The sequence below is a fragment of the Benincasa hispida genome, chromosome 5 (assembly GCF_027475165.1).
Source record: "Benincasa hispida cultivar pf3 chromosome 5, pf3_genome.v1.1, whole genome shotgun sequence".
In the NCBI taxonomy this organism is placed as follows: Eukaryota; Viridiplantae; Streptophyta; class Magnoliopsida; order Cucurbitales; family Cucurbitaceae; genus Benincasa; species Benincasa hispida.
This window is the reverse complement of record NC_143482.1, coordinates 48,633,264-48,705,352: the sequence shown is the minus strand read 5'-3', so window position 1 is coordinate 48,705,352 and position 72,089 is coordinate 48,633,264. Positions and strand designations below refer to the sequence as shown.

At 34.0% G+C, this 72,089-nt stretch overlaps 3 protein-coding genes and 1 long non-coding RNA gene across 4 annotated transcripts; 1 reads left to right on the top strand and 3 right to left on the bottom strand.

Moving 5' to 3' along the window:
• Nucleotides 1-6,971: 6,971 nt before the first annotated feature.
• LOC120078501 (uncharacterized) lies at nucleotides 6,972-8,948 on the bottom strand. Its single transcript, XM_090313659.1, has 3 exons — nucleotides 8,793-8,948; nucleotides 7,986-8,558; nucleotides 6,972-7,876 (listed from the first exon to the last, which is right to left on the bottom strand). Exons 1-3 carry the CDS (start codon nucleotides 8,832-8,834, stop codon nucleotides 7,088-7,090), a joined length of 1,404 nt encoding a protein of 467 aa, XP_090169785.1. The 5' UTR covers nucleotides 8,835-8,948; the 3' UTR covers nucleotides 6,972-7,087.
• A 32,679-nt stretch (nucleotides 8,949-41,627) lies between these two features.
• LOC150036199 (uncharacterized) lies at nucleotides 41,628-43,650 on the bottom strand. The gene is made up of 2 exons (XR_016529663.1): nucleotides 42,538-43,650; nucleotides 41,628-42,164 (listed from the first exon to the last, which is right to left on the bottom strand). It is a non-coding gene; the product is annotated as an uncharacterized LOC150036199 (long non-coding RNA).
• A 2,381-nt stretch (nucleotides 43,651-46,031) lies between these two features.
• LOC120077567 (BURP domain protein USPL1-like) lies at nucleotides 46,032-47,840 on the top strand. Its single transcript, XM_039031497.2, has 2 exons — nucleotides 46,032-46,198; nucleotides 46,654-47,840. The coding sequence occupies exons 1-2, from the start codon at nucleotides 46,136-46,138 to the stop codon at nucleotides 47,584-47,586; spliced, it is 996 nt and encodes a 331-aa protein (XP_038887425.1). The 5' UTR covers nucleotides 46,032-46,135; the 3' UTR covers nucleotides 47,587-47,840.
• An 18,478-nt stretch (nucleotides 47,841-66,318) lies between these two features.
• LOC120078247 (uncharacterized) lies at nucleotides 66,319-68,305 on the bottom strand. The gene is made up of 2 exons (XM_090313747.1): nucleotides 68,176-68,305; nucleotides 66,319-68,034 (listed from the first exon to the last, which is right to left on the bottom strand). The coding sequence occupies exons 1-2, from the start codon at nucleotides 68,215-68,217 to the stop codon at nucleotides 66,622-66,624; spliced, it is 1,455 nt and encodes a 484-aa protein (XP_090169873.1). The 5' UTR covers nucleotides 68,218-68,305; the 3' UTR covers nucleotides 66,319-66,621.
• Nucleotides 68,306-72,089: the final 3,784 nt, after the last annotated feature.

The following is a 72,089-nucleotide window of genomic DNA, read 5'->3' as shown; positions in this document are numbered from 1 at the left end:
ACAGGAAAGGTCGCCCAAAATGATGGGTACATCTTTGTCGGCCTCATAGTCTAAGATGATGAAGTTAGCTGGCAAAATAAATTTATCAATCGTGATCAGCACATCCTTCACCTTACCTTCTGGATGAACCAGAGACCTGTCAGCCAATTGGAGAGTCACTGATGTGAGCACAAGTTGCCCCACATTTAATTGTCTAAAAATTGACAGCGGCATCAAATTTATGTTGGCCCCTAAGTCACACAGGGCTTGCCCAATATAGAGTCCTCTTATGGAGCAAGGAATAGTGAATCTCCCAGGATCGCTCATCTTCGGTGGGATAATGGATTTGGAACTTTGCGTTAATGCCACCGTGGAAAATTTTCCTGTGCTTCTTTTCTTAGTTACCATGTCCTTCAGAAACTTGGCATAGGAAGGCATTTCCTCAATCGCTTCACTAAAAGAAATGTTAACATGTAATTGTTTTAACATAGATAAGAAGTGTTGGTACTGTACCTCTTCGTTTTTCTTCTTCCTTAGCCTCTAAGGGAAAGGTGGTAACTGAACTTTCACGGTTCCCGTTTCATTTGACTTTAAGGTCGACGCAACCTCAGGTTCCACTAATTCATTTTCTCTTTCTTCTTCTTGCGTTACTGCAATCTCAAGCTCAGTTTCCATGGAAGTTATTCTACTATGCTCCTTCTTTTCCCCCTCCACAATCTTTCCACTGCGTAATGTCACAACCTGACATTGCTCCTTACCTGATCCCCCTGGGTTGTGTGGAAGTTCGGTAGAACTTGGCAGCACCCTTTGCGGTCTACTTTTCAGCTTACTTGCAATCTGGCCCATTTGCAATTCAAGGTTGCGGATGGACGTAGCCTGACTTTGAAGCACTGTCTTATTTTTCTCTATGTATTGCTTCAACAGGCTCTCCAAAGAAGAAGATTGCGTTGGTTGTTGTGAGCTACTTGCTTGGTTGCTCTGTTGACCATTGTTGCGTTGGAAGAATCCTGGTGACCCTTCTTTTTGCGCCACAGATTGAAAATTTTGTTGTTGATTCTTCCAAGAAAAATTGGGATGGTTTCTCCACCAAGGGTTGTAAGTGTTTGAAAAGGGGTTATTCTTTCCAAAATATATAGACTGTGGATTTTGCGGGCAATCTTCCATCGCATGCCCATCACCGCAAGTCATACACCTTGTGGTGTTTTGACTGATTGCATTGATTTGTCGACCTTGTGGTGTTGGGCTGCTGTTCGCCATTCTTTGAATCAAGTTCATCATTGCGGTCATTTGGTTTTGTAATGAAACAATAGCACCGTTATTTGTGTCAGAATCTTTAAGTCTCAATCTCTAGTCACTCTCCCTCCAGTCTTCATGGTTCTTGGAGATGCAGCCCAGGATATTCTTCGCCTCATCGTAAGTTTTGTCAAACAGACCACCAGCGGCTGCCACATTCGCAGCAGTCTGCGAAGCGGGATTCAAACCATGATAGAAAATTTCCATTTGAAGATAATCTGGTAGCCCATTATGTGGACAATCTCGGACCAACCTTTTAAACCTCGCCCAGACATCGTTGAGTGATTCGTCCATATCTTGTTCAAAATTTGTAATAAGCTTTCTTCGTCTTGCGTTCTCGGTAGGTGGAAAGTACTTTTTCATGAATTTCTCCACTACCTGCTCCCAAGAAGTAATCTCTCCTGGTTCGAGCGAATAAGCCCATTTCCTAGCAAGATCACAGAGAGAAAATGGGAACAATGTTAGTCGAACTTCTTCAACAGAAATATTCGAGAACACAAAAGTATTGTAGATTTCAATAAAACTTCGGAGATCAGTGTGCGGGTCCTCGTCACACCTTCCTCTGAATTGACATGCAGTCTGGATCCTTTGCAGCGTCACCGGTTTCATCTCAAATCTGCTTCCGTCGAAGGTAGGCCTCATGATTCCCGAAGAGAAATGATAGAGGTTTGGTGATGCATAGTCCCTAATGGGCCTATTGCGATCGTTTGCCAACAGAATCGGATTTTCCATGACATTGTTATTATTTGGTGCTCCACCTCCAGGCTGCTCCACCATCTCTTCTTTATCGAATTGTGGTTGCTGTTGGCGGTCTCTCAATCTTCGTCTAAAATTCCTCTCAATCTCCTGTCGTAATTCTTCAGAGATTGAGAGTCCTGCAAAGAAATAAAAAAAAATTACCGTTAACAAACTATTTTGCCGAAGTCCCCGGCAACAGAGCCAAAAACTTGATGCGTTATTCTATCAAGTGGAAATATGGATGATATGCGTTGATGGATTGTGTTGTGCACTCAAGTTTCCTCAGCGAAATTCAAGTGTAAATTCCTCTGAGTTTCCTGGTAAGTCTAGGGTCGAACAAAGGGACTTGTGAAAATAGATTGCGTTGATAATTTTTTTTCTGAAAACTTTGCGGTAACCGGGAAAATAAATAAATTGTTTGGTTGTTGATTGTGTTGATTAAAAAGAAATAACAAATACGGCAGAGTTTGAAAAGAGTTGGTAAACTGGAAATGCAATGAATATGCGGTGAACGGATTGAGAAATATTTCGGCTAACACTCCTTAGAATGCGTTCATGCTTTTCGATCATGCATCATGCATACAATAGTAAACCACCTCTTTGTGCGAATACCATGGCTTCTAAGGCTAGAACACATACGATAATTATGCGATAAGTCTACAGGGTTTACACATAAACCTCTATCTCTATTTATGCGATGGCAACATGACATTCACACAAATATGCGAACAAATAATATCATTCCCATTCCTGGGATGCATGCGATGCAAGTTGACAAACAGAGCTTATCTCTAAGTCCCTATCTCTTGTTTATGCAAGCCTAATCTTGCTCTTTCGAGTCCAGATTCTAACCTAGCTCTCTCGAGACATTAGGTTCTTTCTTTGGACTCTCTCTCAAGTAACTCTAAAGGGTAATTTGTACAGTATAAAACAAGACAATCGCAAGCAATGAACTTCCTAGGTCATGTTAGCTTAGTTCTTCTCAACCCATCAACTAGTTTAGCTACTTATGCGTATTAAGAGAGTGAGCAGATGTAGAAATAGGACTTCCATTGAATAGATACGAAGATGAAGTACAAATAACAATGCAAGTATAATAAAGAACCTAGTAGAAATTTCTTGATGCCAGGCGTTTACACTGTTTCTACTCGTGCTCTAAAGATATTCTCGCTCTCGCGAGAGTCGGCCCGCTCTCTGCCCTTACGCCCCAAGGTTCTCTCTCGAGTTGCCCTAGGCAATCTCTGGCGCCACCACTCTTCTCGTGCTCCACCTTAAAAATGAAAGAAAAACTATGAACAGAAGACGGTGAGCTGGTTATATTGTGAACTTGTCAACCGATCACCCCTTTTCTGAAGAATACACTTGGTATTTATAGGGCATCAATGATGAAAGGCGGCTTCTCTCTCCCGGTTGTACAGATGGGACAGCTTTAATTCCTGATTGACGCACCGAATGATTGTTGCCGATAAAGCTAAATATACTTTGTGACCGTTATCCGCTGTCAACTTAATTTGGATTCGACTGTCATCAGCTTTCTATCACATCGCTCTTAATTGGCCTTTCACCCAGATGCGCCCACCATGTTGCGCCCACCATGTTGCAGCGATCCTTCTCGGGTGAATGTTTGCGAGCACGATCAATGCAAAGTCTTGCGGTGAAGTTGTTCGACCGATAATTTCCTATGATCGCAATCTTGCATTGTGTTGACGCATATTCTGCACAAAAAATACAAAAATCAATAGTTCTAATGCGTTGAACGCATGTGGCTGCAATATTATAGAATTTATGCCTAATGGACGCAATTTAACATATTTCATCAACGCAATCCAACATTGTTTAAGAACTTAGCACTATGGTAACGTGCATTTCTGCACATTATCACCAGCCCCTACTACATTTTATACGTTAATGAACCAAGTGTTTCATGAATATCTAGACAAGTTTGTTGTAGTCTACCGTGACGATATAGTGGTGTATAGCTCATCCATGGAGGATCATTGGGTCCACCTACAATTAGTCTTCAAAAAGTTAAAGGAGAATCAGTTTTATGTGAAGAGAGAAAAGTGCTCACTTTCACAACAACATATTAACTTCCCCGGTCATGTGATTGAATGCAATCGAATAAGAATGGAAGATGGAAAAATTGCAGCCATCCAAGATTAGAAGGTGTCGACCTCCATAACTAAATTGCGATCCTCCCTCCGATTAGGCAATTACTATCGACAATTTTGGAAGGATTCTCTAAAAAGGAAGGAACCATGATGGAGTTGTTGAAGAAATATACAAGTTGAAGGTGGACTCCAGAGTGTCAGGCCACATTTGAGGGCTTGAAGAAGGCTATGGTGGTGGCCCTAGTCCTTGGGATAGTGAAATCACCAAAACCCTTTGAGGTTAAGACAGATAAATTGGACTTTACTTCGGAGGGGCATTTTACTCTTGGATGGACACCCCTTGCTTATGAAAGGCATAAGTTGAATGATGTTGAGAAACGATATGCTGCTTCCTAGAAGGAAATACTAGCAATTGTCCATTATTTGAGGGCTTGGAGGCAATACCTCCTAGGTGCCAAGTTCGTGATGAAGACGAAAAACAGTTCAATATGCCACTTTTTCAACCAGCCCAAGTTGTCATCAAAACAGGCACGATGCCAAGAACGCTTAGCCGAATTCAACTTTGAGTTTGAACATTGGCCTGGTAAGGATAACCAAGCAGCAGATGCTCTCAATCGAAAGAGAGACCATACGACCCTGTGCATGCTTGCCCATCTAAAAGCCAGCAGTTTAAGTCGGAGCATTCTAGAGACGATTAAGGCTCACCTTACGAATGCTAAAGCTCCCCAGGCAAATGTGCAACTAGCAAGAGAAGGGAAAACTTGCAAATTTTAGGTTGAAGACGACCTCATCCTCACCAAAGGCAACTGCCTATACGTTCCTCGGTAAGGGGAGTTGTGACGATATTGATGAAAGAGTGTCATGACACTCTTTGGGTCGATCACAATAGTTGGAAAAAAACTTACGCTCTATTGAAACAAGGCTACTATTGGCTGATCCTTAGAGACGATGTCATGCAATTCAGCAAAACTTGCCTAGTTGTGAACAATACAATGTTGAAAGGACGAAATTAGTGGTCCTAATGGAGCCCCTACTTGTGCCCTCAAGACCGTGGGAGAGTGTATCAGTTGACTTCATCACACAACTGCCAAAAGTTGAAGAGTTTGAATCAATACTTATCATCATTGACAGATTCTCAAAATATGGAATATTCATTCAAACTGCAAAATCTTTTCAATAGAAGTGACAACCCAATTATTCTTCAAAGATGTCGTGAAATTGTGGGGTATCCATGTGAGAATCATTAGTGACCGTGATGGAAGATTCACTAGGACGTTCTAGACAAAATTATTTAGAATCTGGGTTCGACTCTGAACATCTCATCGAGTTACCACCCACAAATCGATGGACAAATATAACGTTTTAATACCATGCTCGAAGAATATTTGCAGCACTTCATCGATGCAAGACAGAAGCATAATTGGGTTCAGATGTTAGACATTACCCAGTTTAGTTTCAACAGTCAGAAAATCTCATCCATGGGGAAAACGCCCTTTGAAGTTGTTTATGGTCGATAGCCTCTCTTGCCTCACATCATAGACCACCCTTATGTAAGAAAGAGCCCTCAAGCACATAACTTCTTCAATGAATGGAGACAATCCTCTGAAGTAGCATGTGGATACTTAGAGAAAGCATCAATACGCATGAAGGAGTGGGCTGATAAGAAACATAGACCTCACAAGTTCCAAACAGGCGGCAATGTATTGATCAAACTGTAGCCAGAACAATTTCGGTTTCGAGGCCAGCAAGACCAACACCTCGTGTGGAAGTATAAAAGGTCAGTCGAACTGATCGAGAAAATTGAGAATACCTTTTACTGGGTTAGTTTCCCTCATGGATGAAGATTCATCCTATCATTCATGTTAGAAATCTGAAACACAATCACTCTAATCCCAATGATGATCCATGCCACATGGTGACACGTCTACTTATCACGATGAAGAACACTGTCGAGAAAGAAGTTGAAGAAATACTTGTTGAACAAAAGCGCTACATTGGAAGACCAGTACGAGATTTACAAGAGTTCCTAGTGAAGTAGAAAGACCTCCTAGATGATGAGATCAAATGAGAACGCGCAGAAGACTTAAAGAATGTTGTTCAACAAATTTTTGAGTTCGAACAGAGTCGATTGACGAGGTTGTCAACCAATTGAGTGGGGGAGAATGTAACAGTCATGCTGTCCAGGGCGTGTTGTCTATGGTCGCATGCCCAATCCATCCTCTTTTTATCATGCTTTCATGTTATATACTTCATTAGTTAAGTTAGTTTGCTTTCTTGGTACTTTTTATTGTAAGTGACCACTTGCCCTTTTGCATATGCAAGGGTAGCAAATGGCTTTTTGCTCAAAATGTACAATGTGGGGATATGACTAGTTGTTCTATCTTCACATCCGAGAGTTGTATGCTATAAAGTGTTGTTGACCATTTTATTGCTTTCTAGCTGTACGACTATTCTACATTACTCAATCATGCTTTCAAACGTTTGTAAAAACCCTTTTCTCTAAACCTGTTTCTAAAACATTTTGTCAAGAATAGGGGTGGAGGTTGCAAGAAATACCCATTGTATCATCAGCTTTTTGAATTTGGATTGGCTGACTTGTTCAAAGGCGAGAACAAGTGCCGCACAATCGCCTTGAGATCGTTACGTCCAGTGCAATTGTGACACCATGCATCCATATCAAGTAGATATCATCAATCTTATTTCATTCATTATATAAGTGCTACCTTGTTTAACCCATTAAAGTATACCACGATTTAGAAGGTTCTAAACAGATAGTTTCGTCATAATTTTATTCATAAAAACAACTTTATTTTTTTACAAAGGTCCAATCACATCCAATAGAAAAGTAAATTAAACAAACCATAAACATGTTGTAACATAGCATTAGGGATTCTTAAATGTTCCAGCAATTTTCTTCCCTTGATATAAGTTCTCGTGCTTTCCTCTCTCGCTATTTTGATGTAACATTAAGCTTGTGCTAACTGTATGTCGGCCTCACCCTGGTGAGCATCAAGAGAGTACTCTTTGGCTTTGAGATTCTGTGGATAAAATGATAGATTTGGTTGGGACTCTAAATCTTTGGTAAAATGCTTTGTCTTGACAGCATCAGGATGAAGTGAAAGATTTGGTCGTGACTCTAAATCTTTGGTAAAAAGTTTTGTCTTGACATCATCTGGATAAAATGAAAGATTTGGTCGTGGCTCTAAATCTTTGGTAAAAAGCTTTGTCATGACATCATCACGATAAAATGAAAGAGTTGGTTGGGGCTCTAAATCTTTTGTAAAAAGCTCTGTCTTGACATCGTCAGGATAAAATGAAAGATTTGGTCGGGGCTCTAAATCTTTGGTAAAAAATTTTGTCTTGACATCGTCAGGATAAAATGAAAGATTTGGCCTTGGCTCTAAATCTTTGGTAAAAAGTTTTGTCTTGACATCGTCAGGATAAAATGAAAGATTTGGCCTTGGCTCTAAATCTTTGGTAAAAAGTTTTGTCTTGACATCGTCAGGATAAAATGAAAGATTTGGCCTTGGCTCTAAATCTTTGGTAAAAAGTTTTGTCTTGACATCGTCAGGATAAAATGAAAGATTTGGCCTTGGCTCTAAATCTTTGGTAAAAAGTTTTGTCTTGACATCGTCAGGATAAAATGAAAGATTTGGCCTTGGCTCTAAATCTTTGGTAAAAAGTTTTGTCTTGACATCGTCAGGATAAAATGAAAGATTTGGCCTTGGCTCTAAATCTTTGGTAAAAAGTTTTGTCTTGACATCGTCAGGATAAAATGAAAGATTTGGCTTTGGTAAAAAGTTTTGTCTTGACATCGTCAGGATAAAATGAAAGATTTGGTCTGGTAAAAAGTTTTGTCTTGACATAATCTTTGGTAAAAAGTTTTGTCTTGACATCATCAGGATAAAATGAAAGATTTGGTCGTGGCTCTAAATCTTTGGTAAAAAGTTTTGTCTTGACATCGTCAGGATAAAATGAAAGATTTGGTCTTGGCTCTAAATCTTTGATAAAAAGTTTTGTTTTGACATCATCAGGATAAAATGTAGCACTTGGTTGTAGTTCTATATCTTTGACCGGCTTTGTTTCGATATCACCTACAGAGAATATGGTACTTGGACGTGGTTCTATATTTTTTACCGGCTTCGTTTTGATGTTATCGAGAATAAATGGGATACTTGATCGTGGTTCATTATCCTCCAGAAAAAGCTTTGTTCTGGTGTCAGCTCGATAAATTGAAGCACTTCGCTGGGGCTCAATATTCTCGACGAAAAGCTTTCCATCTCCCAGCTTCAAAGTTTGGGTGCAATCATCCCTTTTATTTTCAGAAAGAAGAGATTTTGGATCAGAATGGATAATGTCTTTAATTGCTTCATCTTTGATCAAATTTCTCCAATGATGATCTCCTGGCTCATGCCTTGATTCTATGATGTTTGCAAACTAAATTCCTCACAAAATAAGCAATGAAAAAAAATCAGAGAATTATTATCCAACATTTTCCAATTAGATAAAATCTTGTTTTAATATTGATGAATGCACAATAATAGATGCAATATTAAATTTCATGCTTCATCACATGCAAATGGTTAGAGTTGTATTCATTAAAATGCTCTTCAAAATTAAAATAAATGCTTTTAAAAATGGAATTAGATGAATGGAATTGCTAAATATTACCAATATAAGTAAGAAGAAAGTGATGAAGCCAAGCCCCTTCATATTTTTAAATCACTTCAATAAAAACCAAGTTCCTCCTTTGCTGAGTTCCCTTGTAAAACTCTCTAAATCTTGCTCTATATATAGACATATTAATATGGAAGGATAAACTTTTAGATCTCCAAAGATGATCTAGAAAACCTCTTCATTTTTGGTATGGAATAGTATCTAATAATTCAATGGATGTCCCACTAACATAGTAGTCTTCGAACAATTATTCAGTTCAATTATTGTGTGACTTAATTGATTCAAGTTCAAAGTGCTGTGATGGGGTTATTTTGTATGCAAATAAATAAGAATTTTAGTTCTGTTTGATAATTATTTGATTTTATTAGAAGATTTAAGATTTTTTTTTTTTTTTGGGAGGTTTTTAAATATAGAAAAATATAGCAAAGTATTTACAAAGTATTGCAAAATTTGACAAAATCGATTATACCCAACTACAGGACAGTGAAATTTCAAAAAGCCCAGCCCACACGGGACCAATCCTCGTGCGCAACCCGCAATTAATTTCTTCCCTCCAAAGGCTTAGTCGATTTCATCTTCTTCCATCCTTTTACCCTTGCCCCAGTAGTGAAATCTTGTATTGGTGGAATCCATATTACAATTACGATGAACAAAACTCGCTGGAATCGATTCTCGTTCACTTCACTTCTGGGTTTTCTTCCTTAAATTGAACCCACAAATTTTCTGAAAAATATTTGACAAATTAAGGGTTGGCTTTAAGGCTGTGAACCTCTGATTTACAGTACCAAGCCAAACATGTGTTGGAAAGTCTTGTTCTTAGATGAACAAATTGAGAAGTTTCCGTTTGGCTGAAGCTTCGTCTAGATAATAGTGATGTTGATGATCATCACCAAGACCGCTTTTTCGAATCACATTACGGTCTCAGATTTCTCTTAATTCATGGATGGAGTAAGGCCGCGTAGGGTTGATTTCGCTGGAAAAGTGGGCATCAAGCGGAGATCTAGGTCGTTCAGTTGGTGCTTGATGGATGATTCCTCAGTTGTTCAGTTGGTTCTTGATGGTCTATCATTGATAGATAGTGATGGACCACTATCATTATCTATCAGGAATAGACAGTGACGGTGTTCTATAACTGTCTATCAATGATAAATAGTGATAGATGTTAAAAATTTTCTTCGTAGTTTTTGATAATCAACTACTACCGATAAGATTTTGACACGCCTCCCAACAAATAAAAATTACATGATTGAAAAATTCCAAAATGTGGCCGACAGGACAAGACCCGCAAAATATTTTTTGGAATCTTTCTTTTTTAAAAGAAAAGATTACGATAAGATTTTATCGGTGGGACAGGACCCCACTTGACCTTATCTTATCTTAAAAGAAATAATGCAATAATACAAATAAACAGTAAAGCAATAATGCCAACAATAGATAAAGATAGATGAGATATGTCTGCAATATCCTCAAGCACGCCTGATAAGATCTTCAAGTGATAACTTTTGATGATGTCACCCAGTTTCTCCTGAATGGCCTGGATTGGAACGACTATTACATATATCTACCGTATAACTCTTTTAGGACTACGATCCAGTGTCTTACTTCTTTGACTACCCCGCCTACTTTTGACTGCCCAACGTAATCCTTATGAGTTAATGGGATATTATAGTCATTTCTCTTACAGTGATCTGTCCGAGCTTTCCAATCTTCAGCTAACCACTATGGCCAGTGGTTAGTTAGTCCACTCTAGAAACATACTATCTCCACCATCTTCGTCTCAAATGTAGGTCTCTCATGAACGACGATGATAATTGCAGATTGGTTACACACCTATGTACAAAAGCATTTAAATAATTTACATTGATTTAAATAATAATTTGAGTAACCATTTTTAGACTAATTTGGTTGAGTCTAAAAATGGGTCATTGATGTCGTAATCGGCGAAGGGGTCGTAGTCATCTTCGTCGTCTTCGACTTCATTATTTATAGATGCAGAAGAATTTGTATCTTCTTGAGTTTCGTCAGGGTCCGATAATTTCCTAACGACTGTATTGAAGACTGAAGTAAAATCAGAATGTGATCCTACTCAAGCTAGAGTACTCATAATTGAATTTTTTGTCAAAGTGAATTGCTCATCTTCTTGGCGAGATAAGTCCTGTAGATGAACATTGGCTTTGAACCAATCCTTCAACTTCGACGCTTCTAGGTGGGAGTAGTCAAACTTTTCCCACCACTTGATTCTTAATGCCTTGCTTAGGGCTTTGAAGTTTCCGTATGGTCCTAGTTGGAAATTCCAACAAAAGATCCATGGAATTTGAAAGTATAGTGCAAATCTAAACGTCTTTGAAAGAGGAGACGCATAGATGCTGATTTCCGTATGGTCCTAGTTAAAAGAGGACGCATAGATGCATAGACGCATAGATGCTGATTTGAAAGATGCATAGATGCTAATTGTCGAGAATCATCTGGGAGCGAGAGATTTTAGAGAGAAGTTTAGATAGCACGGGGAAAAAGAGAGCGAACCTTGGAAGTTTTGAAGCAATCTGTCAAAACTTTCTACAAAAGTGTGATAAAAGTAATGATATTAAGCTAACATTGAAACAAATTAGAATCTTCAATCGATCGATCTTTAATCTTTGTAAGACTTAAACAAATACATCACATTTTGTAATAATTTATATTCTGCCATCAAGGTTAACCATGCCTTCTTTCGGATAGAATACAAATTAATCACTAAATATGATATACCTTCTAGCCTTTCAAGGATAAGAGAGACTTCTAATTCAAATTTCTTGGAATGTTAGTTTAAGATCGTGACTAAAAGTCATACCTTTGAAGACAATCTTAACTTTCATGCTTCATTTCTCCCAAGGCTCTAGAGAGAGAGACTACTCCATAGAGAGAAAAATAGAAGAAAAGTTGAGCTTGAAGGCTCTGATCAGGCATGCTGGAGGATATTGCAGACATATCCCATCTATCTTTATCTATTGTTGGCATTATTGCTTTACTGTTTGTTTGTATTATTGCATTATTTCTTTTAAGATAAGATAAGGTCAAGTAGGGTCCTGTCGCACCGACAAAATCTTATCGTAATCTTTTCTTTTCAAAAAGAAAGATTCCAAAAGATATTTTGCCAGTCAGAGGTCCTATCTTGTTGGCCACATTTTGGAATTTTTTAATCATGTAATCTTTATTTGTTGGGACGCATGTCAAAATCTTATCGGAATTGTTAGTAGGAAGAAGGCCTAACAACAATTCTATAAGTAGCACCGTTCTCGATCCTCAATGGTATTGGCAATTGGTGGTAGATAATGTTTTCTTGGTTGTATATAGTTGCAATGGTCGTGTGATTTCAAGGGGTGTATATTATAGTCTATATACCCAATGTTAGACATTGATAGTTGTCGATCTATATCTATCATAGTGATAGAAGTTTACCTACACCTTGCTTGTAGAAGTTCAACTATCCCTTGCTTGTGATAGACATTAATAGCTCACAGTGATAGTTCTTGATAGTTCATAGTCTATATAGACAATGATATGTTCAAGGGTGTATGTCATAGTCTATATACTCAATGATAGACATTAATAATTGTTTATATGTATTTATTTGTTGATATATAGTGATAGACTACTACCAGTGTCTATCAGTCTATCAGTGTCTATCAATGATAGATATTGATAATGTTCTATCAATGTAAATTTTACCATCAATGGAAACATCATGTAGTGTATATCATTGTTGTTCACTGGCTCGTTGATAACCAAAGCTAGCCAATTGATCGATCTCCTACCAGAAAAGAAAACTTTGAGCCTCTACTTATTTAATTTTTTATTATGTCTATAGGTGTGAAATAAGGTCCATTATCAACCTCTCTATAACGGTCTACTATTAACATTTACCAGATATTTACCTATGCCTTGCTTGTAGAAGCTCAACTACCCCTTGCTTGTCATAGACATTAATTGTCAATAGTCACAATTTATATACACGGTGATATGTTAAGGGGTGTATGTCATAGTCTATATACACAATGACAAACATTGATAGCTTTCTATCGGTGTCTATCTTGATAGACTGTGATAGACAACTATTAGTGATAGATACAGATAGATATCTATAAGTATCTATCAGTGATAGTTAGTTTGTTCCATTAAAAAGTTAAGATACTATTCCATTTGTTTACAACTTAAGAACCAAATAAACTAGAAAATAACTTTCATAAAATCTAATACTAATCCATTTGTCAATACATGTCAAAAGAATGCAAACATATTACATCATCGATTAATTAGTTCAAATTGCAAGTCCTATTATTGTTACCTTTACAATTACAATGACTACATTTTGATGTACTTTTAAATTCACTTATAGATAAAATCCTTTGTTTCTAGGTCTTCCAATTTGACGTTTAACAATAGAAGGTAGTACTGTAAACCCCGAACCCTATTTTCCCTACTTAAGTATGTTAATTAGTATGTTAAGTAAGATTAAGTATAAGTTAATATCAGGTTTGTAGGGAAGAAGCTTAAGAATGATTGAAGAAGGAGGAAAATGTTCTAAGTGTTAAGATGGAAGCTCTCAGGTTGCAAAGTATGTAGATATTTAGTAGAAAATTTTGACTAAGTGTGGAAGCTAAGAGTTGGCCTCATGCGTTGAAGGTTGTTGTCAAGGGTGTGTGGCAGCCGTGTGCCTTCATTGAGGTTAGGTTGAGCCCAAGTTGGGCATATAGGCAAGGAGTAGGCGTGGTAAGTGTTGGCTGAAGATGATGCCATGCATTGAAGTATGGGCTATGCACTTGCCAAGCCTCATGCTGAATTCTCCCATGTTTTTTGATATATTTTTCCAACTCGATATTCCACGAATGCTCGCATTTCCTCCGAATGAATGGAGAGCTACTATTTGAGGAATAAAATATTTAAAATAGTTTAGGATGTATTTCAGTCAATAAAAGATGTGTATGAATACTAACTTGAAGTGTCACCCACTGAAGATTCCGTGTTACCTAGATATATCTCTTGCTCCCAGCATTCTTCCTCTTCCTCATGTTGCCTATTAGGGGTTTATCGTATCTATACAAATACAAAAAAGACAAAACAATTTAAAATCAATATTAAATATGTGTAAACAGAGAAAGAGAATTGAGTAGATACATGATCAGTCATTATCGTTATCTAAATCAAATTATTCGTCGGCACTTGACTGTTATTGGGGGATAATTGTTCTTCATCATCGTTTGTGAAATCATCATCGGCATTCTGAATAATTTGTCATTCCATAACTATAAGATCTAAAGGAACTCTAAATATAGAGAACCTATAAGCGGAAGCAGATCGTCCAAACTCCATTGTGAAAGAACTCATACAGCCACAGTTATACAAAACAGATTATGCATTAATCATAAATTACAACATGCTTTGAATTAAATACTAAGGATCAAGAAAAAAATACCTTTGAAGAACCTTTCTTCAAGTGTATCACTCGATCAAACTCGAACGCAACGAGCAACTCAAACTCGATCTCCCTCGAACACCAGCAAGTAAAACTTGATCCTAGAACAACCGGACACAACCACTAGATTACCATGGTATTCTTGGTGTGAGAATCCAGAAGTGGTGGGCTCTGGCTTATTTTGGTTAGAGGGAAGGATTGGAGTGAAGGAGGAGACGATCGAGTAATGGGTAGCACTATCGTGTAGAAGATTGAAGTCTATCAATAGACTCAATGCTCGATCATTTAGTTAAGAGCACTATCGTATAGTAAACTCAATCCTATCGTGTAGTCACTCGATGATGAATCTGATAACTCGTTTCATAGAATAATTAGAAAAACAAATTTTCATCTTTATTCCACTATTGCCATAAAACCATGTAACCACCCACTAAAGTCGGTTATTGGAGAAAAAGAAATTCAATTATCATATAATTAATAAATTATGAATAAATACAATAACTAACTTATCGTATTATATTTATAATCTATAGTTTTAATATTGCATCATATACAATATATAAATCATAGTTTTTTTTCCCTATTTTATGGCATTTAATATAAATCATATTTATATTAAATTTAATAACTATGAATCTAATTCATAGAAATCAAATTTGAATCATATTCAAATACTATTTCCTCCAATCAAATAATAATGTATCAAATGCATTATGTCAATTATATCATATATAATTGATTAATTTAATTATATCATATATAATCAAATTCCCTCTTATAATTTAAACATTTCAAATTAACCCAAAAACTGATTCTCAACTTGAATCGATTGAGCTACCAAGTGGACCTTATGAAATTAATTAATTTTTCATTTTAAAAATCAAATAGATTTATTAAATTAAATTTTTATTTTTGGATAAAATTGAAAAAGAAAACAAAAACACATTTAAATGGAAAAATGGATTTTTCCATTATCCATCACTTACTAGCTCACTCATGAAGCAACAATTTGGCCTTGTCTTCTCCAAGCATGAGCTGCAACACATGCAACTCTTCTCTTTGCATGTTGATCTGCAATATAATAAGAAGACTGGGGTGAAAATCAGGCATGCAATTTACAGAATTTTAAGAGAAAATTCGGTTTGAAGAATGGTTCTATAACAAGGTTGCTGCAGTGAGCTTTTCTCCTTGATCCCTTGATTCAAGCTTGTTTTGAGTCCCACAACTCAATCTAGAGCACCAAGAGAATAGTGAGGAAAATCTTGAGGTGGTCTACAACAATATATGGAGAAGATAGCAGCTGGAGATGGAGCTTTGAAGAAGTTCTACAAGAGGTATGTCTTGAAACCCATTTTTCTGTAGAAGCATGTTTTATATTATGCCAAAATTAGTAAATCTGAATGCTTGGATGATTCTTGAGCTTCCACCGTTTGATACAATCCTAGAATTGGTATCAGAGCATCAAATAAGCATTCAATTCGGTTTAATTTTGGTTTGGTGGGTGTTTTATATGAGAAATATGAAACTGGTGCACTGATATGGTTTTCTGAGTTTTGGCTGTTTAATTCTCTTTAATTTCTCATTTAAATTTGTAATTGGCTCTTGCTTGATGAGCTTTAATGTGTTCCCAAGAGTTTATAATTTATTTGGAGTCATTAAAGTAGAAATTAAGCTGTAAATCGAAGAAACAAGCGAAGAGGCCAAGTTGCAATTCAAGAAAAATTAGCCTCTGTTCTTGTCGTCGCTGAGGTTCCAGTTGCTAAACGATCGTCTAGCTCCAGATGTTACATGATGTGAAGAAAAGCTAGACGATCGTATAGCAATAGGCGCTGGTCGTTGTGATGTTGAACGCTAGACGATCGTGTACCTGCAGGAGCTAAACGATGCGTTCAATTTGCTATACGATAGCATTAAGCGATCATTTAGCTTTGGCGTGGGAACTAAACGATACGTAGAATTTACTATATGATGGTACTATGCGATTGTTTACAAACGATGCATGCTAAGCAATGCGATGAAGTACTACACGATAGCATTGAGCGATCATTTAGATGCGGAGCTAAACGATCATATAGACGAAGTGCTAAGCGATGCATTGAAGTTTCTATGTGATGGAACTAAACAAATCATTTACCTAAGATGCTGAACGATGCGATGATGTTCTATACGATGGAGTTAAGCGAACATTTAGCTACACGGTGGATACTGAATGATGACATGCAGCGCTAGACGAATGTGTTAAGCGATCATTTAGTTCTATACGATAGAACTAAATGATAGTGATGAAGAGCTATACGATAGCCTTGAGCAATCACTTACTTCGATCGTTTATCTTTGATGGGGAGCTAAACGATGCGTCGAGTTGCTATGCGATAGGATTACACGATCGTTTACCTCTATGCTGGAGCTAGGCGATGCGTTGAATGCTATGCGATGGTATTAAACGATCGTTTACCTTTTCGCGCACTAAACGATCAAGCATTTACTAAACAATTTGGCAAAATGCTAGACGATGGTCAATCTTACTAAACGATGAGACTTAGCAAGATGTTGAACATGTACAAGGGATGCCAGTTCGACCGGTTCTCTTGTGGTCTTGTCCGATTCAACTTCGAATGGTTCTTGGCTAGTCCGGTTTAGACTTGGCTGGTTCGGTTTAGACGGTTTGGGTCCGGTTCAAGCTACTTGAATTTGTTTTGGAGCGGTTTGAGCGGTTTGGAAGTTGTTTTGTAATAATTAAGTTTTGTTTGCTTGTTTTTGCCAAAACTAAAACCATATCAGTCTGTGTTTAATTATTTATGCATTTGATGTATGTTATAATTAAATAAATCTTGTATATGCATAGAGTATGCCATTTAGATTTAAAGTTCTACCATAGTAAACATGTAACATGCATTGAAAGTATGTTATAATTGTTATAATATATAGTATGCATATTAAGGTTTCTTGTATTTAATATAAATGTTATATTAAATTTGAATCCTCGTGTATGTTATGGATGTTTAGCATGTCTAAAGTTTTATAAGTTGTTATAAAATTGGGATAGACATTTAAAATCCATAAACAATAGCTGCATGCTTATGTAGGTTGACCACCTGTTTTAATTGTTAAAACTTATAAACTCAAGGTTACAAACTCAACCGGTATATAATCCTGTCTAAGGCTGGGGGTTCTTAAGTTGACGGTTTACGGAACAGCTCCTATCTGGGGATTATGGCTGAATAGTTGAGCATTGGTAATCGATTTTATGAGTATACGTGAGTGATGTGAGGTAATAAAATGGTTTATCACCTAAACATCATAGGTTAAAATCCAATTATAAGAGTTATACTTGGATAAACCACATAGACTTAGGGTTATTTTATTAGCCGAAAAGAACCTAAGTATAAATTTACCCAAGATAGAACACTTTAGTGATTGTTTAATAACTTCTATATGATAGAGTTATTAGAAAAATTCAGTGGGAGATTAATAACATATACGATATGTTATTTTTAGCTCTCACGTCTCTAAGAGTTCACAATCTAGATTTAAGCGATACTTCGTATCACCCTGGAATTGACCTCCATTCGGAAAGTATTTTTTAGCTTACATCTAGACTTTGGTGAATAAGAGGAAGTTGTTCAAATATAAGTCTATTATACGATATATAGATTTCAACTACCACGTCTCCACATAGTTTACACCGTGAGATTCATATGACGCTTCGTGTCACCCTAGAAGTAACCTCCCTACGACGAGTGTTTTGTATGAGTCAATATCAAGGTAATGGAGGAAGTAGTTCATAGTAAGTGGGTGAAGGATATGTGTCAAATATATCCTACGGTTTCCTCCATTAGTTTGAACCGTGAGATTCTTATGTTGCGCCTGCTGTCATTTTTCATGCGGCACTAGCTAGGTGTTAACCACAGTGATCCCTACGGAGGGTTGTAACATAGGATTCGAAACAACCCAGGCTTTAGTAAAATGAATAGGGTCTTATAGTTCCATCTTAGATGTTGTCTTCTATTTCGGAGGCAAATTTATACCGTCCTATAGGATCTAAAAATGGCAGGTCACACTTACAAGAATTACTAAGTTGTTAGTAAAGATCTTGACTGAAAACGAAAACTAAACGACGATAGGAATAAGAGTTATTCCAGATCCAGAGATAATAGGAATAAGAGTTATTCCGGGGATAGTGTTTGGTCAAAATTGTTTGTTTTAGTGAAGGAGTATTTGACTGCTCCACGGTAGCACATATTCTGACTCACTAAAATATCGTTGCAAATAAATAATGGTTATGGGTACATTATTACCTTTTGCTAAAACTTGATTTTGGATTTAGTTACAATTTGCTAATTAGAATTTGTTTGAATTTTATCAGCATGTCGAATTCTAGAATACTTGCTTCTGATGTACATAACAGTAAAATCAAATCAACAAACAAATTACTAGCGGTTGATTATACCAACAGAGATTTAACAGAGGACTGTCCTCTATCTCCCAACTCATCTAAAATTATGAATTATGTAGATGAGGATGCTGAATTCGAACAACAAGATAAATATGATTTACTTGTTATCGAAGCATGTTTAGTAGAAAACGATAAAATCTGGATAATTGATTCAGGTGTTGCTAATCATGTATGTACTATCTCATAGGAAACAAGTTCTTGGAGATAGTCGATAGAAGGTGAAACAATCTTTAAGGTAGGGACCAGGGAGATTTTTTCCGCCAAAGCAGTGGGAGATATGAAGTTATTTACAGGAGATAAGTACATTTATTTGAAAAATGTATATTATATTCCTTCTATGAAACGGAATCTAATTTTTGTCTCCTGTTTGCTAGAATAAAATTATAAAGTTTATTTCGAAAATGGTGAAGTGTTCATCAAAATGGAAAATAAACAGATCTACTCTGCAAAATTAGAACATAACTTATACATGTTAAAACCAACTAAGGTCAAAGCTATTTTAAACATAGAGAAGTTTAAAATTGTTGGGACTCATAAGAAGAGGAAGATTTCTCCAAATACCTATCTTTCACACTTAAGACTGGGTCACATAAATCTCAACAGGATTGAGAGATTGGTTAAGAACGGTCATCTAAATAAGTTGGAAGACAGTTCACTACCACCATGTGAGTCTTTTCTTGTGGGTAAAATGACAAAAAGATCTTTTTCTGGAAAAGGTCTTAGAGCCAAAGAACAAGTTGATTCACTCAGACCTTTGTGGGCCACTAAATGTTAAAGTAAGAGGAGTGTGAATATTTCATTACTTTTATAGATGATTATTCCAGGTATGGGCATGTTTACCTAATACACCAAAAGTCTAAAACATTTGAAAAGTTCAAAGAGTATAAAGCTGAGGTTGAAAACCAATTAGGTAAAAAGATTAAAACACTTCGATCAGATCGAGGTGGTGAGTATTTGGACATAGAATTCCAGAACTATTTGATAGAACATGGAATTCGATCTCAACTCACAACCCCTGGCACACCTCAGCAGAATAGTGTGGCAGAGAGGAGAAACAGAACCTTATTGGATATGGTTCGTTCGATGATGAGTTACGCTCAGTTACCAAATTCTTTTTAGGGACACGCAGTTGAGACTGCAGTGTATATTTTGAACATAGTTCCCTCCAAAAGCGTTTCTGAAACGCCTTATGAGCTCTAGATGGGACGTAAAGGAAATTTACGTCACTTCAGGATTTGGGGTTGTCCAGCACATGTGTTGGTGCAGAATCCTATAAAAAACTGGAACACCGTTCAAAAGTATGCCCATTTGTAGGCTACCCAAAAGAAACAAAAGGTGGTTTCTTTTATGATCCTCAGGAAGATAAAGTATTTATACCGACAAATGCAACCTTCCTCGAGGAAGATTATATAAAGAACCATTAACCTCGCAGTAAGCTAGTAATAGAAGAAATGTCTAGAGAAACGACAAACGTATCAACAAGAGTTGTTGATCGAGTAGGTTCTTCAACAAGAGTTGTTGATAGAGCAGGTCCATCAACAAGAATTGTTGATGAAACTGATATTTCACATCCTTCTCAAGAGTTGACAATGTCTCGTCATAGTGGGAGAGTTGTGCAACAGCCTGACCAATACATGGGTTTAATTGAAACTTAAGTCATCATACCAGGTGATGGTTTAGAGGATCCATTGTCTTTTAATCAAGCAATGAATGATGTGGACAAAGACCAATGGATTAAAGCCATGGACCTTAAAATGGAATCTATGTATTTCAATTATTTCTAGGATCTTGTAAATCAACCGGAAGGGGTAAAACCCATCGGTTGCAAATGGATCTACAAAAGAAAACGAGACCAAGTTGGTAAGGTACAAACCTACAAAGCTAGACTTGTGGCAAAAGGGTTTACCCAAAGAGAAGGGTTAGATTTTGAAGAAACCTTCTCTCTAGTTGCCATGATAAAATCCATTAGAATACTCTTGTCCATAGCCAAATTTTATGATTATGAAAAATGGAAAATGGATGTCAAGACAGCTTTTCTGAATGGCTATCTTGAAGAGAGTATCTATATGTCTCAACCAAAAGGGTTTATACAGTAGGGTCATGAGCAAAAAGTTTGCAAGCTTAATCGATCCATTTATGGATTAAAACAAGCTTCTGGATCCTAGAATATGAGATTTGACGCTGCGATCAAATCTTATGGCTTTGAACAAAATATTGACGAACCCTGTGTCAACAAGAAAATCGTCAACAAAACTATCACTTTTTTGGTGTTGTATGTTGATAATATTCTGGGAATGAGGTAGAATATCTAGTTGGCATTAAAAGATGGTTGGCTTCACAATTCCAAATGAAAGATTTGGGAGAAGCACAATATGTTCTTGGAATCCAAATAGTTCGGAATCATAAGAATAGAACATTGGCATTATCTCAAGCATCTTATATAGACAAGATGTTGTCTAGATATAAAATGCAAAATTCCAAGAAAGGATCTTTACCTTTCAGGCATGGAATTCACTTGTCTAACAAGCAGAGTCCTAAGACACCTCAAGAGGTTGAGGAGATGAATCGAATTCCATATGCATCTGTAGTTGGGAGTTTAATGTATGAAATGTTGCGTACTCGTCCCGACATATGCTATGCCGTAGGAACTATCAGCAAATTTCAGTTAGATCCTAGTCATGACTATTGGACTGCTGTTAAAAACATTCTCAAGTACCTTCGGGGAATGAGAGTTTATATGCTCGTGTATGGTCCTAAGGATCTGATCCTTATTGGATATATTGATTCTAACTTTCAGACCGATATTGATTCGAGGAAATCAACTTTGGGGTCAGTATTCACTCTTAAAGGAGGAGCAGTTGTGTGGAGAAGCATCAAGCAGAGTTGTATTGCAGACTCCACAATGAAAGTTGAGTATGTTGCTGTAAGCAAATCAGCAAAAGAAACATAACTGATTCATTTACAAAGGCCCTCTCGGCTAAAGTGTTTGAGGGTCACCTAGTAGGATTAGGTCTACGAGTTTTGAATCACTAGGGCAAATGGGAGAATTGATGGGTATTGTGATGCCCTAGTTTATTGTATTTGTACATTTTATTCTCTCCATGTAAACTCAACCTTGTATATATTTTCATATATTGATCTATTGGAGTTTTACTCCATGTGGGAGTATTGTTGGGTTTTATGTCCTAAAACTCGTAGTTTGTAAAATGATAAACATTTTCTATTATCAATAAACTTGTTATTGATCTCATAAATTGTATGAAAGTCTAAATCCAATAAACTAAGACCCATGACAATTATATGTGTACTTGAACTTTATGTGGAGACATAAGAGTGGATCAGGTTCGAGTAAATAGTCAAAATGATCTATGGTACATGAATGAGGTTGGGTACCTTATTCTGGTAACACTATTGGATGCGGCCTACTCTGTAGTTATTACAAAGAGTTGTAAAGTACTACATACGATGTGATCCTAATTCGTACATGTTATGACATGAGGAGTGGGAGCGTCCTATGCAATGAGTTTGCATAAGATCAGGACCAAGAAATAAATCACTCTTACTTTATAACGCTGTTTATTATTTAAGACTGACTATTTCAGCTAGATGACCTAGGTAACTCGATCTTAATCCTGAGCTAACTATGAACTCCTGTTTCTTCAAGATTACCCTTAGATTTGCATAGTTGAGGGTTGGCTCAACAGATAGCTGGGGACATAGGGTAAGACCGGATAGATAGATGGGGACATAGGGTGCAAGACGGAGTTCACACCTACCCGATTAAGGGATAGGAGAAAGATTTTTCTCTCAAGTACTAAATCCAAGTCTTGAACAATAGGCCCCAACCTCTCACTGGGCTGAGAGAGTTTGGTTTGGTGATTGGATCAAAAAACAGTTGTTCATTAGAGGATCAGTAGGGACTTGAGGAATAAGACGTAATCTCGGGGGTAAAACAGATATTTGATCCAGCCGTTATTACGAACAACCTGTGAAGGGTCGACTTGCTAATTATGGTTAAATCATATGGACATAATATTTCTATAGTGAGGGGAGTGCAACTATGAGCTTTACTGGAATGACACATTAGTTAACAAATGGAGATTAATCTGGTCTAATGAGTTTAGCCAATTAATCTCGGATCGTTGGAGACTATGATCTGTAGGTCCGCGAGGTCTCCCTACTAGCTCGTAACGGACTAGCTCTAGAATAACATGATAAGTCAATTTGAAACGTTCAAATTAGGATTAAGGGAATTAGTAATTATATGAGATATAATTATGTTTAATTTTAGAATTAAACGGTATAGGAGAATTTATATATTTAAATATGATTTAAATATATAAAGATGGATATGTGTTCAAATTAATTTAATATTTGATATTAAATTAATTAAGTTTTATTTATTAATTAATTTATGAAATTAATTAATTTTTCATTTTTAAAATCAAATAGATTTATTAAATCAAATTTTTATTTTTAGATAAAATTGAAAAAGAAAACAAAAACACATTTAAATGAAAAAATGGATTTTTCCATTATCCATCACTTAACTAGCTCACTCATGAAGCAACCATTTAGCCTTGTCTTCTCCAAGCATGAGCTGACACACATACAACTCTTCTCTTTGTATGTTGATCTGCAATATAATGAGAAGATTTGGGTGAAAATTGGGCATGCAATCTACAGAATTTTGAGAAAAAATTCGGTTTGAAGAATGGTTCTTCAACAAGGTTGCTGCAGTGAGTTTTTCTCCTTCATCCCTTGATTCAAGCTTGTTTTGTGTCCCACAACTCAATCTAGAGCACCAGGAGAATAGTGGGGAAGATCAAGGGGTGGTCTACAACAAGATATGGAGAAGATAACAACTGGAGTTGGAGCTTTGAAGAAGTTCTACAAGAGGTATGTCTTAAAACCCATTTTTCTGCAGAAGGATGCTTTATATTATGCCAAAATTAGTGAATTTGAATGCTTAGATGATCCTTGAGCTTCCGTTGCAATTGGTACAATCCTACACTGTAGCTTGAAGTTCTAACGGTACGTGAATAACTGACTAAACTCTTTAATCACATTATCCACCATCCGTTAACTGTTGGGCACTCCACTAAAGACCGATAGTTGCACTCTTCGCATTACAAATATAATTCTGTGTCCATTAGATATATCCAATCAACAGTATGATGTCCCTTCACAAATCACTCGTAAGTACAACTAGGCCAAATTACCATTTTGCCCCTATAGTTACATCTAACTTCTTAAGTACCACTGATTCCTCTAATGAATAATATATCATAGTCCCACTATGACTAAATCCCTCTCGGGCCAAAGGAGGGTGTGGCATCACATTGTTTAAGCCCCGAAATTAGCCCTTAAGGGAGCAATTTATCTACTTACCCTTACTTCGGGGAAGGAGTGAATTCCACTTTGTGTAGCTGAGTTCCTAACTCCCCAATAAGACGAATTCCCAAAATGTTAAGCTTGTTGAGTCGGTGATCTGGCCACTCTCACTCATGCAAATCAAAGGACTGCCCTCATAGGCAAGAGTTCACAACGCACTCAAGATTAAGGTCATGCTTCCTATGGTCATCCTAGTGAAATGAAAGTCTCAGTTATGAACGACGTTGTATAATAAGACTAAACATTTTGTGGTCTGATCTTATACAAACTCCTTTGTATAGAATATCCCTTATCGTATGTCTAATACATGAATGATCGGGATCAGATCATTTTTAGCACTTTACAACATTTGTAACACTTACAAAGCAGGCCACATTCATAGTGTCACCAGGATAAGGTATCCCTCTTTGTCCATATACTAAAGACCATTTAGGTTATCACTTAAAACACGATCCACTTGTATGTCTCTACATACATGTTTAAGTTACAACGATAATCATGGATCTTAGTTATTGGTTTGTGGTTAATGCAACTAAAATATCAAATATTTCATACACTAAAGTGAATAAAATATCATATATTATAAATCACGAAGTGTTTGTTCATACAAGTGCTTACAAACTAAAGGACACTATGAGATTTGAGGCATCAACGTCAACTCTACATAAAGTAACCTCCTCAATGGTTTCATCCACTCAAACTCCACCAACCATTTCTAGTAAATCTAGTTGTTCATTTTCAACATCCTCCAGTTTCTCGTAAATCTAGTCATTGGGGTAAAAGACTTGTTGTGCTTGGATGGAAAAGATGAAAAACTCATCAACATACCAAAAGTGCAGTGTATCGATCGATTCGTATCCTAAATCCAACTGTGTCGAATGGATGAACAGTGAGGTGTTCCTTTAAATCGAAGAAGGCAGGCGGGAATATATTCTCCAACTTACAAAGTATGAGTATGATGTCTGCTTGTAGTTGGTTCAAATCACTTACATGTATCGTCTTTTAACATAAGTCACGAAAGAATGCACACAATTCAAGAATAGCGGTGGACACGTTCTTTGGTAGGTATGCTTGAATACCAATAGGGGGTAGTCTATGAAGCAAAACATAGTAGTCTTGTGTTTTCAGCCCCAATAGTTTTCCATCTTTTTCATTCACACATCGTGATATATTAGACACAAATCCATCAGGAAATTTCACTGATTTCAAATACTTACAAAATGAAATTCGTTCACTATTTTTTAACGTATATGTTGCATGTGTGCAAAACCCGAATTTCCATTTTCTCTACATAAGCAACTAGTTAAGGGAATACTAAGTGGAAGTTAAATCCTATGTTGAAGAAAAGGAAATTTCTAAGTGTTGAATAGATTTTCCTTCAGTAGCCTTGAGATAAGCCTTAATTAGTGAAGAATTGGTTAAGTGTAAAGCGAAAAGAAACCATGTGTTTGGTGTTAATGCATAAGACGAGACTAAGTATAGTATGAAGCCGAAGGAAACCATGCGTGAGCTTGTAAGGTTGGACACATGATTGGCCTAGGCATTGGCAAGAGGCATTGCCCAAGTTGCTCATGCGTTGAGTTTGTGTGAGCGAGAGCGTAGAGAGCGAGATGTTAAGTGCAAGGTGCTAGACAGGCGATCGTGTAGCAAATGAGCGGTGCTAAACGATGAGGTAGGTGATCGTGTAGCAAATGAGCGGTGCTACACGATGAGGTAGGCAATCATGTAGCAAATGAGCGGTGCTATATGATAAGGTAGGTGATCATATAGCAAATGTGTGGAGTTTAGCGATGCACTAGACGATCATGAAGATGCGCACGACGTTAAACGATGAAGAATGACGCACTAGACGATCGGGCTATACGATAGGTGGTAAACACTACACGATCAGTGTAAGCGCTAGACGATATGCGTAGAAGCTGGACGATAACACTAAACGATAGCACTAGGCGATAGCGTTAAGCGTTAAGCGATGCGCGGGCGCTAAGCGATAGACTACACGATGGCGCTACACGATGGACGTGGACGTTATACGATAGTCGTGCCATGCTAACGATAGCCTTCAGCGCTATACGATAGGCGGAATGTTATGTAATAGGCGATGACGCTAAGCGATAGGCGGATGCGTTAGACGATAAGGCGTTAGTGCTAAACAATGGAGGTAAACGATGGGCATGATAGTTAAGCGATAGGCTATGCCGAGATCGTTGAGAGCGAGATCATTTACTAAACGATTGAGCTACACGATAGGGCATTGGAGATAAGCAATAGATGCAAGAATTGCACGATGGAGTGGTGCTGAGACTTGTGTTACGCAAGGCTGATGAGCTCATCGAGATAAATGGTTGTACTGAGAGATGGTTAGACTTGAGCTAGTAGGAGCTGGACGAATTAAGTTTCATGCAAAAAAAATCTTGTGCATGAGGAATACAACACAAGTAGGTGTGGCATGAGAGTAGTGAATGTCAAGGGAGTAGGTGGTGGCATTACATGGTGCAAACACTCCAAAGTAGGAGGTGTCTTGCGTTGAGATTTGGTAAAGATGATAAGGATCGTTTCCTTTAGATTATAAATACCACCACACGGTGTCTCTTCCATTCACAAGCTAAATACTCTTCAAATAGTGTAAGGAATAGTGTTAGAAAGTGAATTTGAAGGAGACCATGCATTGGGAGTAAGACCATGCGTCGTTCATGAAGTTCCAAAAGGAGGAGATGTTGGCAAACAGTGAAGTCTGGAAGTAGCATCACATTGGGCTGAGAATTTCTCCCAGAATACTCGTGCGTTTAGAGTGATTCTAAAGCGAACTGAAAGCTCTGAGAGTATAGTTTTCAGGGTAGGGCTACCGGATAAAAAGCTTCAACGAAGCAGGCTGGAGAGTGAAAAAAAGACAGAAGGGTCAAGCTATTGGGAAAGCTTGGGCCAGTCTTGATGATTGGAAGATTCCAGCCAAACCACGGGAATTTCTAAGCTAATAATTTAAGGTAAGCTTCCTAAGATATTTTCGTGCATGTTTTCAGAAGAAAGTATCTCGAAATAAGGCTTAGAACTATGAGTAATCTAAGCTTTAAGTTGAATCTGGATCTTAGGGTTCAAAAAGGAGCCCGAGGTGATCAAGGAACTTCTAGAAAGGAAGATTCCTACCTTACCAAGGTGAGTGATAATTTCCTTTAAAGTCTTAAGCATATCTTTTAGAGTAAATTGTATATGCTTATGTTATGAATGAGTAAATTAGCATGAGAATGAGATTATTTGATTGGGATGGTTAGGGGGTCAATAGACCTAGCTTTTTAGCCCCAAGTGGAACCTCACGGGATGGTCAGGGGAGTGAGAGGTCTAGTTCCTAAGCCTGTGGGATGATCCTCGTATGGGATGGTCAGAGAACCGATGAGCCTAGCTTCTGAGCCCATAAGCGGGGAGCTATGTGCATATAGGAGACATAAGGGACAAAGGGAACGCAAAGGAATAAGCATTTGTAATTAGTAACAGTTAACTATCTACCGTGTGTGTAGATAAAAGTTGAGACCATACTCATTCAAAGCTGAGGTTTGAGTATTAACCTCGTATATATGATATGCTTGTTAATATAAGTTGAAATAAACTATAGAAGTTGCTTACCACTCACTGAGCTTTGTGAAACTCATTCTTTTCTTTCATGTTTTTCTTTCCAAGTAACGAAAGATGAGGAGTTCCAGGGTGCTGCTAAGGTCAAGGTCTACCACAGTGATGCGTTGTAAATGTGATGCGATTATGATGTATGTTGCGGTGATGAGTTATGTGTTGCACATGCAAGTTTTTCTAGTAAGACCCAAGTATAAATCTCACTAGGTTTCCTGGAAAGTCTAGGGTCGAACATAGGGACTACTGAGTTACTATGCGACAATAAAAATTGATTCCTTTGCGGTGGCAAAAACAAATAAGTTGGTTGGAGTTTTGTTTAAGTATATTTCCTATGCGGAAGATTCGAGTAAGAAGTTGATGAAATCAAGAATTACAATGAGTATGCGATGAACAGGTTAAGAAGGGATTTAGCTAAAACTTCCTAAGATTGCGTTCACGTTTTGCAATCATGCTATACACATACAACAGCATGTCATCTTTCAATGCAAATTTCATAGTTCCTATTTCTAGGACGCATACGATGTATACGATAATGTCGATAGGACTTATGTCTAAGCCTCTATTCTTGTTTATGCGATGATGAATGATGCACACATACACAAGGTAACCGCATACTATCATATCCTATTTCTAGGGTGCATGCGATGCGTAATAGCAAACAGAACTTATGTCTAAGTTTCTATCTCTTGCTTATGTGGTTCTAATCTGACTCTCTCAAGTCTAGATTCTTTTTTTAGATTACTCTCTCAAGTATCTCTAAAGGGTGAATGACGCATACATAAGACAAGATGATCGCATAAAGTGAAGATCTTAGGTCATGCTAACTAAGTACTTCTCAACCCATTCGAAAATTTAGCTACTCATGCGAATTGTGGAGAGATTGAACAAATATTGAAATGAGACTTCCATTTTCTATAAATAAAGTGCAGAATACAAAATAACAATGGAAAGTAAGGATAAGAAGCCTGGTAGCAATGTCTTGCTTCCCGTGCTTTTACACTATCTTTTCACTCCAACTCTGCCCAGAAGAATATCCTTGCTTTCGCAAGTGTCGGCCCTCTCTCCTTTTATAGCGCTTCTCGACAGTCTTTCAAGCTGTCCAGGAATGTCCTCTCGGCGTCTTCTTCTCTTCGCTCGCCTCCGCCTTCTAAGTATAAGAATAACTACAGACTAACGGCTATCTATTTTGTATATGATCTATCTTCTATATGGCGAACTCCTTGAACGATGGTGGCCTTTGGTATTTATAGAGCTCAAGGTGAAGAAGCTTTTCTCTCTAATGATTACAATGATGGGAGGTCATTAAATCTTCTGCTCTGATGCACCAATTAATGGTCACCAAAAAGTTGAATGTACTTGCTACAGTGTGTCGTTAACGGCTTGTCAACTAAATTCGAATTCGATCGTCATCAGCTTTCCGTCCCATCATGATTTATTAAACTTTCACCTTGATGCGCCATCTTTATGCGGCCACCTTCTTGAGAAACTTCTCACAAGCGCATACGATCGCATGACTTTGTGGTCGCAATCTTTCAATGCGTGCGGACGCCGAATTCCATGGATCGCAATTTCACTTGTGCCAACGTATTTTTCCTGCACAAAATAAGTAAATTAGCTACTTTTATGTGATGGGCACATGTGATTGCAATATTCTCAGTTTAACGCTTTTGGACATGATTTTGTATATTTTTATCATTGCATTCCCTCATTGTTTTACTTATTTGCACTGTAATAACGTGTATTTCTACCCGTTATCACACAGCTATAGCCACAGATATACTTTCAGGGTTTTAAGAGTTGTTGTAAGCTTTGTAGTTAAGTCTTAGATTTGTATAAACGTTATGTTGTTGTAATAAAATGGGCCTACTTAATCAATTGGGTTTATCTCCTTGACTTAAAGTTTACTGAGTGTAGTAAGGAATAGTTGGGTAGTAGGTATCACAAAAGGGTGATATCTGTGGTCCCTCACGCCTCTCCTCGGGCTTAAGAGGCCGACTCGAGGGCGGGGTGTGATAATGTAGCTTTACAAATCTATTATCCACCTTAATCAAGTGTAAGTCCTTTCATATCTTCAAATCATGTAGGTCTAACCAAGCATTTATTGTATCCTTTTTTTTCCCTTCAATAATTAACAATGTGCCTACAAAGCTATCGTATATGTTTTTCTTCAATATGCATTCCATCCAATTTATGTCATAATAATAGTCTAGACCAATATGGAAGTTGAAAAAAAATATTTTCTAAGTTTAGAATTCGTTTTCTTTTTTTATCTTGCTTCATGGATGTTTGCTAAGCACATGAAGGTTCAATATATTTATTTGTTGTAAGATATCTTCTTCATTCGTTACGACTGGAGGATGTCTACGTTCAACTTTTCCATCATGTTGCCTACTTGGATACCAAGTATGATTCTTTGGAAGATAACATAGATGTCCCATGAATGATATTTTCATCTTATCCCGAAGGAAGAATTATCTTTTTTGTTTATGGAATATGCTTGATAACCTTTTGTACTCCATCCAAATAAGTCACTGTATGCAAGGAAGTCATTAATAGTCCACAATAAGGTCGCATATAGTTGGAAAAAACTAACCAGTAACAGAATCATAAGTTTGTACACCAGTAATCAAAATTTTTTTCAAATCATGAATCAACGGCTGCAAGTAAACATCAATTTCCTTTCCAAGAGATTTTGGACCAAGTATAAGCAAAGACATGAAGAAGTTTGTTTTCTTCATGCATTTTCAAGGTGGCAAATTATAAGGGTTTATCACCATAAGTTACATACTATACAAAGTACTCATATTTTGAAATGGATTGGACCCATCTAAAGCTAATCCCAAACAAATATTTCGGGGATCTAAAGTGAAATGTGGAAATTCATGATCAAAATGTTTCCACCCCTCTTTATCAACTGGATTTCGTAGCACATCCTCTATTTCAACTCACTTATCTTTATGTCATCTCATGTCGCATGCGCCTTCTTTTGATACAAACAATCGCTTTAATCTCGGTACCAATGGAAAATGACATAATATCTTATGTGGTATTTCTTTTTACCCTTGTCATCATTAACTTTGTACCGAGACTCACCATAAAAGGGGCATTGTTGCAAATCTACAAATTTCAGTTTTTCCCACATTGAATTCATACAATTCTTGCATTGAATTAATCTAATTGTTCTCAAATTGAATTCATACAATTCTTGCATTGACATCTTATTCGTTCAGATTTATTAACATGAAACTTCGCCACATCTAAGAATTGGGATACTCCTTTAAACTCCACTAATAACTTATTCCTAGGTTTGATCCATTATTTATTCATCCTTAAAAATAAACCTCTTCTGACCAACTTGTAATCTAGAACAATAACCTTTATTATTTAGATAATCAATAATGCAAAGATCAAATTTTGGTAAAGTTAATAGATGGCGGTTCATGAATAAAGAGAATGGGAAAAAAAGGTCATCACATCATCTTCCCATTGAAGGTAAAATGTAGCCAAGCCTTACTTTCTTTGAGCAAAGCTATGTCTTATAAAAAAACATAATAAATAAAATGCTACATATGTATCAATCTAAACCGAAAATATCATTGTCATTAATGGCTGATAAATTTAAACAAGCAAACTAAACAAAACTCATTAATTAACATCGAAACAAATCGAAATAGAAGTCACAAACACCTTATCAACAAAGCTATAGGACAATAATATAGCAAAAGCAATTCAGGGGAGGGTCAAAAGCACAACTGCCTAATCACCAAATTCAATGCCAAAAAGAGATTAATGCTAAATTAATTTACAAAATTCTTCATGAGCGATGCGGACGATTTGGGCAAAAACGGCCCGCGGATGAACGATTGCTCTGAGGGATGACCGAACAATTGAAGAACGATGGACGAACGAACAGATGACGACTGGAAGAAGATGAAAGAAGATCTTAAATTGGGGTTTCGATTTGGGAATCTAAATCGAAACTCCCGATGGGTTATCATAACAATCGAGAGTTCTTACACAACTCCCGACGAATTATTTAATTTTTCGGGAGTTTGGCCCACCTAGATTCGCCTTCGTTCACAATGCCCATCGGGCATTGTGAAGCATCGACAGTTTTTCAAACTCCCGATGACTACTTTTGAGGCCTCGAGACTTCTTAAGAACTCTTGACAAGGCACATGATATTTCGGAAGTTATTATGCACGTCTAACGGCCCCACTACGTCATTGGGAGATAGTCTCTCTCCCGACGACCTATTTTCTTACCGTTGTTTTAGGCGTCGTGAGAGTCCCTTTTTCTTGTAGTGCTTGTTTCTCGTTTCTCATTTCCCGTTTCTTTTTCATACAATCTAAAAACAAGAATATGTTTGGTAATTATTTTTGTTTCTTCTTTCTTGAAAAAAAAAAAAAAGAAGAAGCAATAACAAAAAGTGGTTTGATAACCAATTCTCACTTTCATTTCCTATATAATTTTTGTTATATTTTTTCATATACTATGGTTTAAATACAATTTAATTATATAAAACAAATAATATATAACATGCATTAAAATATAAAAAATAATTATAGATATTTACATTATCAAATACATATCAATCCAGATGTAAAATTAATAACAATAACACAATTTTGTCTATCATTTATATGTTGAAATTCAATTTGCTATATTCTTTCTCACTCTAGCAATTTGTTTTAAATGATGTCGACTCAAATTTAACTTAATTATATTATTAAGTAAATGGGACATGGTGAGGCATCGGGAGTTTTGTCAAACTTCCGATGCCTACTTTTGAGGCTTCGGGAGTTCTTAAGAACTCTCGACAAGGCAAAAATTATTTTGGGAGTTATTAAGCACACCTGACAACCCTAATATGTCATTGGGAGACAGTCTCTCTCCAAACGACCTATTTTCTGACGATTGTTTTAGGCATCGTGAAAGTCCCGTTTTCATGTAGTGTTTGTTTCTCATTTCTTGTTTCACTTTTCCTTCATTGAAGAACTAGAAACAAGAATACGTTTGTTAACTATTTTTGTTTCTTATTTATTTTTTGAAAAAAATCACAAAAACATGTTTGATAACCATTTCTTGTTTTCGTTTCTTTACAATTTTTTCATATTTTATGGTTCAAATATAATTTAATTATATAAAATTAAAAATATATTGCATGCATTAAAATATACAAAGTAATTATCAGATATTTATATTATCAAATATATATCAATCCGAACGTAAAATAAATAACAATAATACAAATTTTTCTATCATTTATATGTTGTTAAAATTTGATTTGATATATTCTTTCTCACTCTATTCATTTGTTTTAAATGATGTTGACTCAGATTTAACTTAATTATATTATTATGTAAATGGGGGTATAGTGAGGCGACGGGGGTTTTATCAAACTCCTGATGCCTACTTTTGAGGCCTCAGGACTTCTTAAGAACTCTCGACAAGGCACATACTATTTCAAAAGTTATTACGCATTCCCGACGTCCCCAATACGTCATTTCGAAACAGTCCCTTCCTGACGACCTATTTTCTTACAGTTGTTTTAGGCATTGTAAGAGTCCTATTTTCTTATAGTGCTTGTTTCTCGTTTCTTGTTTCTCGTTTCCTTTTTTGAAGAACTAGAAACAGAAATATGTTTCGTAACTATTTCCGTTTCTTCTTTCTTGAAAACAAAAACGAAACAATAACAAAAACTGGTTTGGAAACCATTTCTTGTTTCTCGTATCTTGTATATTTTTTCGTTATATTTTTTTTTTTTCATATTTTATGGTTTCATATAATTTAATTATATAAAACTAGAAATATATATCACATCAAAATATAAAAAATAATTATCAGATATTTACATTATCAAATACATATCAGTCCGGATGTTAAATAAAAAACAATAATACAATTTTTTCTATCTTTTATATGTTGTTAAAATTTGCTATATTCTTTCTCACTCTAGTCATTTGTTTTAAATGATGTTGACTCAAATTTAACTTAATTGTATTATTATGTAAATGGGGGCATGGTGAGGCATTGGGAGTTTTGTGAAACTTTCGATGCCTAATTTTGAGGCCTCAGAACTTCTTAAGAACTCTTGACAAGGCACATACTATTTTAGGAGTTATTACACACTCCTGGCGACCCCAATACGTCATCGGGATACTGTCTCCCTCCCGACGACCTATTTTTTTACGGTTGTTTTAGGCGTCGTGAGAGTCCCTTTTTCTTGTAGTGCTTATTTCTTGTTCCTTGTATTCCCTTTTTTTTTTTTTTTTTTTTTTTTTGAAGAACTAGAAACAGGAATATGTTTGGTAACTATTTCCGTTTCTTCTTTCTTGAAAAAAAATAAAGAATAACAAAAGCTGGTTTGATAATCATTTGTTGTTTCTCATATCTTGTATATTTTTTTGTTATATTTTTTTTTCAGATTTTAGTGTTTAAATATAATTTAATAATATAAAACTAAAAATATCAAAATATAAAAAATAATTATCAGATATTTATATTATCATATACATATCAGTCCGGATGTAAAAACAATAACAACAATACAATTCTTTCTATCAATTATATGTTGTTAAAATTCAATTTGCTATATTCTTTCTCACTCTAGTCATTTGTTTTAAATGATGTCGACTCAAATTTAACTTAATTATATTATTATGTAAATGGGGCATGGTGAGGCGTCGGGAGTTTTTTGAAGCCTCAGAACTTCTTAAGAACTCTCCACAAGGCACAAACTATTTTGGGAGTTATTACGCACTCCCAACAACCCTAATACGTCATGGGAGACAGTCTCTCTCCCGACGACCTATTTTTCAGACAGTTTTTTTAGGTGCCATGAGTGCCCTTTTTTCTTGTAGTACTTGTTTCTCGTTTCTTGTTTCCCGTTTCCTTTTTTAAAGAACTACAAACAAGAATATGTTTGGTACTATTTCCATTTCTTTTTTCTTGGAAAAAAAAAAAGAAACAATAAGAAAAACTAGTTTGATAACAATTTCTTGTTTCGCGTATCTTTTATATTTTTTTCGTTATATTTTTCCATATTTTGTGGTTTAAATATAATTTAATTATATAAAACTAGAAATATCTAGCATGCATTAAAATATAAAAAATAATTATAAGATATTTACATTATCAAATACATGTAAGTCCAGATGTAAAATCAATAACAATAATACAATTTTTTCTATCAATTAGATGTTGTTAAAATTTGATTTGCTATATTCTTTCTCACTCTAGTCATTTGTTTTAAATGATGTTGACTCAAATTTAACTTAATTATATTATTATGTAAATGGCATGGTGAGGCATTGGGAGTTTTATAAAACTGCCTAATTTTGAGGCCTCAGGACTTCTTAAGAATTCTTAACAAGGCACATTCTATTTTAGGAGTTATTACGCACTTCGGCGACCCCAATACATCATCAGGAGACTGTCTCCCTCCCAACGACCTATTTTCTGACGGTTGTTTTAGGCGTTGTGAGAGTCCCTTTTTCTTGTAGTGCTCATTTCTCGTTTTTTGTTTCCCGTTTCCTTTTTTCAACAACTAGAAACATGAATATGTTTGGTAACTATTCCCGTTTCTTCTTTCTTGAAAAAGAAAAAAAAGAAACAATAACAAAAACTTGTTTGATAAAAATTTCTTGTTTCTCGTATCTTGTATATTTTTTCGTTATATTTTTTTTATATTTTATGGTTTAAATATAATTTAATTATATAAAACTTAAAATATATAGCATGCACTAAAATATAAAAAAATTAAGATATTTACATTATCATATACATATCAGTCTAGATGTAAAATCAATAACAATTATATAATTTTTCCTATAATTTATATGTTGTTAAAATTCGATTTGCTATATTATTTCTCACTCTAGTCATTTGTTTTAAATGATGTTGACTCAAATTTAACTTAACTATATTATTATGTTAACAGGGCATGGTGAGGCGTCAAGAGTTTTGTCGAACTCCCTATGCCTACTTTTGAGGCTTCAGGACTTCTTAAGAACTCTCGACAAGGCACAAATAGTTTTGGGAGTTATTTCGCACTCCCGACAACCCTACTACGTCATTGGGAGACAATCTCTCTCCCGATGACCTATTTTTTATGGTTTTTTTCGGCGTCCTGAGAGTCCCTTTTTCTTGTCGTGCTTGTTTCTCATTTCCTGTTTCCCCTTTTCATTTTTTGAAGAACTAGAAACAGGAATTTGTTTGGTAACTATTTTCATTTCCTTTTTTTTTTTTTTTTAAGATACAATAAGAAAAACTGTTTTGATAATTACCTTTTCTTGTTTCTCGTATCTTGTATATTTTTTCTTTATATTTTTCCATACTTTATGGTTTAAATATAATTTAATTATAGAAAACTAGAAATATATAGCGTGCATTAAATATAAAAAAATAATTATTAGATATTTACATTATCAAATACATATCAGTCCGGATTTAAAATCAACAACAATATTACAATTTTTTCTATCATTTATATGTTGTTAAAATTCAATATTCGTTCTCACTTTAGTCATTTATTTTAAATGATATCGACTCAAATTTAACTTAATTATATTATTATGTAAATGGGGCATGGTGAGGCATCGAGAAGTTTTGACGGACTCCCAACGCCTACTTTTGAGGCCCTGGGACTTCTTAAGAACACTCTAAAGGAACTCTTATCAAAGAGTACCTATGATCGGAAGCAAGATCGTTCCAAATTCATTCTGACAGCACATTCACAAACATACAACAAGTTATGCATCTACTAACAAATTACAGCGTGCTTTTAACTAGAAATATAAAGGAATGAAAACATACCTCTTGAAGGACTCTTCTTTCCTTTATCTCTCGCTCTTGTCAAGGAACAACACCTTTTAATAGTTATAAAATTTTGCTTATTTTATAAATATTTTGGTTTATTTTTTTATATTTAAAAACAGCCCATAACAAAAACCGGTTTGATAACCATTTTTTGTTTCTCATTTCATGTATATTTTTTTGTTATATTTTCTCATATTTTATGGTTTAAATATAATTTAATTATATAAAACTAAAAATATATAACATGCATTAAAATTTTAAAAATAATTATCAGATATTTACATTGTCAAATACATATCATTCCGGATGTAAAATCAATAACAATAATACAATTTTTTTCTATCATTTATATGTTGTTAAAATTCGATTTGCTATATTCTTTATCACTTTAGTCATTTGTTTTAAATGATGTCAACTCAATTTTAACTTAATTATATTATTATGTGTGAGAGTTTCTGAACCTAACTTAGATGGCCAAACAGAACGCAAACAATCAACAGAAATAAATCAGCAGTAAAGAACACCAAGATATATAGCGGTTTGACCAGTTTGGTCTACATCCACTTTAAAAACCAGCTTGAATTAATTTTATTAATGAGCAATAAAGAAATTTTACAAATTACTGATAATCAACGAAATCATCAATCTGTAATTTCAATATCTACTGATATCGAAAGAGATCGGCACACAACGTCACCTCTGAAAACTGAGAACAACCCGCTACAAAACAGCCCAAAACAGTGTGTTACCCACCTCTGACCGGCGAACCATGCGCAGACTCACACGTCTCTCTCGCTGACAACCTGCCGAATGAACCGCCTGCTCAAACTGGACCTTCCTAGACCAGACTGCAACTGTCGACCTCACCAGACCGAAAAACCCATGCTCGAACCGGCACTGACGAAGACCCACGCCCACGTCGCGAAATTCCAAGATCGAGTCGCCACCGATCTCTGCCTTCAGACTTATGTTCCAGCTGGCGGTTTACGTCTCTCTCGGATTTGGTTTTCCACGAAGCTGACCACACAGTCCAGACGGCTACTGATTTTCCCTTTAACGGCTGCTTGCTCTTCTTCAGCGAAAAACTCTGGCGGCTTCTTTTTTTCTTCAGCTTAACAAAACCATGATTTTCAGCCCTATTTTGGAGAAGAAAGGGAAATTACAATAATGTCATTGCTCATAATTACAAGAATGTCATTGGGCCTTTAATTTTTCCAAAAACTCAATAAAACCCACTTAAATACCTTGTTATTTTCTACAAATCTCCTTCATAACAAGAATATTTAAGTGCCAAGCTGATTCTCCAATCTTTCTACTATCTAGATTTAATATTCAGCCCATAGATAATAGGTATTTAAACCTATGGGCTGGAAGAACCTTGGTTAATATATCTGACAAATTTTCAACTATATGAACCTTGACCAGTTCAACATCTTTCTGGGCCACAACTTTTCTGATAAAATTAAATTTAACATCGATATGCTTAGATCGTTCGTGATGAGATGGATTCTTTGCAAGATGAATAGCACTCTGGCTATCACAACGGACGATAGGAATGAACTCTTGCGACAACAACTCACCAACTATCCTTTTCAACCACACTGCCTCTTTTACAGCTTCACCCACTGAAATATACTCTGACTCAGTAGTAGACAAGGCAACAACTGACAGTAGAGCAACCTTCCAACTGACCACATTACCAAACAAACGAAAAAATGTGACTTAATAGAGACCTTTTGTCAAGGTCTGCAGCATAATCTGCATCTGTAAAGTCTTCCAATAGTGCTGATTTATCACAATCCCTGCTAAAACACAATGATACACTGGCACTACCTTTCAAATATCGAAGCACCCATTTAACTGCATTCCAATGCTCCTTCCCAGGATTTGACATTAACCTACTTACCATACTCATAGCATATCCCAAGTCGGGCCTAGTACAAATCATCAAATACATAATACTTCCAACAACATTATAATAGGGCTGGATCCTTTTCAGTTTACCTAAATCTTTCCTCTCAAATTCACTACTCAATCGTTTCTTGAGATCACAAATTTCATAATAATCCTTAGATACCAGAATCATATCATCTACATACAGAAGTAGATAAGTATATATACCTTTCTAAGATAGTTTCTAGTACACGCAGGCATCATATGAGCTCCTGTGAAACCCCTGCTTCAGAATAAAGGTGTCAAACCTGATATACCATTGTCTCGGCGATTGCTTCAGTCCATAGATGGACCTGTGAAGACGACAAATCATGTCTTCCTTTCCTTTCACCTCATAGCCCTTAGGTTGAGCCATGTAGATCACTTCCTCCAATTCACCATAAAGAAAAGCTGTGGTGACGTCCATCTGTTCAAAAAACATATCAAAATGAATAGCAATAGATTAAATTAATCAAATGGACGAATGCCTCACCATTGGAGAGAAAATCTCATGAAAGTCAACTCCCTCCTTTTGAGTGTAGCCCTTGGCTACCAATCTAGTCTTATACCTAGGCTTGCTGTCATCTCTTGTACCTGGCTTGATTTTATAAATCCACTTTGACTCAATGAGTTTCTGATTAGGAGGCTTTGGAACTAATGACCATGTCTGATTCTTCTGCAACGAGAACAACTCTGCTTCCATGGCATCTTTCCATTGTTCCTTCGATCAGATATAATAGCCTCCTCAAAAGTAAGAGGCTCTGCTAAGCAACTAAATCAGCATAACCATACCTCGTAGGAGCCTGCCTCACCTGTTGAGGCCTGTCACATGTCAGCTGATAGTTATATATGTCATTACTACTTGAGCTTTCTTCACCAAAAGCTCCCTCATCAATCAAAGTCCTCTGCAGTTGAGGCTGTCTACCATCAGAACTGGATGACTGATCACTGGAATCACCTGAACTAACTGATGGTCGTGCTTTAGAATCAATTCTAACCTCTGCCTCAACCAAGTCAACTGTCTGCTGTTTCTGCTGCTCTTTGACATGAAATGGCATCTCTGTTTCATTAAAGATCACATCTCTGCTGATAATGCATTTATTTCTGCCCTCTTCCAAGCACCAAAGTTTATATCTTTTAACACCTTGAGGATAGCCAATAAACATACATTTCAGTGCCCTCTTATTCAGCTTCCCTTCCTTAACATGAGCATAAGCTGAACATCCAAACACTCTGAGATTATCCAAGCTTGGAGCTTTTCCTGTTCATATCTCCTGAGGAGTCTTTAGGCCTAAAGCGGAAGACAGACTCCTATTAATAAGATAACAGGCTGTTTGGACAGCTTCCCCCCAAAACTTCAAGGATAATGAAGCATTTGTCAAGAGACATCTTGTACACTCCATAATTGTTCTGTTGAACCTCTCAACTAAACCATTCTACTATGGAGTGTACGTAATAGTGAAATGCCTCGTAATTCCCTTAGATTTGCAAAATGTATCAAATTTGTGATTCACAAATTCTAAACCATTGTCTGTCCTCAGATACTTTATCTTCCTGCCTATCTGGTTCTCAACCTGCTTTTTCCATTCAAGAAATTTCCCAAAAACTTCATCCTTCTGTTTCATTGGATACATCTACACCTTTCTTGAAAAGTCATCAATGATTGACATAAAGTATCTCAAACCTCCCATAGAAGGTACCTTTGTAGGACCCCACAAATCTGAATGAACATAATCCAAAATTCCTTTGGTAGAATATTTCCCTTTCCCAAACTTCACCCTGGTAGACTTTCCCATTATGCAATGTTCACAAAATGGGAGTTCAATGTCTTTAACTCCTCCAAGAAAACCTTGATCTGAAAGAGCTTGAAGACCTCTTTCACTGACATGAGCTAGTATGTTATGCCATAATATAGATTTATCTGTTTCTTTTCCAGATGCAACAGCAGCACTACCTGAAACTATAATACACTCCAACACATAAAGACCATTCCTCAAGGTCTCTTTCAACTTAATCAAATAACTCTTGATAACCTTCAGAACTCCATTCTCAGATTTATAAGAATAACCCGTTCTATCTAATTCGCCCAGAGAAATTAGATTTCGTTTGAGTTCTGGAACATACCTTACATTTGTAAGAATTCTGATCATATCATCATGTGTTGCAATTCGAACTAACCCAATTCCTTTTACATCACAAGCACCATTATCACCAAACAAAACTAATCCCCCATCATTTTCCTGAAAGTCAATCAAGAAATCCCGATTAGGAGTCATGTGAAACGTGCACCCTGAATCCATGATCCAAGCATTCTGAATGTCCCTACTAGACACCATCAAAACCTTTGCTGAATCATACCCTAATATTTGTTGCACTAGAATCCCTATATACTTGCTACTTGATGCTTCCTTGCTCTTATTCAAAGGGCAATTTTTTCTAAATGTCCTTTATTATGACATAGGAAACACTTTTTGCTTTTCCCCTTTGATTTTGACTTGGATTCCTTTTCCGTTCTTTTTCTCACTTCTGCCTCTGGCCATGAGTAACTCCTCATCCCTGTGTTCCTTTTTAATCTCAAGATTTCTCGTTCTCAAGGAATCCAACACTATATCCATGGACAATGAATCCCGTCCATAGCCTTAACTTCTCGATACGATTCTGGAAAAGAATTCAGAAGAATAACTGTTTGATTTTCATCCGACATCTTCTCACCGATGTTATTGAGATCAACTATAATCTTCTAGAATTCATCTAGGTTCTCTTCTAAGCCTTTACTTGAGTCCATCTTATATACAAAGAATTTCTCCTTTAGATATAATTTATTTGGCAAGGACTTAGTTAAATAAAGACTTTCCAGTTTCTTCCACAACTCCGATGTAGTAGTAGCCTCATCAACTAGCCTAAGATTTTGGCTACCTTTTGTTGTACCAGAATAGCCCTCTATCAAATTAATTCCAACAAAATATCCTCAACAAAGAATATGCAAGCACACACTACCACACACTCTCCTAGGATCAACTGGAGCTCTGATACCACTTTTGAGAGTTTCTAAACCTAAATGGTCAAACAGAATGCAAACAATTAGCAAAAATAATCGAAAGCAGTAAAGAACACCGAGATATATAGTGGTTCGACCAGTTTGGTCTACATTCACTTTGAGAACTAGCTTGAATTAATTTTATTAATGAGCAATAAAGGAATTTTACAAATTACAGATAATCAACAAAATCACCCATATGTAATTATAATATCCACTGATACCGAAGATCCGTACACAACGTCGCCTCTGAAAACTGAGAACAACCCGCTGCAAAACAGCGCAAAACAGTGTGCTACCCGCCTCTGACCGGCGAATATCTCTCTCGCTGACAACCTGCTGAATGAACCGCTTGCTCAAACTGGACCGCAACTGTTGACCTCGTCGGACCGAAAAACCCACGCTCGAACTGGCACTGAAGGAGACCCACGCCCACACCGTGAACTTCCAAGATCGAGCTGCCGCCGATCTCTGCCTTCAGACTCATGTTCCAACCAGCGGTTTACGTCTCTCTCGGATATGATCTTCCACGAAGCCGGCCGCACAGTCCAGACGGCTACCGATTTTCCCTTCAGCGGCTGCCTGCTCTTCCTCAGCGAAAAACTCTAGCGGCTTCTTTTTTTCATCAGCTTAACAAAACCACGATTTTCAGCCCTATTTTGAAGAAAAAAGGGAAATTACAATACTTGTTCATGATTACAAGAATGTCATTGGGCCTTTAATTTTTTCCAAAAAATCAATAAAACCCAAATATTCTAACTGGTTTTGTATGTACTAAAAACAAAAAAATAATAAAAATACAAATAATATATAAAAATACATATTAAAAAATTTAAAATTCAAAATTCAAAAAATATTTATATATACATGTTGAGAATTTGAAATCTGAAAATTAAAATAATATATAAATGTAAACATTTGAAAATTTAAAATTAAAAAATAAATTAACATATAAAAATATAAAAAATAATAAAGAAAATAAATTTAACAAAAGAAAATATAAAAGAAAGGAAAAAAACACTCTTACATGACATTTAATCCCAAGATTTTGAAGCAAGAAAATGTCTTGTGTAAACTTGCTTACTAACTAGCTAAATCTACATTTTGATATAACTTAGAAACACATTTAAATAAAAGAGAAACGGAACAGAAGAAGTTATTTTTGTAGTTTCTCGATTTTGACCTTCTTTTTAAAAATGTTTCTCAAATTTTAGAAACATCAAACAAGAAAAGTTATCAAACATGTCAATTCTTAAAAAATGAGAAACAGAAACAGGAAATAAAAAATGGGATAATTATCAAATGGGTCCTTATTATCCACTAATAAACCGACAAAGGGTAGTAGTGTATTTTTAAAGTGCTATCTTAAACTATACAATATCACTACCTAAATAAAGCAGAATCTTTCTAGATATGATTCGAATAAATTAAACCATAGATATATATCGACTCTTTGGAAGCTTATACACAACGTAATCAACATGGAGAAAATAATTTTGATTTTGATAATTCAATTAAAGTCAGCAATGGTCTACATGATATTTATATCATGGACAAAATAATAAAAGATAATAATTCATATCATTTACGTACTTCCAATTTAATCATCCATAAAAATAAAAACTACTTCCAATTCTTCTATTTCTACTTATGGTAAAGTTTCCTAAAAAGAGAGAAAATGGCTTCTAATTCTAAATTTTAGTTTGCTGTTATAAAGCTCAATTTGATAATAAATTCATTTTTTGTTTTATATTTTTCAAATTTATGCTTGTTTTTTCTCCCAATTTTCTTTGTATACTTTGTTCTTACACATAATTTCAAAACAATTCAATTCATAATCAAATTTCAAAAACAAAATTAAGTTTTTAAGAAAATTTTCCTTTTTGTTTTTCAAAACATTCCTATGTTCTAATGTAAACATGGGTAGAAAATAGACTATAAAACAAAAAAAGAGTGGAAGTAGTGTTTATAATTAAGCTTAATTTTCAAAAACAAAATGGTTATCAAACGAACCTTAGTATCAACTTTTGGTTCGGAGTATGATGAAGGTACTACCTAATTGAGATATCCTAGTTCACATATGAATACCATAGTCAAATATATATTGTTCAAAAAAATAGTATAAACTTTCTTTGAGAAAAAAAGTACTCACAAGTTTCATATTGTGCAGTTTGTTGAAGGAAGAATTGAAACTCCCATGTAGGATTGGCAACGGGCCGGGGCTGGGCAGGGCAAAGGGAGGATTCCCCATCATCGTCCCTGCAAGAGATATTTCCCCCATCCTCGTCAGGCGAAACAGCTCCTCTCGGGGACCCATCCCCATCCCAGTCAAATTAGGGATTCAGATCGGGGCAAAGACCCATGGGGACCCGACCCCATCGAGAGTTAAGTGTACATTGCAAGAGATCCTCCACCTCTCTTCTTACCTCTATATTGTATTACATATAGAAGGAAAATAAGTGATCGTGTAGCATCCTTCAGCGCTAGACGATGACACTATGCGATAGAAGGAAAATACTACACAATCGTGTAGCTTTGTTAAACGATAGGCATTGGTTGTTAAATGATCAAGCAAACACTAAACAATCAAGCAAACGCATGACGATAGTCGTCATTGCTAAAGATCAGCCTTGGTGAGATTTTGGGCGAGAGCAAAAGGAAGTTGGCTCGATTGGTTCTCTTGAGGTTTGGTCCGGTTCAGCCTCAAATGGTTTGTGGTTGGTTTGGTTCAATCTCTGCTGGTCACGTTCAAAAGGATTTGGAGGATTTTACAGCTGGAAAAAGGAGATTTCAATGGTTCGGCCAAGGTATGTTCATGAAACCCATTAAACTATGTTTTAGCATGTTTCTTTTATGCCAAAATTAATAAATTAGAATCCTTATGGATCCTGATTTCTTTCGCTGTGTGCTGGTGTTGATTCAACAAGAAGTTGACTACTTGGAGATAACTATGTCACCTACAATGTTACAACATTCCACACAATAGTTACAAGAAATAATCAAGAGACATATGAACAAAAGAGATTGGTAACCTAGTTCGGTGTAAACTACCTCTGTCTGGGAGGCAACATGCTCAGGAAAGATAACTTTACTAATATCAATGATAAGCAATTACGACGTACTTTTCTGTAATGATAACACAATTATAGTGACTCACGATCAACTTTATCACTCAATATATACCTAGACTCCCCCTAGATTTGAGACTCCCTCTCATAGAAACTTAGGCTCCCTCTAAGTAGTAGTATCAATGAAGAATGTCTTAGGCTCCCCCTAAGACTGAGACTCCTTCTCTATAAGACTCGAGCTTCCCTCAAGTCGTAAGACTCATTTTCACTTGAATTGTATCTTTTCTTCTAGGAGCAAAGTATCCTTTACTCAAATGGTTTAGGCCCCTCTAAGCTCTGAGCATCCCTTCTCAAATGAATCACGATACAAAGAAAGTAAACAGATCGGAGTATGTCTCCAAGTGATGCAACTCTTTCCTTTTTACTCGACTGATGCACTTACAATATTGCTATTGTAAAGAAAGAATGGCCAACTAAAACCAGAGGACTAATTGTCCTATAAATATGTACATTAGAAACACATTGAACCTGAATGAATATCTTAGTAAACAAAATTTATATATTATAACATTCTATTGTTTCGTATGTACTAAAAACAAAAAATATATATATAAAAATACATATTAAAAAATTCAAAATTCAAAATTCAAAAATTTTTTATATATACATGTTGAGAATTTAAAATTAAATGTAAATGTAGATATTTGAAAATTTAAAATTTAAAATTGAAGTAACATAAAAATATAAAAAAAATTAAAAAAAAATTAATAAAAGAAATAAAAAAAACATTCAAAAGAAGAAAACATTAAAGAAAGGGAAAAAAAAAAAAAAAAAAAACTCTTACCTGACATTTGATCCCAGGATATTGAAGCAAGAAAATGTGTTGGGTAAACTTGCTTACCAACTTGCTAAGTCTACATTTTGATATAACTTAGAAATGTGTTCAAATAAAAGATAAACACAACTGAAGAAGCTATTTTTATAGTTTTTCGATTTTTGCCCATTTTTTAGAAACATTTCTCAAATTTTAGAAACATCAAACATGAACAGTTATCAAATATGTCCATTTCTTAAAAAATGAAAAACAGAAACAGCAAATAGAAAACGGGAACATTATCAAACAAATCTTTATTATCCATTAATGAACCGTCAAAGGGTAGTAGTGTAATTTTTAACAGCTATCTTAAATCATACAATATCACGACCGAAATAAAGCATATTCTTTCTAGATATGATTCCAATAAATTGACCATAGATATATATCGACTCTTTGGAAGCTTATACACAACGTAATCAACATGGAGAAAATAATTTTGATTTGATAATTCAATTAATGTCAGCAATGGCCTACATGATAGTAATCAACATGGACAAAATAGTAAAAGACAATAATTCATATCATCTACCTACTTCCAATTTAATAATCTATAAAAATAAAAACTACTTCCAATTTAAGAAAGTAGTTTACCATTCCACACCATTTTTTTTTATATCTCATCCCATTTTATTGCACTTCAGGTAGAGAGTTAAAAAAAAAAAATACTCGAGGGAAAAAGGATGGAGGGCAGCAGACTGGCTACTAATTGCTTCATCTTCCTAATTCTTCTATATCTACCCATGGTGAGCTTGTTAAAAAGAGAGAAAAAAATGGCTTCTAATTCCAAATTTTAGTTTGGTGTTATAAAGATCCATTTAATAACGATTTCGTTTTTCGTTTTCTGTTTTCTATTTTTTAAATTTATGCTTGTTTTTTCTTCCAATTTTCTATGTAGAATTTGTTTTTACACATTTTTTTAACAATATTTCAATTCATAATCAAATTTCAAAAACAAAATTAAGCTTTTAAGAAAATTTCCCCCTTTTTTTTCAAAACTTTGCTATGTTTAAATGTAAACATGGTAGAAAATGGACGAGTGGTAGTAGTGTTTATCATTTGGTTCGGAGTATGATTATGGTGTTACGGATGTGTTAACTTAGTTTAAATATCTTGATGTACCTACTAGTACCATATTCTCAAAAAATAGTATCAACTTTCCTTGAGAAAAAAAAAATTCAAATTATTTCATATTGTGCAGTTTGCTGAGGGAAGAATTGAAGCTTCCATGGGTGAAATTGATGAGAAGGGCAAGCAAATTGAAATGAAGGATTTTATTGAGGCAACATCAAGTACACAAAATCCCATCATAAAAATGGTGACACAAATGGGAAATAATATTGAAAATTCCCAAGATGATCAATTTCCGAAGAAAAAGAATAATAATAATGATGATTCTTCTTCTTCATCATCTTATATGAATCACAATATAAACCCTTTACTCATAGTTTTCTTCACAATCAATGACCTAAAGGTTGGCAAAAAACTAGCAATCTATTTCCCCAAAAGAGACCCTTCAAAATCCCCACCATTTTTACCCAAACAAAAAGCTGATCAAATCCCTTTTGCCTTCAAACAACTCCCTCATATCCTCTCTTATTTCTCCTTCCCTCCAAATTCCCCTCAAGCTCAAGCAATCAAAGAAACCCTCCAACAATGTGAGCTCAAACCCATCAAAGGAGAGACCAAATTTTGTGCAACTTCCATGGAATCAATGATGGATTTTGTAAAAACATCCTTAATATTTCCAACAAAATCTTATTCTTCATCATCCTCATCATTTAAGCTTCTCAAAACTTCACATCTTACTAAATCCAATGTCCATTTCCAAAATTACACAATCTTTGATACCCCTATGGAAATTGCAGCTCCTAAGCTTGTGGCTTGTCACACCATGCCATATCCTTACGCCATTTATTATTGTCATTACCAAGAAGGAGATAATAATGTGTTGAAAATTGAATTGGAAGGTGAAAATGGAGATAGAGTTGAAGCTTTGGCAATTTGTCATATGGATACTTCTCAATGGAGCTCTACCCATCCTGCCTTTCAAGTCCTCAAACTTCAACCAGGGGACATGCCCATTTGCCATTTCTTCCCTGCTGATGATTTTGTTTGGATTCCTGTTGCTTGAAACCCTAATGATTATGTAATATTAGTCTCTCTTTAATTCCAAAAATAAATAAATACCCCTCGATGATAATATATAGTAGGATATATATAAGTTTTCTAATAATAGAAGTGAAGGTTAGAAGTTCGAATACCCGTATATCTGGTTTGTTTCGAACTAGGTAAAATAGTATGATTGAGTGTCTTCATATTGTCATGTATTAGCATGTTTATAATATGTATGCAGGATGTAATTTTGAATTTTTATATCTTTGATTATATGCAATGTCTAAATGTATATTAGTATGTATAGCTCTTATATCGTTCTCAAGGAACCTTCACCCGAATCTCTTTCTGTATTGTAGTCGCTATGCAGCTAATAGTCCAAGGACGATGGTAAGGTATTTTATTTATATAGGTGAACGAAACAACAAGGAAATGGAGTGACTATCTAAATTGGAGTTTTATGCAAAGGGTCCTTGGGCTGTGTCTAGCAAATATATATTACTTTGACTTGTTCTATTGTTGGTTGTTGAGCTTTTAAAATGTAAGTTAGTTTATAATGATTTTGACTTTTCAATATCATGGAAATCTTACAAATTAAAATATGGACCATTTGTTCATTCATTGCAATGTTGCCAACCATCTCTGGAACAAACTTCAAAATCTGCTCTATTGACCTTTATTCTTTTTTAAGTTTAATTATTTACATATAAGATACAAATTGATAGTCCATGAGCTTAAATTTGTAACTTAATTTTTTTGACTCATTTTATATTTTTGCAAAGCTTTAAACTAGGTCTAGGAACAAAACTTTTGAATCCACCAATATATATTCACTCATTGAGCAATAAACATAATCTAGTTGGAGCTAATGTAAGGGTGGATATTAGACAGGAGAATGAAATTGGTAATGACAAAAATACTTTATCCATTCAATTTAAGTTCAAGTACTTTCAATGTATAAGAATTTTAATTCTTATACTTTTTAATAAATCGTAAATCTAGTCATTCAGAGTTATTTTTTTATCAAAATTAATTAAATAATGATAATAATTGTAATATAAGAAAATATGATATATGAATATGATTTTAAAATTGATGATAAAAATGTTAATAAATAACAAAAACAAAATTTAAAAATCAATAAACAAGCATAGGGCCTCTAAATTTAAGATTTATTGTTACTTGGACTAAAATTAGGCATTTGAAATTACATGATTAAAATTAGTATTTTAATGTAAAAAATACAGACTGATGTAACCTTTTACACCTGTAAATGGCCAATCAAAGAAAATTTTGTATTATACCGATCAATACTACCTATACTACTAAGTTATCTAAGTGGCAAGGTCAGGTCGATCAGGAGGGAAGCACAAATATTAGTTTCTTACAATTAATTATTTTAAGTTAAAGCGATAAATGAGAGATTTTGTGTGGAATAGAAAATGAAGTATAGAAAAGTAGAAACATGAAAATAAAAGGATAGATGTGTAATCAAAAGAAACATTCTAGCTTGGTGGAATGAAATCACCCAATGCAATTTCAATTATTGAATTATCAAGATTTGATTTTAACTTCTTATCTACATGTCGTAACATCATCGCGACAAGAGCGGCCGATGTCCTTCCCTAAGGGTCTCTTACAAGGTGAAAGATTTGGGGTCACCATCAATAATTACTAGTGTATTGGTCACCTATTTTAAAAGAAAAAAATGTGGTCTACTTAACTGAAGTTAGGTTCGGGGGTCATTGAGCATAGGGAAAGCATTAGCACCCCTACAATACCCATTTGAAATCATCTTATTTTTGTTATCCAATTTATTTTATAAAAAATGGTCTATATTTGTTAAAAAAAAATGTTTATTTATTAAAAATGCTTATTCAAAAAAATGTTAATGAAATTAAATAAAAAACAACTAATGAATAGTTTTAAAGTAGAGATGTTCCGTTACAGTCAACTTAAGTACCTCAACAATAGACAAAATTTATTGCATATAGTTAATTTTATTTTAAATTCATTGTCAAACTTTGTATTATATTTGGAATATAATTTAGAAGATGAACATTTCATTAACACTAGAATGTCAAAATAAATATAACCAATGTCTCACTAAATCTCATTCCTAACTTTAAATAATAAAGCAGAGTTAACACTTTATGAGTGGAAAAACGTCCATTAATTTATTACCATGTCGACGTTTGTGTTTCCCAATTTGAGAAACATTCACCTTATGAATTTGAGATATTATTGACAATCTCAACTCTGTCATGTGATTAACATGATAGTTTAAGAAATGTCTCATGTGGATCAAAACATATTTTAGAGGTAAAATATGAATCAATCCTTATGAGTGGTGTAAGCCCTTCAAAGGAATATTGAAATTTATTTTGTAAACCAAGATGAAAATCTAATTGAAGCTTTATTTAAAAATTTCAAATTTGTGAAATTGAAATTCATTGTTTAAATTAAAACCAAGTTAAAAATCATTTATGAAAGATTCAAATTAAAATTGAAGTTGAGGTTTCTTTTTTTAAAATTCGAAATTGAAATGATTCAAAATCATTTAAATCAAGTTGAATTTTATTTAGGAAATTTGAATTAAAACAAATTTAAAATATTTTGGAAATTGAATTTGAATGGGATTGAAATTCAATTGACAAATGTAAATTAACACCAAGTTAAATTCATTTATGACAATATTAAATTAATGTTGAATTCAAGATATTTTAGAAACTCAAAATTTAAATGATTCGAAATTAATTTTAGTCAAATTGAAGGGTTGGACAAAAAAGTGATAAAAAGAACTCCAATTGAAGATTAAATTTCAATTTGGAAACTTATCGAAGCTAATTCCAAATCAAATTCAAATAAGTTTTATTTGAAAATTCTCAATTAGAATTTATTTGTAAAACTGATCGAAACTAAATTGAAACAAAACCTTATGAAAATTTTCAAATTGATATCAAATTGGATTTTAAAATCCATTAAGAGAAAATCACCTTTACTCTCATTTATGGTGATTGTCTATATGAATGAAATAAGAAAACTAAGTTGCACCAAAAAAACAGTACTCAAGGTTGGGTAAAGGTTCGAAGTTAATTTGAAACATTTATGTGCAAGATCCTATTGATATGATAAATTTAAGTTTAGGTAAATTACACATGTGAGTTAAACGGATATATTTATCCCAATCTTACAAATGGAACATGATAAGTAGAGGCTTTCTTATGTAAGAACATGTCTAATTAAATCTAAAAATGGATTATGCAATTAACCATGCATGGTAACACATGCCTCAATTCTTTTTAGCTTGATCAATAAAGTCAACATTTGACGTGTGATGCAATGATGTGCATGTATGAGTCTTCTCGATATAATATAGGAAAATCGAGACATTTTATTGACATACTCAATTACTAGAGTGATTATGTACTAGCAATGTATGGATACATGTTCTCTGATTCTTTTGGATTGGTCAATAATTTTAACTCTTGAGACGCGATGTAATAATGGTATACATGAATCTAACCAGAATAAAGATTCTTAACTAGCATGCTAAATTGAATTTAAGGAGTAATAATGCAATTGTCAATGCATGGAAACATATGATGAATGATTTCAACACTTGATATATGATGCAAGAATAGATAAGAATCTCATATGTATGCATGATATGCAAGCACATTTGCAAAAATTACTCAAATTATGTAAATGGTTTTCTTTTAGAAATAATGATGCAATCAACGACGAGTGGCCTAATGTAATGTGTGACATCCAAAATCATTGCATTTTTTATTTGATGCATTTATCCATTTGTTAAGTGATCACTTTTGTCTATTCTTGTATCATTCTTGCTAGCAACTACATAGCATAGAGTCAAACGAGTAAAATACTGTTGTCATTTGACAAAGCATGTCTATTTTTCCTTTTTTTTCATTTCTTTTTTTCTTTTTCTTTTATTTTCTATTTCTTTCCTTTTTCTTTCTTTTTTTTTTTTCTTCAATACTTTCACTTGAAAAAGATCACATAGGTCAATCATGAATAACTCAACCATATTGGGTATGGTAGGTTTTTTAGAAGTATCTCATGTGCTAGTTTTAAAGAACTACCAAAGGTAATTCGTAATTTTAAATCTTACTTGATTAAACTGCTTCATAACATTAGTCCTGTAATGGAATAGAAGTTTGATTAAGATACTACTACAAATATCACATACAATAGCAGATAAAAAACACTATCATAGATTTTTTTTTATAGCGTTTTTTGAGCCGCTGTAATAGACGATGTTATTGAAAGTCACTAGCTTTTCATAGCGTTTTTCCAACGTTATAAAAAGTCTATAAAATGTCATTTTTTGACAGCATAATTTTAATGCTATTAAATATTCATAGCATTAGCAAAAATGCTATGGTTGCAATTTAATAGCATTTATTATAGCCACAAAAAACGCTGTAAAATAACAAACCTTTTCAGGCATATTGTCGTGGCTAATGTTATTGAAAGTGCTCAACTTTTGATAGCATTTTTTCAATGCTATAAAATAAGTTATAAAATGTTCATTTTTTATTACATAAATTTAATGTTATAGAAACTTTACATAATGAATGCTATGAATGACCTTTAATAACATTTTTATAGCAGTAACAAAATGCTATAAAAACATATAACATTTTTAAACCTCGTGGTAGGTGTTGTTATGGATGGTACACAACTTTTCATACCAATTTTTTTGTATTCATTTGTACTACTTTCAAGTCACATATCATTTTAATGGCATAATATATATATATATATATATAATAAACAAATCATTTAAGATATATTTGTAAAATCAATGTCAATTATAGAAACTTTTAATATGATAATTGTATTTATATCAAAATAAGAGTATAAACATATACATATCGCTAACTGTGTGACTCTTCAATCACTACAATCACTTTAAGTTACATTATAGTAAACACAAAAAAGAAAGAAAAAAAAAAAACAAAGTAACTTCTATAGTTTCTTTGAGTTACATCATTTAACCTTTATATCTCGTTTCCTAGCAGTACTTGTTGAATAATACCCAGACATTGTAGTCTGTGGCAGCCATCCTTCAAAGCCCTATATGAAATCATCAATCCCATATCCAAATACCTACAAAAACACATAATAGAAAAACCAAGCATTATTTAAGGAGCGGAGGGGGTAACTTAATGTGGAATTAAGAGAATATGCCTACAAGGATGTTTTCTAGAATAATATTTGGTAGTATAACTGAACCTACTATAAAATACAAAGATTTCATTTTATATGACCATGCTACACTGCACATTGGGGTGTCCAACGATTTATACAAACTGATGTAAAATGCCATAAAAATAACCAAACATTTGATTCCACCTAAGATAACAATACTAATCGGAAATAATAACTAAAAAGAAAATTTTCAAATTGGTAATGACCTACAAGATAGTTGAATTGTTGCATTCCATCTAATTGAACATTTTCCTCCTCAAAATAATGGACACCCACTGAAGAGAGTAGATAGAAAAGAGCCTCAAAATACTGATTATTGAGGTTTAATTAACACACTTAAATAAATGAAGTTCAAATCTAAGAAATGTGAGAGAGCAAGAGAGGCATAAATCTATTGTGCACTTATTAATTGTTTTGGTTGTGTTCTGTCATATAAACCTAGGTTTTCTTACGAGATTTAGAGGACTATAGATATATATATTTCAAAGAAACAAAGAATGAAAGTTACTTGGCTTGAAATGAGATTCACTTATTAGACACAACACTAAAGTTTTTAATGGTATGTTAACTAGAAACTTAAAAGTTGATATTACAGAATTTGTAATTTCAATCTAAACATATCATAGAAAAACATTCAGATCAAGTCAAGTAATAGAAGCACATTGAGAATTAGAGAAATTTAAAAAGGAAAACACATAAATAATACTATTTTTTATGAAAACATAAATCTACCGTCCACAGAACATTTAAAACTTGAATGAGAAGGAAAAATGGAAATGTATGTCATGATTCACTTCATATAATCCTTATAGAGAAGTATCAGTTAGCATAATAAATATAAAATAAAATATAACAAGAAAAGGATAAATTGGAGAGCTTACGAAAGAAGTTTTCATGCAAGAAGTCGACAAACAGTGCAAGCATTTACATTATTGAGATTAATAAGGTTTTTTGGGTTCGCTAACCTGAAGACATGTCAAATACGAACAAAATCACAAAGGAAGCAAATTGTAGGGTAAGAGAATTTTTATAGTAGAAAAGCAAAGCAGAACTATTAACCATGAGATGAAAGAATAGATTACCTTAGATGCCCACAAAAATATCAATGGAAAAGTGATTTTTTTAACTCTCTCGCCCTCCTAAATCTGTGCCTTGGTTGAAAATAAATTGTTTATGGCTTTCAACTACAAAAGCTCCTTCATCATTTTACTATTTTCGACCACCTCCTGAACCACTTATAATAGACAAAATCAATACCATTAACTCGTAGAAATCTATCTCAATCCAGCTGTATTATGTATTTGAAGTATGGATATCACAATCTATTTCAGTAGGAATAAACACAATTTTGAAAATGATAAGTCACAATACTAAAAAGATCAATTGCATTTCACCTCCTAAAGTACAAGTTTTAGAAAAGTATTCTTTCTTCTCTACAGCGAGTAAAATCTACGCTTGCTCAAACGTTTCGAGAACTACATTTATAAAACAAATGGTTAGGGAATAATTAAAGGCCAAAATTTTAAAAGCACCTATCTTCCATGTCGATTTTAAACCGACATTAAAGATAACTGACATTAAAGACCTTTTATAACATGATCTTTAATGTCGGTGGTCAACCGACATTAATGGCCTTTAATGTCGGTTTTGAACCAATTTTAATGTCAATTTTAAACCGACGTTAAAGCCCAAAATTATTGTCCATTTTTTACGATTATTATCCGTTTTTTTTAATGCCATTGTCCAATCCATTTTTAATGGCAGTCAAAAAGTATAACGTGACACATCTTCATCGAACGTTGTGATTTCTGCAATGGAGCACGTATGACATATTATTCATGTATGGATTGTAAATCTATTACATTTAATCCGCAAATTTTGCTATAAAATTATAATTTAAAAGGCTATACAATAATTCAACTTTTGAAAACACAAATTACAAGTAATACAAACATTATAAGTTTACTGTCCCTCTACACTTGGTAAGTATGGATCCCTTCATAATTCTTCTTGAATAGACCCCCCAGCTTCAGCAGTGTCTGGTTATAGGCATCTCGACCACTATTGTTCAAAGAATCACAACCAAAGGATGCCTAAGAAGTATCACTACCATAAACCACTCAACGGAAGTCATAAACAACTAAACTATGACTACCATAACTGCAGAATATAGTCATAGCATTCCAACACCGAATCTAATTCAAAACTTTAGAATTATAAATGATATTACCTTGTACTTGTTATTAATGTTGTTATGAAGTCCTTTTTGGTTGGGTGCACCTTCTCTACTTGTCATGTAACAATCCGAGTTCAGGAGGGATACATGAATGAACCGATATCACTTGGTAAGTATGGATGATTATCGAAGTCACTACTCACATAGCTGTAGGTCAACAACTTTAGTAAAATGAAAATTTTCTAAAAAATAAAAAGAACAACTCTCAGTAAATTCATACGCAATCCTCAGCCTCTCAAATTCACCATTTCGCTTTATAGGAATCGGTGAAGGGTGGTTGAAACTAGGAAGTGAAAATCGAGGTGCAATTTTCAAATAGTGTGATGCATAACTGCGGCTGTAAGAACAGAGAGAAAACTTGAGAGCACTGCATTCATTTTGAAGAATGTATACGAAGGGGAATTATTGTACCTAATTTCAAGTGCAAGCAATGGGTCAATAGGATATACTATCGCATGAAAAGGTTGAACATTTGATAGAACAAACATCTTAAACAAATAGTGGCCAGACACAAAATTACATAACATAAACATTGAATAAAATAAATTAAAGCGGAAGGAGCAAATGACAAGAAGGGGTGAATACTGTAAAGCAAAAGTAAGTCATACTAACATTAATTTGCCTCTTGATAATCCCCTCTACCTCCAAAAATGTTTTATCACGGTTCTCCCAACTGCAGACACACTATAAAAGAAGAACATATATTCTCATTCACAAAACTTCAAGGCTTAAATATTTGTGTCAGCTTAACACAAAGAACCAGATCTAAGAAGTTCATCGAGCTGGCCAAAAACAAGGATAAATGTTACACCAATTGTCAAATTTGAATATTTCCTCTAAACATTGAGGTAGAAAACTTAAGAAACCAGTTACCATATGCATCATAAAACACAGGCTTTTCTCAACAGCTCTTGACCAAAATGTCGCAAATAGGAGAATATATAGACAACAACATAGAATCAAAAGAGTTCCCAACAAAAGCAATAAACATGTGGGACTTATGATTGCAAAATTTTGATGTCAAAACTATAATGAAGAAATTATTCATATAAGCACCCAACTAGGATAACTTATAAAACAAGCTAAATAGAGATGAGTGAAACCTTTTTCAGTGTGCTTATGGATCATCTTTTATACAGCGCATGCTTTCAATAAAAATATGCAGTCTATATCCCTTTTGTTCAACTAAAAACCATGGGAAATGTAAATGAAATTGTAACATTACCTATAACGTATGCAAAATGTTGCATGTTGCTTCAGGAAACTCAGGCCAAAGAAGCAATGCTTGTTTATAACTCTTGATAGAAGCCTCCATAAGTCCACTACAGCCAAGAAGCAAAAGTTGCAAGGATGCTCAAGGCAACATCATTAAATCATTTTATAATAAGTTGCAAGAGTGTTCAAGGCAATGTCATCAAATCATTTTAAAATAAGACAAAATTGCACGGGAATTTTAGGGGCACGGTTAAAATTTTCCTTTACAGGGAGAGAAGAAATACATGTCCTTACAAGCTGAAGATAAATTAGCATGAGCTTCAGCCATAGTAGGCCGGATATTGGAGTTTAAGGCAAGAAGAGACAGAAGAAAAGAAGAAATGGGGAAAGAGTTCTAGAGCCATAATATTGAAATAACCCCATGTTTAAAGCCATTAGATTGAGCAAAAAAATTGAACCAGAAACAAGATGCAAAAAAACTCACCATGTTGTTGAAAAGAAGAACCACGACGTTGACTTGAGCACAGAATGGGCAGATGAAAAGGCACGACAACGACACTCAGCAGATGGAAATGCATAGGCTTCAACAATTGCGGCTGCTGGATTATCGAAAGCAAAGTTGTAACTGATGGGAGAGATGGAAGTGTCGAATGAGAGGAGTTGAGGGAATTCCCCACATACAAGCTCGAATCACATAATAAAAATCCAAAGTATGCCAAAACATAAGCATAAGCATATGAAAGAGGAAAGGAGAAAATTAGCATTCAAAATCTAAAACTCACATGATCCAATGGCGATAAAAATGAAGAATCAAAGAAGAATAGGACCAACAGGGTAATCCTTTCCCTTCTTTGTGGCAGTCTAAGGCACAACCCCTCTTCAAAATGTTCTTGAACCTTTCCACCTTCCAATCCTAAAGATGTGTGATGTAGTCGACAAAACCCATCACTCAAATAAAATCAAATAATAAATCGAAAAATTTGCAATTCCAACAACATGATCCAAGAGATTGAAAAGAACTGTCTGGTCAAAAGTTAAACTACAAACTTTACAAGTCCAGGAAAATATGAAAAAATCACTAGTTTATTATTAGTTTATTTACATATATTTTTCATCCTCATCAAACCTTTCTCTAGTCCTTGCTATCTAAAGAATAGCACAATGTAAAACAAAAATTAAAAGCAATTTTGGACAGAAAATGTGTTTCCATAAATATTAAGTTCCATTAGATGATGATCAACAATGTAAAATAAAAAAATAGGGGAATTGTCCAAATATAGTTAATTTTCTTTCTTTTCTTCCTAAATGTTTGCTTGTATTTTCTCTTATAAGAAGTATTAAATATAAATTGTGAAAGAATGAACCACAAGTTTCTTTTAGCTTTGTACTTCTAGAATCTTCATTGAACAAGTATATCCAATCCTGTTATCGACTTCAATATTTTAGATCTCCGTGTTTTGTTTGTAAAAGATTATAAAAACTTATGAAGGACTTTTTGTGGGATTGGAAAAACCTGTCTAACCTACAAGAAGCAACACAAATCCACATATTCGACCAAGTAAATCTACCCTTGTCTAGAGTGAGATCTAAAATGTTGAGACGACGACAGAACATAAAACTATAAAAAGCTTTCACATATCTATCTAACTATGGAATCTTAACTGACCACACTAGAGTCCCTTGCTAAGTACCAACAAGATCCTCAAACCAAAATATTACCAAGTTGTAATTAAGTTAATTTCTCTGTTCCTTAAATTTTTCCTTCTCTTTTCTTCTACAACAAGTATTGTATACATTGAGAAACAAAGAGAATTTGTACTATCATATTCCAATAAATTAATATATTGAGTAGAAGAATAACTTTAATGACATCGTGATGGAGTTTACAGTAGAAGACTCTCCAACACCCCCAACAAAGAATAAAGGTCAATAGAGCTAAAAGAACTGGAGCCAGTACATTAATAGAGAAAACTCCGAACAATTCATGCCCATTTCCAAGCCAATTTAGAATATTATCTTTGAAAAGGGGAAAGATCTCAAGAAATGAGATAATATAACCAGCTATGCTTCGTGCCATACTAGCTGCTCCAATATGATAGTCAAGCATCAATTGTGCAAAAAAAAAAAAAAAGAAAAACAGTGAGTTCATTGGATGCTGCATATGTATACAAGTATGAAGAACTTAAACAATTCAATTACTAGAAGTGTCGAGCAATGAAAACAAATAATTGATTTTACATGGAACATTAATAAAGGATACGCCACCATAGAGTTTTAAATGATAAAACTAGATTTCATATGAAGTTTCTGGTTCAAAGATATCTGAAATCATAAAATATGCATCACAATATCCAGATCTATCCAGTGGTGAAACTAGCAACCATTGACTTAAAATGTAAACATCACAAAACTTATCCAAAAGCCAGATCTGTCTAGATCCAAAATATTGAAAGCTCACCAAAATCTAAGTCATCACGGACAAACGGCACCATGGACGGATGGCACCACGAACAGACGACACCATGGACGGACGGCACCACGGATGGTCGACCGCAAATGAACGACACCACGGACGGACTACCACGGACAGACGACAAACAACAACGGATGGATGACAGGTAACCACGGACGGACGGCAACCACCTGATTCACGCGGCCAAGCTTGGATGACAGTAAGAGAGAGCATTTCGGACGAATGGTTTTACACGAGCTTAGACGAGGGTTTGGGAAGAAATGGTGCGGCGCGTATAATGAAAAATATTAGGTCTTTATTCATTAAATGTAATGAAAAAAATAAATCTGATTAGACCGACATTAAAGCCTATCTTCAATGTCGGTTTAAAACCGACATTAAAGATCCGTGTTTTTTATTAAAAAAAACTGACATTGTATCTCCAATTTCACTTTTTCTAACCGACATTGAAAGTTAGAATTCTTGTAGTAGGGATACATAAATAAAAAAAAAAATGTTGCAATTATTTTAATTAGATATTCACATAATTAAAATGAATACCTATAAAGTGAAAGAGTGATTATGAATGAGACACTATATTATAAATGAGTCTCTATTCTCTTCCGGTCAACATAACACATTTTGTCTCCCCCAACAACAGTCCTCAAAATATGGGAACCCTAAATATCTACAAATAAGGCAATATTTAGCAAACATATATGTACATATGGAATCTCACATATATCAACAAATCTTGAGATATAATTTAAAGAAAATCAAGCATAAAGGGATTTGAGCAATGACTTCTTCTCAGATTTATCCTTTCCATAAATTGATGATAACTAATAGAGAAATTATTCACATTTTAATAGAGTCAGAGTAATGCAAAACATAAAAGAAGAGAATGAAGACAACAATAATCAATCTAAATGGAAGTGAAATAAACTTTCCGAAGCGTAATCTCAAAGTTTCTTTCTTCCTTCATTTCAAGAATATGTCGACAGTCTTAAATTGGCTAGAATAAAAAGGCTATGACAACAAAAAGAAAATTATATATAAACAATGTTTATGAAACTCCTAGATACATCAAAACTCTATTATTGATTTTATACTACAACTACAACAAATGTCATATTCCTCAGTTTTTTCACAAGAGTTGCACATACAATAAAGATGAACAGTTGGGTATGTTAATTATCATAATAATTCACTAGATAACAACAAATTCACTGAAGAAATGAGACAAAGAAAGAGTTGCATGATACCAATATGTCCATGGTGAAATTTAATATATGGAGATATATATTTGTACACATGGAATCCTTTTAGTTGGATGATGTTTGACTTCTATTGTAGGGATAAATCTTTTATTTGACTTCCCTTTCCATTCTAATTCAAACATGTAGATCAAAATCTATCACATTATTTCTCAGATGAAATTAATAGCATTAAACTACTAGTTATGAGGAAACTAATAAAACGATCATATTTTACACAAAAACAGTAACTATCTTTTTAGTACTTGTTCGTTGCTTTCGTGATTCAAGCTAGAAGTGTATTGTATAAAATAATTTGGAAAAATAAGAATGAATGATGCGTTGGTGTGTTGGTGTGTTGGTGCATTGATGTATTCGTAACATGTTGATGCGTTAGAGATGTGCAACAGAACGTGTGACACTCCTCGATTGACGTTCAAGTTTTCCTAAATCAGATCCAAGTATAAATTCAATTTAGGTTCCTAGTAATTCCAGGGTCGAACTCAAGGATTCAAATTAAGCTAACGCAGACCTTGCATTATAACTGTTGTAGGGATATCCTAAATATATGGAGAAATGTGTTGTTTACACTAAGGTGTTGTGTGTGTGTAAAAAGATACAAAAGGGTTGAGTAGAGAATGATGGGTCGTGTGAAAATAGATTTTGATACAAGTGGTATGCGTCGATCTAAGTTGAATGTACACGAGCTAGAATATGATGAATGAGATGATTTGTTTATCTTTGTTTATGCGTTAGACTATATTCGACACTTCTCAATGCGAATAACATACAATGCCTATCTCTAGGATATATGCGTCAAACACAGGATGCAATATAACACCAGTAAGTCTCTCTCTAGATATACTATGCGTTCTAACTTGATACTGGCTTACTTATTCTCTCGAATAGTTTAAGCTAAAGATGCTTTTACCAATTTTAGTTGGCTTAAGCGTTTGAAATAGAATTTTGCATGAAGTATAGATGCATCCAATATAAACAAGAAATAAACAATGGCAAAGTGTGATAGATCAAATATGTGATTTTATAAAGAAGCATAATGTCTTTACAAAAGCAATACTTAATCAGACGAAAGGATGAAAGCTATAAATAAGATGAAAGGAAATAAGTCAAGACGCAGAGTACAATCTCTTGTCCTCTTTGGCTCAATTCTAGTTGTGTACAATCACTTGTATAAGAATTGGACGAAGTGTCTCTCTCAAGCTCAGCTTCCTCCGCTCCTTGATCGGCGGTGGTGGTGGTTCTCTTCTCTTCTGCTCTTCTTGGCACCACAGCACAGCTCTAAGGATCTAAAACTACGACTACGCTAATACTGAGACTAAAAACTGGGAATGAGAACTTGGAATTTTCTAAACTTCGAACTTTGGAGGGATTTCTTCTATTTATAGGCGTTGGTCTTCTCCAGCTTGATGATGGGCAGTATTAAAGTCCATGCCCTGGTCAGCCGCCTGACACTCAGATGCTTTTTAGACGCCGCCTGCTGGAGGTGCCCATGCTTGCAAGTGGTGATTTGACACAAACAGCCTGAATCAATGAATCTTCCTTGCGTTGAATCCCTCCAACGCATGGTCCATGCGTTAAACCTCGCCTGCGACACTTCTTAATCATGCGTTAGCCTCTTGTTGAAATCCTGCAATATAATGCGTTAGTGTCGCAGTACTTTAGTAATAACATTCTTTTGCATGAGTTTGCTAATGTTTGAGTAATTCCATGTGTTTCTTCTAAAAATGAAGAGAATTTATCATTAAAAACCTTAATTGTTCCAACTTAAGAGCCACAATAACTTGTATTTCTACAAGTTATCGATACTACATAATAAAAATGGAAATGTATAAAACATTATAAGCACCAACTGGCTACAAACAATTTATATCTCTCCAATAGCCCAAACAAACATCAACAACGTAAGACAAAAAGCCTACTTATACATTCCCTATAGTTAAGTTGAGTTCATGTCTACCTATACATCAAAAAATGATCAAACTCATAAGAACATGCATATAAAGGTACAATTTCAAAAAAAATTATGGTGCTTTTAGCAAAAGGAAAAAAAAAAAACTTTACTAAAATGTTTAATAATAATAACAAACACTTTACAATCTTAAAAACATAATTGAGTACTCATCAATCAATCAAACACATTACAAACATAAAAATACCAAATTTGAACTTCCAATTACCTCTTAGCTTAAGCCTTTTAGACTTAAATAATAGTTTAACATGGTTTTCAAGTATGAAGTCCTAAATTCAAACCTCACCATGTTATTTCCCCATTTAATATTGACAATCACTTTGTGGTAATTTCAAAACCCAACAATTATTACAAATGAGAAGACCAATATATAAATCCAGTAGGATTGAAGTCAAAGTGATAAGGCAATCAAATGCCAAAGAACATATGGACTGATAAGCAACTAAAGAGGTAAAAAAATGTGATAAAACAGACATTAACTTCGAAATTACCAGAGCAGAAGGAGGCATTAATATAGCTCAGAAAGAAAATCAGCAATAAATTTGTTTGGGGGACCAAAAACAAAACTCAAAACCTTGGCTCAGAAAGGAGGCATTAATGAACAGGGACTCATGCCCATAACATTGGCTCTATGGGTGTCCTGACAAATCATGGTAAGGGAAACTCTTTTCACTCTTATTAATCCATATTCATTACCAGTTTATTTTCTTTTTATCATTCTTTTGATATTCCTTTTAGCACTTTTTTTTATTAGTTGATTCTTTTCTTTTTAGCAGACAGATAAATCCCTTTCTTTTTCTTCCTTAGTATTACATTACAAACTATCTTGCTAGACACTTTCTAGTCAGTGTGGCCTTATGGAGTGACAACAAATGTATAAGTATTATAGGCTTATTGAGTCGCCACTGTTGAGACACTCTCACCCACGCAGATTAAAGAATAATCCTGGATAAATAGGAGTTCATAGTTAACTTAGAATTAAGATTTAAATAGTCAATTTTAACAATAAATGACGTCGTAAAGAAAAGTTACTATTTCGTGGTCCGGTCTTATGCAAATATCTTTTGTATAGGATGCCTCTACTTGCATGTCCCTACATGAACGATTTTGGGATCGCGTCATTTGTATAATGTACAAAGTATGCCGCATCTATAATGTCTCAGGATAAAGTACCCAACCCTATCCTTATACTTATAGACCATTTTGACTATATACTCAAATTTGATCCACTTTTATGTCTTTACATAAAATTTAAGTACTCTGCTATAGTCAGTGGTTCGTTAAATTATTGGATTTAGACTATTATAAGTGCAATTTACATGTTCGATAACAACTTTATTAAATAAACCTCAATAACAACTTTATTGTCAATAGAAGACGTATAACGATTACAAATTGTGAGTTTTAGGACATAGAACTCAACATTTGTTGAATGATAAATTTTGGATCAATCACAAATTACAACATCATTTCTCAAATTATTGGTGAAACTATAAATAATTGAATTTGAGACTAATTAAAAGTTGACATATATCCCAAATTGAAATTGAAGACATAAATTAGCAAATTCCAACAATGCCATGTGTGTTCACTTGGATTGAATAAGATTAAGTTGGTCTAATTTGATATTATTATTTTGGGCTAAAGTTAAATTGAGCTCAAATATGTCTAATTTAAACAAATGTCAAATAAGGCCCAAGTCCAATTAGTTAGACTTAGGGGTCAAGTCCATGGACCAACCAAGCCCAAACCCACAAAGCTCACAAGAGAACTCTATAAATAGTGGAGCTCTCTTCATTTGAAGGGGCCATAAATTTTACACTTAAAGGGTATAGAGAGAATTCTTCCAACATACATTCTTCCAAGATTTCAACTTCAAGAACATCACACCTCCGCTTCCTCAAATCAAGTATATGCATTCAATTGAGAGAATCAGAAGATTGGGTACTAGCTAGAAATCAAACCATATCTGCATCAAATCAAGAAAAGTTCAACTTCATTAAACAAGTTTCTTTGAAAGCCTCATGCGATCAATACAAAAACATTATAAATATATGTGGTGAATAATTTATTTAAATAAAAAATAGAAATATGAAACATTTGTTAGCAATGATATTGCAAATTCAAATTTGGAAATTAAAACAAATTAAAACAAATTAAAACAAGGGCTAGTTGCATAAATAGAATTCAAGCCCAAAATAATATAATAGGTAGTACAAGGATAAAATAATTGCATATATAGATCAAAAAATGATAAAAGACTAAAAAACTCATGCCTAGCCACCATTTTGTTCCCTTCTTCCTGATTTTCTCAAATTAAAAGTTATCACTGATAGCAGCTGACTGATAGCAGCTATTAGTGATGACCACTGATAGTTGTTATCAGCTGCTATCACTGATAGCTTCTATCAATTACTATCGATGATAGTTGCTATTAACGATAGCTTTCAATTTTAGAAAAATTAATACAATCTTAAAATATTAACTTTTAATTTGCTATCAATTGTTATTAGCTATCATTGATTCACTTTCATCAATTAGAATTAACATTGAAATATTACTACTTAAAGGCTATCAGTGGCTATCAATGATTGATTTATAAATAGTGATCAACTTTGAAAGAAGACCAACAACTTTGATTACTATAGTAATTATCACTAATAATCTTTTATCATGACTATCACTGATAGCAGCTATCAGTTGTTATTACTGATAAACCTTCATCAATTAGACTCAACCTTGAAATATTAACACGTAAGGCTATCAATGATAGACTTCTATAACTGGTTATCACCTTTGAAAGAAACTCATATATAGATATCACTTAAGTTTTATCACCGATATCACTAACATCACTCATATTGTGGTTATCAGTGATAGCTTCTTTCACTAATAACATCACTAATAAGATGTTATCAATGATATCACTGATATCATGCTATCAGTGATAGTTCTCTATCACCAATAACGTGCTATCAGTGGTAGTTTCTATCACCGATAACGTGCTCGAGTAGCTTCCATCATCGATAACATGTTATTAGTATTAGCTTCTATCACTGGTAACATGCTATCAGTAGTAGTTTCTATCAATCATAGCCACTGAACACCTTTTTTTTTTATGATAGCTTCTACCACTGATAAACGTGCTATTAGTAATAACTTCTAGGCATTCCAATTACATTTTAGTTCGAGATTCAACTTTATTAATTAAATTCACTAATTGGCTATCAATGATAGATTTCTATAAATGGCTATTAACTACGAAAATACAATCAAAGATTAAGCTATCAATGATAATAAATATTAGTGGTTATCACTGATAGACTTTCATTTGCTATTTATATTTATTATTTGTTATAATAATCAAACTTGATGATTGGTTTGTTGGTGTTAAATCACTTATGAATTAAGTACTTTCAAGTTCTGCGTACGAAACTCACCTCATAATTCTTGGGAAAAAAAGGGGGAAGAAGAAAAAATTCAAATAAAGGAAAGAAAAAAAATAAAAAATAATAAGAGAAAGAGAAGAAGCAGGAATTGAAAAAAGGAAATAAAATTAAATAGAAAAATGAAATAAAAAATCGGACAAATGAAAGAAAAATTAAAAAAAGAAAAAGAAAAGGAAGAAGCAAAAAATCGGAGAAAGAAAAGAAAATAAAATAATAAAAAAAGATAAGGGAAGAAGCAATCGGAGAAAGAGAAGAAAATAAAAATAAAAGAAGGAATAGCAAGAACTGAAGAAAGAAAATAAAAAAAATAAAAAATAAAAAAAGAATAAGCAAAAACCAAAGAAAGAAAAGAAAGTAAAATAAAAAAGATAAAAAGAAAGAGACGAAAGAAAAAAAAGTAAAGAAAAGAAAAAGAAAGGGAAAAAGAAAGAATAAAATAAAAAAAAAATGGGGAAGAAGCAAAAGCTAGAAAGAAAATAAAATGAAAAAATGGGAGGGAAGAAGCAAAAATCGATGAAAAGAAAGAAAATAAAAAAACCAAAAAAATGTGTGCAACAAGATAAGACAAAAAGGGCGAAATTAGAAATTAAAAAAAAAATCAAAGATTAACTAGTCAATTCATCCATATTTGCAAATATTTTAAAGATGTAATATATTTTAAGATTTTTTCTTTTATTCTAGTATGTATTACAAATATCCTTAAAACAAAAGGAGGAAAAAAAGAAAATGACCTAGTTGAAGGTTCGCGAGGGGAGGGGGTATAGTTTCTTAAATTTGACCTTTTTTAGAAACATATTACTTTAAAAACAAGAAAGGTAAATAGTTATCAGATAATTCTGTTTTCCAAAATCATTTGAGAAACATGAATAGAAAAGTACCCCAAAGAAGTATACCATGCATCTAAAATCAAGTAGATATCATCAAACTTATTTCATTCATTTCATTATATAAAGTGTTACATTGTTTAACCCATTAATTAAAGTGTCTCCCACTTCATTTGGATAATGGAAGATTTCAACGGAGACAGTTTCCTCATAATTTTATTCATACATACAACTTATCTTTTTACCAAGGTCACTTCACATTCAACAGAAAAGTAAATTATACAAACCATGAAAATGTTGGATCATAGCAATAGAGGATTCATAAACGTTCCATCAATTTTCTTCACTTGACATTATTTATTTTCTTGATTTCCTCTCTTGCTGTTTAGATTTATTAAGCTTGTGCCACCTGTCTGTTAGCTTCATCCTGGTGAGCATCAACAAAGAACTCTTTGGCTTTTAGATTCTCCGGATAAAATGTGCCACTTGGTCGTGGTTCTAAATCTTTAGTAAAGAGCTTCGTTTTGACATCATCGGGATAAAACGAGGCACTTGGTCGTAGCTCTAAATCTTTAGTAAAGAGCTTCTTTTTGACATCATCGGGATAAAACGAGGCACTTGGTCGTGGCTCTAAATCTTTAGTAAAGAGCTTCATTTTGACATCATCGGGATAGAATGTGGCACTTGGTCGTGGCTCTAAATCTTTAGTAAAGAGCTTTGTTTTGACATCATCGGGATAGAATGAGAGACTTGGTCGTGGCTCTAAATCTTTAGTAAAGAGCTTTGTTTTGACATCATCGGGATAGAATGTGGCACTTGGTCGTGGCTCTAAATCTTTAGTAAAGAGCTTTGTTTTGACATCATCGGGATAGAATGAGGCACTTGGTCGTGGCTCTAAATCTTTAGTAAAGAGCTTTGTTTTGACATCATCGGGATAGAATGTGAGACTTGGTCGTGGCTCTAAATCTTTAGTAAAGAGCTTCGTTTTGACATCATCGGGATAGAATGTGAGACTTGGTCGTGGCTCTAAATCTTTAGTAAAGAGCTTCGTTTTGACATCATCGGGATAGAATGTGGCACTTGGCCGTGGCTCTAAATCTTTAGTAAAGAGCTTCGTTTTGACATCATCGGGATAGAATGTGGCACTTGGCCGTGGCTCTAAATCTTTAGTAAAGAGCTTCGTTTTGACATCATCGGGATAGAATGTGGCACTTGGCCGTGGCTCTAAATCTTTAGTAAAGAGCTTCGTTTTGACATCATCGGGATAGAATGTGGCACTTGGCCGTGGCTCTAAATCTTTAGTAAAGAGCTTCATTTTGACATCATCGGGATAGAATGTGGCACTTGGCCGTGGCTCTAAATCTTTAGTAAAGAGCTTCGTTTTGACATCATCGGGATAGAATGTGGCACTTGGCCGTGGCTCTAAATCTTTAGTAAAGAGCTTCGTTTTGACATCATCGGGATAGAATGTGGCACTTGGCCGTGGCTCTAAATCTTTAGTAAAGAGCTTCGTTTTGACATCATCGGGATAGAATGTGGCACTTGGTCGTGGCTCTAAATCTTTAGTAAATTGCTTCGTTTTGATATCATTAGGATAAAATGTCGCACTTGGCCGTGGCTTAATATTCTGGACGAAAAGTTTTCCATCTACAAGCTTCAAGGTTTGGGTGCAATCGTCCATCTTATTCTCAGAAAGAAGTGAGTTTGGATCAGAATGGATAATTGTTTCATGAAACGATTTGTCGTCAATCAAATTTCTCCGATGACGATCTCCCAATTCATACCCTGATTCTATGGTATTCGCAAACTAAATTTTCAAAAAAAGAAACAAAAAAAAAATTAAAGAAGTGTACAAACATTCCAATTAGAAAATGTTGGTGGCATTGATCATGATCAATGGACAATAAATGTTTAGAAATAGGAGTAGATGAATGGAATTTGTAATTACCAAGATAAGTAAGAAGAAAGTGATGAAGCCAAGCCCTTTCATATTTTCAATTCACTTCAATAAAAACCAAGTTCCTCCTTTGCTGAGTTCCCTTGTAAAACGCTCTAATTCATACGCTATATATAGACATAATTGATATGGAAGGATGAACTTCTACCTCTCCATGAATAGCCTTTCAATTTTTTGGTATAGAATAATATCTAATAATTCAAGTAATGTTCCATACACATAGTAATTGCTTTAATATGTTCCTACAATTATTCAATTCAATTATGGTGTGAGTTATTACTTCGAGTTCAATAATGCAAAAGAAAAAAAAGAAAAGAAATATATATATATATATATATTAAAATAATCTGATAGGATCATTTTTATGTATATAAATCAGAATTTTAAGTCTTGTTTTATAACCATTTGACTTTAATGGCGAAACTAAGATTTTTGTTCACGAGACTTTATCTAATATTTTATACAAATAAAGAAATAAAAAATATATAATTAAATTTAATTATTAATTTAATACGTTACCATGGTTTTAAGTGAGTTGTTTTCATGTTACAAGATTAATCTATCTTCTTTATCTTATCACTCATTCTAATTTTACAAAAAAAAACATTTTTATCATTAGATCTTTCAACGATTCATATTTTAGTGGCGTATTCTTTCATATTTTTTTATACTTCTTTTACCTTTTTTTTTTTTTTCCTTCATTGGAGTCTCCTAGTCGTTTTCCCTTTTTTTTTTTTCCCATTAATAAATGATTTGAAATTTAAAATCGTACAAATCATTCAACAAATACATCATCCCCTTCATTAAATTAACTACATTTCTTACTCTCTTTTTTTCTTGTTTTTTTTTCCCATTTTCTTTCAAAAAATATGTTTATTGTCTTATTTCATTTTAGTCAAGAACCTCTAAAATTATAAATGAAAAAAAATCATTTTTTTAATATTTTTATTAATTTTAATGTAGTACCCCAGACCCAAGATTCGAAGTTCGAATTCAACACCTAATGGCTCTAACTTTATCCTACATCTCCTACGACTCAACAATGTCATCCTTGCTTGTCTTGAATACTTCCAAGGATGAAGACTATGCCCACAAACCATCAGAGTCATTTTAGCATGCTTTGTCCTGGAGGTCATCCAACATGAAACTTTTAAGCTAAGCAAGCTTACTTGTTATATATTTGATATCTTCTCGTGAACTTGTTCTCAGTGAATCAAGATAGTACACCACGTCATCATACACATTGATAACAATTAACGACCAATGATCACTAAATAAAATACACAACTAAATAGTATGGAACATGAAGGTAGTTCATTACATTAAGGTAGAACATAGTACAAAAAGTTCTCAAGTACAATGATCCCAACACAATTCTACATTGGAACAAATCAAGAAAAGGTAGAACATGAGTATATGGGTTTTGAACATGAGTATAACTAATTATACTTACTCGTGGTTATAAGGAGCAATAACTAATTGACCGTGTTCAGAAGACATTAATCTACTACAAAGGTTCCGAGCTCTAACTTCTCGAGTATGATATGGATCTACAAAAATATATTTCGACCCTTTGTTTGAATCAACATTGAACGAGTGTAAGTACCTACAATAATAAATCAAACACATTAACTTACTACTAATTAATAAAGTGATAATATATCATAAACAAATAACATTTACTTACGCAATATAAGCCACCATTGATAAAGTCTTCACTTTTTGCATGCTACAAAACTCGATCACATCTTCTCGCAAAACATAACTCTTTCGACCAAAACCAAAGAGCTCAATAGGTAGTTGGAGGAAATACTAGTCCCATCAATCATTTTTAGCGAATGAGAATAGACTTCAAGAATATTGATAAATTGGATGGTGCACTAGTAACTTCATTCTCTTTCGGCATCATCTTTGAAGCTTTTTCCTATCACAATGAAGATAGAACATGAATAAAATGTTCATTCCTAAATAAGATAGAAGAACATGAGACTTATACAATTCACCTTCTAGATCGTGGTACACTAATAGCAGACACTTTCTCATCCTTTCCCGCATTCTCTGAAACTTTCTCCTAAAACCACAAAGTTATAATTTTATAAGTAACTAATAATAAATTTACCATAAATTTAACCTTCAAGATTGGTTATACAGTAATAGCTTCCATCTCCTTCACCGTCTTCCCTTCCTTAATCTTTTTGGATTTTATTCTTGTACAGACCTTACATTACTTGACATGAAAATCGTGTCAAGTAAAGGTTCGCGTGAAAATATCCGAAATATTTCGTCAATCTCCACTTTTTTAACCACTTTACTTGACATTTTTTTTATCCAAAATCATATTACTTGACTTTTTTTCCACATAAACATCAAGTAATTAAAAACTACAAGTGTCAAGTAATGTAGATTTTGAAGTAGTGCACCGAAAAGATGCACTAAAAAAGGGCCATCGGTCGTTGAATCATAGGCCAAGGGTGTTATAGATGGTATCAGAGCATAACCTCTCCTAGTAAGATTTGATCCGATGACGAACTAAGCGAAAGTTGGTGGGCATGTAACACTTCGAGTTTAGCAAAGAGATATGAATGAACTGAGATCACATCCGAATGAAAGGGATTCTGAGGATATGGCAGTATGGTTAAGAAAAGTTTAAAATTAAAAGTCACTCCTTATACAAACAAGATATACCTTAAACTTTACTAATTTGATATTCGTACGTGTTGGATAAAGTTTAAAAAGATATCTCAATTATAAAAGTTTAATACAACTTTAATCATAAAAGAATATATAAACTAAACATGTTTGCAAAATAATAAATAAACTAAAATATTTTGTACGGTTCTTTTTAAAAATTTCATGATAGTAAAAAAAAAAATCTTTTTATTTTGATTGGAATGATTTGACTTCTTGATTCCAAACTTTAATCTAAACCAAATATTGTTATTTTAAAAAAAAAAATCATGCTCACGTTAAAAAATTGTATTTGTTATTTTAAAACAAAATATTTTTTTAATTATGTGATAATTTTCTCTTAATTAAAAACAAGATCTCCTTTTTTATAAATTTGTAAAAAGAAAAAAAAAAAGCTGACAAAGAAGAAATATAGATGATAACATTTTTTTAAACTCAAAATTTTAAAAAAAAATAGTAATAAAAAAAGAAAATAAATATAGGAGATGCCTTATGGAAAACTCAGATTCAATTTAGCTATTTATTCATCAAGCTTAGATTTCAAATATTAATTTGATTTTATTTTGAATCAAATCTTTTTAACTGGTTATTGTTTGGTGATAAAAGGTTAAAAGGAAAAAAGTTTTAAAGTGCAGATTAAAAAACAAATCCAACCATGATTAAAAAAAAAAAAAAAAAAAAAAAAAAAAAAAAAAAAAACAGTAATAATCAAGATTTTAAAGTCAACGATAAATCGAAGGGGTTAAAAATGATTTAATTTTTATAATTAAAATAAAATTATCAAATATATCCATATGACCACCAAATAAAATGACATATCTTTGATTTAATCTTCATAGTTGAAATAATATTATTTCGTACATCCAAGTTTTTATAATTAAAATACTTATCTATTATTAGATAGAATGAGATTTAAAAAAAAAAAAAAAACAAAAAAAAAAAAAAAAAAAAAAACTTATGATTTAACGTGAATTGCAATTAAATAAAATGCAAATTTAAAATTTTAAAAAAAAAAGTTCTTATCATTTAATGTGAATTAGAATTAGATAAAATAAATTTTTTTTAACCAAAAAAAAAATCAATGGTTAGATTACATCATATAACTCTATTACCATAGACTAAAAAGGTAAAAGGGAAAATCAAAAATTTCCCATAGTCCTTGTAAATAATATAGATGTCCAATATTTACAATTTAAAATCAATAGAAATTATATTTA

What these genes read in the sequence shown, in the direction of transcription:
- LOC120078247 (XM_090313747.1), bottom strand. Translation starts at nt 68,217, where the DNA reads ATGAAAGGGCTTGGCTTCATCACTTTCTTCTTACTTATCTTG. An exon ending in CTTTCTTCTTACTTATCTTG is followed by an intron (nt 68,035 to 68,175) that starts GTAATTACAAAT and finishes TTGAAAATTTAG; the next exon opens with TTTGCGAATACCATAGAATC.
- LOC120078501 (XM_090313659.1), bottom strand. Translation starts at nt 8,834, where the DNA reads ATGAAGGGGCTTGGCTTCATCACTTTCTTCTTACTTATATTG. An exon ending in CTTTCTTCTTACTTATATTG is followed by an intron (nt 8,559 to 8,792) that starts GTAATATTTAGC and finishes TGAGGAATTTAG; the next exon opens with TTTGCAAACATCATAGAATC. An exon ending in AACTTTTTACCAAAGATTAT is followed by an intron (nt 7,877 to 7,985) that starts GTCAAGACAAAA and finishes GACGATGTCAAG; the next exon opens with ACAAAACTTTTTACCAAAGA.
- LOC120077567 (XM_039031497.2), top strand. Translation starts at nt 46,136, where the DNA reads ATGGAGGGCAGCAGACTGGCTACTAATTGCTTCATCTTCCTAATTCTT. An exon ending in TTCTTCTATATCTACCCATG is followed by an intron (nt 46,199 to 46,653) that starts GTGAGCTTGTTA and finishes CATATTGTGCAG; the next exon opens with TTTGCTGAGGGAAGAATTGA.